Source organism: Dermacentor variabilis, chromosome 6 (genome assembly GCF_050947875.1).
Source record: "Dermacentor variabilis isolate Ectoservices chromosome 6, ASM5094787v1, whole genome shotgun sequence".
Lineage (NCBI taxonomy): Eukaryota > Metazoa > Arthropoda > Arachnida > Ixodida > Ixodidae > Dermacentor > Dermacentor variabilis.
Window position 1 is genome coordinate 41082816 of NC_134573.1, and position 51288 is coordinate 41134103.

Below are 51288 nucleotides of genomic sequence, written 5' to 3' on the forward strand. Positions count from 1 at the left end.
CCATGGATTTTCGCCTATTTGATCCGTTTTGACGCAGAAAACATTATAAAAAGAAGCTAGTCTGGTTATGCCACAACGCAGGGCAGACCTTTAGCAATAAACAATGGACTGCACTTGAGCAGGTACAGCCAACGTACACGAAGTTGCATTAAGCTAGGGCAAGAAACTTAATGTAGTCGGCAGCTGCATTGCGTCATCGCAACTTTTTCGGCTTACCGAGCTTCACGGTAAGCGCAAATTTGCTATTGAAGCCTAATTTGCTGATGCAGCTGATGTGTTCCTGACGCCGTTGGCGTCTGCTTGGCAGTCAAAACCACAGCCCAGCGGGGGACGTGCGCAGACGCTGCGGCAACGGATCTGCACGGACAGCCGTAGCCCGACTACGCAGGCAGTATCCATTCTGTATAGCATGCGATCTCGCAATAGGCCCTACAGGCGACCGTTTCTTCACGCGATGAGCGCAGCCTCGACCCTGGAACAATATACGAATATACGCCGGCACTTCGATCCGAGTACAGGCGCATTGCCACGACTGCACGTGCGGTTGCAAGGACGCGACCAAGTGTCGCGATGAGCGCCTCGCGATTTCTGTCCGCTACAGATCACCGACTTTATAAGCACGCGAAAAAAACGCGCCCAGTCATGACATATCAGTGGAGTGCTAATAGTAATATTGAACGGATTTCATAATCGGGGATTGTAGATGCAAGCGGGTCTAGTCTGGATTATCTTATTTTGTTATAGCGAAAGGTTGACACGCACAACAGAAGGCACATCTGACACACAGAGCGCTATAACAAAAGATGTGCCGTACCAACAAGCCCCTATTACTATCCTCATCTAGCCTGGATATCGAGGGCAGCAACTGCTCCGTCCGAGCATTTCTTGCAGCACCGCATGGTTATTGTTACCTCATATCGAGCACACCACATTTATTAGGAATGCAAGACGAACGCCATTGTAAGCTTCTTTTGTGCCTGCAAGGCTGTCTGACACGTCTCGTGTTTTTGAACAGAATCGAATGCTAGTGGTCAGAAGGGATTACTAGAAAATAAAAATTTTCGAAATGGCTGTTGTAATGTTTGCAAGCTGTATGCTTGCCGGTGTCTTACTGCTACAATATTTTTATTTAAAATGTTATTACGTAACTGCCCAAGCCGAACGGTCACATCGAGGAAATCTACATTACATACAAGCATCGCGTGATGAAACTCGCACTTGGAGAACACTCGTGCGCCAGATAAGCAGTATGACGATTGCTATGTTAGGGGAACAAATTATGAACGAGTTATCTTGCCCTTAAAGAAGCTGTCAGCTGATGCCTGCGTTATTTTTTTTCCCCGCAGTGACGCCGGTCTTGTCTCGCACTCCTACGTCGGGCGGCCGTATCGCTGTACGGGCAACGCCCCTCACCAAATTGGAGCACTCTCCAACTCCTGCCACGCATACCTAAGATAAGGCAACTGCTTGTCTCGAAGGGCGCCGTTTACGTGTTTGTGCAGAGGTCGAGTGCCCTTCCATGAAGGCTGTATGAGCGTTGTTTGCACATGGATTGGTAAAGAACGTCACAAAGCAGGTCCAAGAGAACGGTCTGCAGTCAACGAATCAGCCGCTGTACACGACAGTTCCCCAGTTACGGCGGCAGTGCACTTGATCTTAGTGGTTGCACAACTGCAGCAAAAAGAGGCGACGCCTTCTACCTGTGCGTGATCGACGACGCGAGGGGGCGTGCCTTCAAACGTGTTGCCAGCATTGTTCAGAAGCCGTCCTTGGATCGTGAGAATGCGCTTTTTTTAATGACAGAGAGTAGGCGAAGCTAGGAAAGGAGCCGTCACCCTTAAATAACATGAAAGTCAGTTTGCAAATATTTTTTGTGATCTCTGCAATAGCCCGAATAATTACATATTTCACAATTTTGTTTTCGGAACATTACTTACGAAACAAAATAACATGTTCTTACGCATTAATTTGTTCTAGCGTAGAAGATAAACACATGCAATTGTTTGTGAATGTGAAAAGTAATAGTCAAGAGTAATCAAACTCGCTATCGAATGGTCGTGATGGAGTCCAATTAAAAAAAAAGATATTGTTTCGCGATACTGAACGCGCCGCTGCAACGGCTGAAAAAGCTTTAAGGACCTTGCACGTATACTCGCTAAACGGAAATATTTTAAAGTATTGAAAGATTTCCGATTACGAAAACATTTGAAAAATATTTTACCTACTTTGGGGCTCATGTTGCCAAAGAATAGTCATCTAATATCGGTGCCTTTCCTGAACGCTGTGCGCCCTCTACTTTCCTTTCACAACGCTATATATCGCATTGATATGAGCGTGCCGTTCGTGACACTTACGTACAGGAAAGGTTGTGTCAAAGGAAAGACACGTCAGATGGCTTATTTTCTGGGAAAATATATGCCCCCAAAGACTGCAAGCTTTTGCAAGAGAAATAAGAGCAATGACGGTTCGTCTTGAGCGCTAGAAGTTTTTTCAGGTCGCTAAATCACATGGCGGTGATTTCAAACTTATGTACAATATTCTGAAAATACACAAAAAAGCCTACAAGTATAATGCTGGTACTGATGACGTAGAAGAGACGGATAGCCATCACAGTTCGCCACATCTCGGAAGACTGCACACAACCTTAATCTCATTGTTGCAAATTGTCGAAGTCAAATATCAAGAAAGAACAGTTTGAATCATTTTTGTAATTGACAAAACCTCATGTAGGGATTGCTACACAATCATGGATAGAGACTTCAGTTTACAACGGCGAAATATTTCCGTAAGACTACGATGTCTACAGAAAAGACCGCAATAGTTCACAGTGGTGGTGTTCTTGTTTTGATCCACAGCAGTCTCAGCAGAACTCCCATCAACGTGAAAAGTAGCCCTTCCTGAAACGGTCCGGTGTAAAGCGATGCTTGAAAACGGCCACTCCGTAGCAATTGGATCGCCTTACAGGCCTCCAGACTGCAAGCCACCGGATCGTTTCTTTCATTTCAATGACGTACTGCTTTAGTTAACCACAACGTATATTATTCTTGGTTGGGACTTTTACATTCTCCATATAAATGAGAAAGCTTTCAACCGAAAAATAATTAAGCTCTTACCTCCACAGCGTTTTGCGAGCTGACAAAAGCCAATTCTTCGTTCCAGTACCAACAAGCTTAGAGTGAGCTAACGAAAGCGTACTAGATCTGTTTCTGTTAACGATCGAGATCTTGTGTCAAGATCCACAGAAATTCCTGGCACAAGCGACTATGAAGTTGTTACTAGCTGGAACATTAACGCATACTGCTATGCGCTGAAAAAGCCCACCACCACGAAACGTGTTTTTTTTTTTATGATAAAGCAGATTAATTATTCCTATCTCTGGAACTCGACCGCTTTCTACTAGAATTACGACGACACACCTCCAAGATTGACGTAAATTCTGCCTGACGTTCATTTAAAGCTAAACTATTGTCATTGGTTCAAATGCACGCCCCCTCACGCATCGTAGCTTCCCCACGACAGTTATAAGCCATCGATGAACCGCCACCTTCGATGAATTACTAACAGAAGGCACCGATTACATCGCAAATATTGCGCATGCCCGGATTCCGACACGTATGTTAAGGTGAAAGACAAACGAGTCAATAAACAAAGAAATGAGAAAAGCAGAGGATACATATCTGAGCATATTAGGTGACAAACTAAAATCTAATCCGAAAAATCTCTGGATGTCTAAAGTAAAACTAACGGTAAAGTAGCTGTCCCTGATATTATAGATGACGTAAATTATGGTGAAGACGTAGCCAGCAAAGCTGAGCACTTTAATTATTGCTTCAAATCAATATTTTCCGGCACTGCTGCTATTTCGGAAGACTTGCCAACTTCTACAAACTTAGAACAAATCGAAAACATAATAGAACATGGAGTTGCTTCGTAACTCAGAAACGTTCAAGTTAGTTCGCATTTGGTCCTGATCATTCTGGTGCGCATAACTTTCTATTGCTGAAACTGTCCGCCATGAAAAATCCAGCATCATTGATGAAATGAATCCAAGTGTATCTGACTGGTAGAAAGCAGCGTGTTGTTCTTGAGGGTGCGACCTCAACAGAGACTAATGTTTTGTCGGGCGTTGTACAGGGGTCCGTCTTGGGCCCACTGTTATTTCTGAAATTCATAAACGACATAGGGAAGCATCCTTCCAGTCACATGTCCCATGCGCCTGTATGCTGACAATTGTTGCATATACCACGCGATTACGTCCCCTGCCGACTCAAGTATCTAACGAAGTGACCTTCCGACACTGACGACGTGTTGCGACAGGTGTAACATGAAATTAAACTCGGCCAAGTGCAATATCGTTCGCTTCATCAAGAACACGGTACCACTTGTCACAAATTACTTTCCACACACTGAAAAATTTATTGAGGTAAGCAGTTGTAAGTACTTAGGCGTGGTTTTTAAGAATAACGTTTCTTGGAATGACGGTATATAGAGCGTGGCAACAAAGGATAGTCATTCATTAAATTTTGTAAAACGTAATTTCTGGAGAGCCCCCCCCCCTCCCCCCCCCCCCGTAATTAAAGGAAACACTTTAAACTTTCGTCCGATCTTGCAGTAAGGTTGCTTGGCCTGGGACCAGAAACAAACATCCATTAATCAGTTGGAACGAATAAAGAAACGTGCAGCCCGGTTCGTTGTCGCCGACTATTATTTCACTCAGAGCGCATCATAAACACGTGTTACTTTCAAATCAAATCAAACGTGTTTATTTTGCAGGAAGAATACTAAATTTCCCTGCGGGAGGCAAAGACTAAAGGCGAGAAATCCTGACGAGGTCTGGGCCCCCTGATCAACAAGCCAGTCTACAGCAGTTGACACGACTCAATATACGCTTCATTAAGTACAATGCATCTACTTCTCTACATCGGATCACATACGTGTTTGTTTATACATTTGTATGCAACACGCTCTACAATACATTATACATTTTAAAAATGATACATTGAAATGGAATCTAACAATTTTGTTTGAATTTTCGCGATTACGAGCAAAAAGAAGAAATTCATCTAAATATATACAAAACATAATTTGACAACACTTGTGAATCGACTATGAGGTTAGTAGTCAGAAGGAATGATTTATAATTGCGCTTGAGCTTCTTGGCTTGTAATGTAAGGTGAATATTCGATTCATGGAGGTTTAATAATTGCACTACTTTATATTCCATGGCCTGTTTGCCATAGTTCGTGCCTACTTTTTTAGTTTTTCGGCTAGAGCTTCTGAACCCATATTTCGTGGATACAGTGCTTGGGAAGGCATCGTGTAATTTGTGTTTATGTATTTGCTGCATCAACATTGGTTGATTACCAATGAAATCTCGGTACGTAGGGCCGTCCACACCGATTGGCATGCTGCCAACATGGCGGAGAGAGAATTCCAAAATATTTCGCAGAAGAATAAAGTGCGACTTGCAACCCTCTTTGTAATGCCACCTATAATCGCCATGCCGACGGAAACATTCGCGCGAAGAGTTCTGCACAACCGAAGCACGTGGCCCTGTTCTGGCACAGCGCCAAGCAGGAATCCTCGAACTCCCCGCCCCTGCCTCGTGTCGCCGCCACAATGTGTGGCGCAAGCCGTAACCGGACGAGGCGGGAAACCGGCATGCGCTGCCGCGGCGAATCCAGGATGCCGGAGCCAGGCCTACCTCTTGTCCTCGTAGGGGACTCCGGCGTGGGCCAGCATGTAGCGGATGGGCTCGCCGATGCCTCGAATGTCCCAGTAGCCGAGCACGAGGGGAGCCATGTCTCTTGATAGCGTGACACACGAACACGCACACTTTCGCCAGCAGCCGGAAGACGACTACGCGCTTGTTTCCACGACTTTGAAAGCACCCGCTCTGCCACCTATGAGCACCACACTAGCGGCGACCGAAGCGGCCCCACGCGGTCCCACGTCAACGGGCGGGCGCCGGATTGCGCAATACCGGCCTGCGGGCTGTCGCCAACAGGAAGCCCGGTACCTACTGATTGGTGTTTACCGAGCGACCGTGCCTCGAAGGACGCTTTCAATGGGAAGCGCTGTGGGGCAAGCGATGCCCCGAGTGCCGTTCGTGCGCGCCTTTGCGCAACCGCCGCGCGCAGTGACGTACGCCGGCATGCCGGAAGGTGCACGCGGGTGATAAGCACTGGGCTACTTGCGCCGTGTGTGCCTTTTTGCTTCCATTGGTCAGTGTGCAGGATTAATCGATTTTCTCTTAGGCGTAAATTGCTGCCAAAAGAAGATAAACAAAACAAAATACAGAGAACGCAGAGCACTGGCTCCAGCAACGGCCCACCTGTATGCCACACATCATTCAATGAGCACAGGTCCTGCTGAATGTGGATAAAGTTGAGAGAATAAATAACAAACAAGTAAATGATGCATCAGCACGCATACCAGACAAACATTAATAAGAATTTGCTGTCGTTAATTGTTTCGATGTTGCCCAGGTATAGAATGACAAACATTTAATAAGCAGAAGGTCGTGTCGACCCGTGTGCTCAAGAGGTAAGTATGAGGTCGTAAAGCGCTTCCTGGGTGTACACCATGCTCGGCATTTCATAGATTCACCTGTTTCTGTGTCTTAAACGGTAACCCGTTCAAGCTACCTTATGTTTTTTACCGTTGTACTTATCACCGTTTCTCTCTGGCATACCAAAGTGTTTTTTTTTTTTGTTTCAGAATCATTAGTTCTAACTATTGAGTTGCTGATGTTACTGACCTTTAATACTTGGCTGCATTGACGCCATACAGTAAGGTTTACGAAATGAACGCAAGTCTGGCACAGAAAAAAAAAAGGAAAATTCAAGGAAGAAGTGTTTGATGATAGAGGTACCTTGTATGAAATCGGGCATTCCATTTAAGTTAAAGGAAGAAAAATACCCAGCAATGTCGGCGGAGGTCGTGCGATTGGTGCCCGTACTGTCGTATTATATGTTGAATTGCCTCCATAACTTAAGTACGCCATAATGATCCGTTTCCTTGCTAAACTAAGCTCTATCGGGTGCCGAAAGGCCGTGACGACTGGACAGGAGAGGCGGCTCGTTTCTTCCCCAAAAATGTCGCAGTTTCGCCCAAAAGACAAAGCATGGATTGCGATAGCAAATTATTGCACAGTTATACGAAGTAAGGTTACTGGTTTCATCTATTTAATAAACTGCTGTAAGGATTTGCATAGTCACTAAATTAACAAGCAAATTGTCACGCGCGCACAGGCAAACATGAACACATCTCACTCGATGAACTCGGACACTCGTTTTCACACCTTAGCTGGCATAAGGAAGAGCAGCAGCTGCAGCGAGCGAAGTGACCTGAGGGCTTATCGTAGAAGCCATTCCGTGCTAGCGAGCGCGACAAGAAGGCATTTTCCAGGAAACTAGAAACGTCCGGCATTCAAAGCTTAAAGGGACACATAAGGCATATATTAAGTCAAGCTAAAGTGATAGATAAGTAGTCGAGAATCTATGAAGGCCTCAGTATTATCCCGAACAGAACCGTAATAATAGAGAAATTGAGGTAAATGCCGGACAAGATTTAGAGACTCCCCCGTAACATTCATGTACTTACGTGATGACGAAAACACTCCTGAGTTAAACTCCGTCACTGGTACTCAACCACTCGTTGAAAAAGTCATCCTTGTTTTCTAAGACGAGACAAAATGCTGCTTCTTCAGTTCTATTTCGTTTTAAGGAAAAATAACTATCTGAAATTCCCCTTGACAACGGCGCGGGCGGTCGAAAGGTTTCATTTTCGCTCGACTCTTCTCAGCAGTTCCGGTATCGCATGGTGCTGCGCATGTTTTCCTTTCTCGGAAAACTCGCACAAACTACACGTCGCAGAGAATTCAACTTCGACGTGATTTTCCAGGATGCCCGAAAGGTCTGCCCACGTGACTGAACAGCAGCTGCAACGGCGAATCCACCCCTTTTTCTTGGTTCGATGGCGCTGTCTGTCGGGCGCCGTTTAATCACCGACGTCAGCAAAGGGCAGTTATGGCGTATGGAACGTCACCGCTCCTCCGGTTGGGCGGCGGGAGAATAGAAATTTGAAGAAGGTACGTGGACCCTACAGGTGCAATTTTCTCCTAAACTAAGTCTTGTCACGAAACAAGCGTGGCGAGGTTTCTGGAATGGTATTTAAACATTCTTTTGTACTTTTAAATGGTATTTAAAACAGGCTTTCCTGCTCCGTGTGTCTGCATGAAATCACCGGAAAGCCCTATAATAGGTAGCGGCTGCCTTTGAAGGCGTCCAGCATGGTGTAGCTACTGCTCGGTGGTGCAGTGCCGGACATACGCAACGGAGCCTGCGGTGTCAGCCCTCACACATGCCCGCTGGACAATAAGCTGCGCGAAACTTAGAACCGGCAAGCAGCCATCGGCTACACCTCGAGTGTACAGCAAGGACTTCCGCGAGGAAGACTTCTGTCACAGCGCTGACACTGCTATGTTCGGTGAGTAGCAGAAAGCGCGAACTGAGACATTTACCCGCGCGCGCTGCCCAGCTAATGTCATGAAGCTTTGATCTATGAACTTGTTGATGCTAGACATTAGCAAGTTCACTGGATTGGAAAGGAAGCGGTAAGAAAAACAGAAAAAGGGCATGGCGTATGATTATGTTCGTGTTAGCACCAAACAATGAATGTACTGGATTAGGAAAAAGAAGCAGCGAGAAATTGCTCGCTGAGAAGACAGATAAACATAGTGCGATGCAATTCGAGAAATATTGATATTGAAACGTCCATGTATTTAGAAAAAGAAAGTGGGGGGATTGAATTGTAGCTACGACGCCTCACAAGTCCCCGTAGGCGTTGGAGTCGCTAGTTGAAACGACATTATTTTTAAACAGCTCTGATAGCGTCCACGCAACATTGGTTCCTTGTGTACCATAGTATGATCATACATTGCGGCCTAAAGCTCACGAAACATTGTGCGCAGACATGCATGGAGACGTGCAGTCGGCCGCTGCGAACCCGTGCAGTCGCTGCATTGAGGCTCCATTCTGGTATGCTCCATTTGGTTATACAGGTACCCTACTATAAGAACATATTTCAAATAATTTTTCCTGAGAGATTGCTTACCTTTCACGCAAGAAACAGGTTCGGGGGACTCGATCGCGGCTACCGTGCGCAGTAGGCGTTCACTATTCGGTGAAGAGACAGCGTCTGGAAACCATTCTGTGCTTCCTGCTTGCCGAAGATTATTTTTGCAGTAAAACAATTCCGTCGTTTCGAGAGTGCTTACAGAAAAGTCCAGGAGGGCTCCTGTGGTATTTTTATCGAGTGCCGACAGCCAAACCTACGAGGAGCGTGCCCCGTTAGCCCCCGGACTGCGCTAGCGCGGAGCTTCCGACAGAGTGCGACTCCTTAAGTCCTCGGCGCCAATATTTCAAGGTGTCGTGATGAATACAGGCCGCAGATGTCCTGCAGTAATAGCAACAACATTCGAAAGAGCTTTACGATCAGACAACGCCCGTAGACTCGAGCCGTAGCTTGTATACCTCCCTCCCCTCCATCCGTTCTACATTCCTGCAGCCTATAACAGGCGCTGGTAAACAGCCGCTTGGCTGTGTGACGTAACATCGGCCGTGATAGTTGCTGCCCACTCCCTTTACGACGCCATTGTCGAAGCCCTACGCACGACCCTTCGTAAGGGCGGTGATCACCTATGCGGCGAGCGAGCGCTAAAATCCCGCTATCCCTCGGTGAGCTTCCTCGTGGAGAAACAGCTCTTCTAGATTCAAATTTCTAAGGCAAAAGATACCGTGAGTGAGAAATGAGCGGTCGAAGCCGATACGGTTGGCGCCACCTTCAGCATGAAAGTGGAGGCACAAAGTGAAAAGCAAGGATGCTTTATTTTAAACAATAAACGCAAAAGGTAGAACATCATTGTTGAAGCAAGGCAATCCACAGGAAGAAAGAAAGAGAAAGGTCATCTGATCGCTCGACCGAATCGCTCAGCAGACGTCGGCAGGAGGCTTCTGCCCCGCAAGAACCTTGCCGTGAGGGGCCAAGATGGGCCAGGCCTTGAAGCGGTCAGACGAAAGGTACTCCTTCAGTCCCGGCAGGGCAGCCACGCGCTGACAGTATTCCTCAAGGGCAGGGAAGCCTTTGCGGAAGGTGCTTGGGCCCATGGCCTTGATGAACTGCGAGAAAAACAGTGACAATGCCTGCTTGACACTACCGCACACTAAAAACAAGAACTGTACGTGTACGATCATTACATTCAGCCTGTACTAATCTACGGAGCGGAAACTTGAAGGATAACGATGAACCTCAAGAAAATGTCAAGAACCCCGTCATGGAAGAAATGCTGGGCGTAACCGACGGGGAGACAACGGTGTAGATTAAAGGGAGCCTGAAACGATTTTGACGATCTTGTACAAACGTACTGAGTCGTTAGGGTAGGTCCTTCTGATCATTAATTGACGTGCTCCACATAAAACGTGCAATTTAATATAATGTGATCAAAATATACATAATTACCGATCACAGCACGACACTCGGCTGAGTTTTAAGCCACCCCTGACCAGGTAACGTGACTTCACGCAATAATGAAACTAGAGCGAGTTATACCATTGGCTGCCCAGGGCGTCTCATCAATAATTTTAGAAACATTTTGGCGAAGAAATGATGATCCAATTAATTGGAACGTTAGTTCGTTTCTATAAAAGGGAAAATAACAGAAAGGGAATACACAAGGACAATTTGTCACTACACTCATGACTTCCGGCGCAGCAAGTGAAGTCTGCTGGTGTTACAACGTGCTCATTTTGTTGATGAGACCTCGGCGGTAATTCAGTGTTTGTCTCGATGTTTCTTTTCAGGAACACTACGGTTGGTCCGTGTTACGTTATGGGCTGCACACGTAGCGACTGGCAATATGTCAAGCAGCGACACTGTGTCTTTCTGCAAGGCAGCAGATGAGCGGAGTGGCTGCAGGGCAGTGGACTGTCGGTATCCAATCGGCGCCAGGATTTGCGCGTTTGCGGCTGTCACGTTTCAAGAGATGAGCGGAAGCGCGAACGTGAACGGTCGGCACGATGCAGCCACCTGGTGGCGCACAAAGCTCAACGCACAGACCTAATATAGCAGTAGCGAAGTGTATTTCTACTTTCGTGCTGGTGTAAATTTTTGGCAGGAGCATAATTGTGAACACTTTTCTCTAAATGTTTAGAATGATTGACACTTGATTAGAGCAATGATCGCTCTTTGACAGGTTAAGCAATGCGTCGCCATGTGGCTAGACCACGTAGACCGATGAAGCAGCTCACGTACGTCTACGCTAAAGCTCCTTTCTTACAGTAGTAGTAGTAGTATGGAGAGTTTACGCCTCCACCCATCCGTCAAAACGCTCAGGTCACCTGTGGTTACCGGAATAGCGGAAGCGCTCGGCGATACTACGGAATGCTCGCAACGCACGCTGCTTCGATAGCTCTCGAATGGGATCGACTGCCAGGCGGCTGACGGAGAGGTGCGAGAGGCTAAGCGCGCTGGCTCCAAGACAACCGGAAGTGCACGACACGGCGTCGCATCACGACGCAGAACCAGTGAAGTGGGAGCTTAGCCCCGATCACACGGCGAACGAGTTGAAAAAATGCATGGCTATAGAGGACGGTAAATTGTAATCGTCCGTAGCTCTCTTAATATTGTACTAGACGCTTCACACAGATTGTGGTGCGAATGATTTACTGTAGCTGTACTCTACGCGTCTACTAAATTTGTCCGAACTGATTCAGGCTAAGCAGCAAGCCGACATTCTCCTGGCTAAGAGCAAGAAACGGAATTGAGCAGGCCGTATAAGGGCAGACGGGTGGTGGTCGGCGGGAGTTCCACTATGGTTGCTAAAAGAAGGGAAATGCAGTTTAGGACGACACGGAGGGAATTATATGGTGTGATGAAATGAGGAAATACACAGGCATACAATGAGGACATCCAGCGCAAGAAAGCGGCAGTGGGTATCGCTGCATGGAGGAGAAGTTAGACTACTTCAGCTATCCATAGTGATTTAAGGGTGACTTGTCAGCTTCTATAGCGAAATCGATTATACAGACTCTCGTGCCACGTTCGTGTCGTCGTGCTGTCTGGGAATCGACGGCCCACGCTTAGCCAGCGCGTGGAAGATCTTAGCAGAGGCGCAGTGAGCTTGGCTGCGAAAGCACCCCGCACCGCTCACTTGGCTGGGCAGGGAACACAGGGCAGCCCTCTGGCTTCCGCTGCAGGCACGAGGTTTACGCGCGCACATAGCTTTGCTGCTGAGGAGTGGTGTATATATTACGTCGTGGTGCGCATAGTAAACGTCAATATAACTATATATGATGATTTTACTAGGCGTCGAACGCCGACGGTTTTCCGATAGGCTTATCTTGCGAACCATCCAAGTGTGACGGTGGTAGCTAGCACGGCTTTCCTTACCGAGCTAGCATTGCGACACGCCTGGGGCGTTGCAGGGAGATTTTCCTGCTTCGTAGCAGTAGTTGCTTCGCTTGTGTCGTGCCATGTCGCATCGGGGTATTAGAACACCGTGCTATGAGCTCGAGCGCCATGCTATACCTCGCTATCACTTTTAACATATTTTTTTCGTTGCAGGAAACTACACAAAATATTGTGAAAAGACTTGTATTCCAGAACTCTATGCTTGAATGCTGTAAATGCGGCTTCTTTCTAGGTATCGTGTACGGCCAAACTGGTTGGAGAACACCGTCGTGCAGAGATCACAGCACTGAATAATTGAAGGTTGAACATTGTGCGTGTAGACGTCCGGTACATGGTGAAGTCGTCACAACGCCGACAACCGCCAGCCCGTTATGTGCGGAAGTTGCCTACGATATTGTTAACTTGCGGTCTTTGCGACAGATAGGACACCCATTCTATACAATCCGAATGACCGCTCTTCAGTTGGCCTTCCAAGGCCGTAGAGATAGGTGTAAATGGGTGCTGACAGAATGGCTTAGCTTTGTTTCTGTCCAGCAGTGTTGAAACTATGTGCAGTCATTAACGTAGGACGACCACTTGTCTTGTTACGGTAAAGCGCCAAACATACATAATGTACAAAATTGAACGTTTCCCAGAGAGACGTCGTTTGCTGCGTTTTTTTAATACTTACGTAGTCGAGATAAGCAAGAGATGTCTGCAGCATTGGTGGAAAGAAAACAGGCAAGAAATTGATACGATTGGACACGTCAAAGGCGAATATTAGCGGTACAAGGTAGCCTAAAGTTTTGAGGAAGAGAAAAAGATTGAGATGTATACAAAAACGCTAGAATGAAAAGGATGAATAGCTTACATCATCACCTCAAACAGACTAGGTGGCTATTTGTCATTACCCCGTTTCAAAGGGGATGCCAATAAATCAGCATAATCGTGGAGATGATAAAATGCGACTAAGGTCACGCAAATTTCGTTGGCGGCGCCTGATTTGTGCTGTTAGCCTTCGCTCTTTTTTGCTGTTAGCCAATCCAACCATTTCTTGCTGAAGGAAAGCAGCATTATTCAAGTGGATCTGTTACTAAGCGGCCTGTTGCTGAAGTTCATTCGTGAATGGTGCTACATAGTTACGTCGTACTGCGTTCACTTCGTGGACATTACGGCAGCAAACTCGCTATCATGAAATAAATTGTATCAATTTAACCTTCCAACACTGCTGCAAGAGGCATCGACTACTCGGAGAACGTGCGAGTAATTGAACGCTCAAGTTAAAAAAAGGGCCGCAAGAGAAATGAGAGTGCTACGTTGACTGCGACCATCGCTTTCGTTTCTAGATAAAACACGCAGTGCAGGTTGCTTGCCATAGTGCAGGTTCGCATAGATGAACGACCACTTTCGACGTAGGTGATCCCTAAGCTCTCTGCTTTACACGGGCGTTCCCAGAGAAGGCGATCAATGCGTTAAAGTGATTCTTAAGCTCATATGGAAGAAGCGTATAGCTAGTTGGGCGAGTCGCTACAATTGCATCTTCACGTGCAGCGGGAAGAAATCACACTGGACACTAAAACAAGGACGCTCGTGTCGCCGTACAGCGCTCATGTCGTGCCATCCTTATTTGAGCACCGTCGGTGTTCGCGCTTTAGGAAGTTCTCCGTCTTTCTTCTCCCATTATATCTTTCCCAACGTATGGTGAAGCGGATTGTTCTTTTTTGGTTGACCACCGTATACTTTTCCCCGTCAGTGATCACTGATTGACTGGGAAGCATCTCAATAAAACAAAATTGTCAGATGTGTTTCCTTTCGGTGTAACCTTCATTCAAACATCGGTGCTGATCTTGCAGCCACGTACCTGGAGAGCCTCGTAGAGGAGGAAGTCCACGTATGTGACACTCTTCCCTGCGCCGAATGGCCCGTGCTTGGCCAGGTAGGTGTCGACCTGGCGCAGCTTGTCCGCGATGTCGACCAGGAACTGGACCCGCTTCTCTTCAGTGTAGTCGGGACTGTAGCAGAAGCGTGCTGCAGCCCACACGATGTCGGAGGCCTGCGATCCGCACGAGGACAATGTGGAGGACAAAAATAAAAAATAAATCAGGATAACGTTTTCCTTTTTGCACTCGTAAAAGTGCTGAAATAAATCTAAAATGAACTATTGACGAAAGCTGTACGCGAACCCAATACATTATTGCATCATTTTAATATTTTGGTCCACTGAAGGACAAAGGCCTTCGGGTGGTCTCGAGCTAATTCTGTGGCGTTTAGGTTGTGAGACGACAGGCTAGCTGGTAATCCACATGCAGAGCGCGCGAGTAGAGAAGGACGGAAAAGCAGGACGAAGTTGAATGGTTGATTCTGTCATACCTGGTAAGAGAAGGTAAGAGATGCGCGCCAAAAAGCAGTAGCAATTTAAGTGGTGGGATCAGATCAAGAAAGGTGTCACCATTAGATAGAACTTTTTAAACTCCACGATCTGCACAGGAAGGAGGGAAAGTTACACAATCTGTCCAATTGCAGTTCTTGCTCTTAAACTGAAGATTACATTGAATGATTTGACATGAAAAATAGAGTATGGCGGGTCACGCAATGCATAAAACTAACATCAGGAGGGAATGGTGTATCATATCAGGGATATCCTCGACCTATATGGGTTATGGTATACGAGTAGTTGAAGATGCATGTTACACAGCGCAGTATGGACCAAGGACAAGTCAAGACAGGACCAGGTGACACGTGGCAGCTATGCTACATACATTACAATGAATCGCCAACATGCCCAAATCTATTATCTGCTGTAGTTGTTAAGGATGCCCATTTTCTCACTTCGTCCCTACTAAAAGATTGCGATACTCCCTAATGTGAAACTTGACCGCAGCCCTATACGTGCATTTATTTCGCGATATATTGGCTGGCACCGACCATCCGTCTTGTGCGGCACGTCGTAAACTGAGTGAAGTGTGGCGCGTCTGTCGCTAATCGCGAGTGGCAGCGTGTGGGTGACGCGTGGGCGAAGTTATGAGCAGCCGCCACAGATACGCCTCCGCTCAAGAAGCGCTTTGTTTTCATGCATGGTATCGGTGGCGTTATCGGTGAACCGACGACTCACGCTACTGCGGCGCCATCACGTGGCCATCGTCGCCGCAGTATGCTTTACTTCTCACTCTTTCGCCATAGTCTTCTCTTCCGCTTCCAGTCTCATGATTTTGCTGCATCCTCCTTGCGCTCTCCTCATTATCGCCGCCTTTCCGCACCCGCTGGGCTCCGCTTTCCTTTTCCCCCTTCGCTGTGCTCGTTCGCTCAGTTACCCCGAGGACGCTAACGTAGGAACGGAAGTTTAGATACGTCCGTTTGTTGTCCTACGCACATTTCCAGCTTCATGTTTCTTAATGTAAAAGTTGCAGTTTGTTCCATCGTTATTTGCGTGGTCGTTATATAGCTCACTTGGTCACCTACAGATTGCTTAGAGCTGACAGTATGCATCGATTGCGTACTCTTTATTAAAGGCAATGTACCCTGCGTCACAAATGTGTGCTCGATGTATGCGCTCGAGCCCACTTCTAATTGTGTGGGAATTACTGCACCATGTACTGTACACAATTTCGCACATTGGCAAGCTATGCTGTCGTCATTGCGAATACCGCACCCACTCTTTCTTTTTTTTTTAGACAATGCGGACAATTGAGTGAACGTTGGGGAAAGCAATCCGCACGTGGCCAATTGGATGTCAAATGTGTGAAAATATTCTAATCAAAAATAAAATACTATGCGAATATATTTTTCAGGGGAGTCTTTAAAGGGCCCCTCACCAGGCCTCATAGCAAATTTCAGTTATACGCTGGAAGTTGTTAGGTGTCCTGTAGTGAGCGTTCTGCCGCTAAATTTTTCAAGTCGGCTCATTAATACCCGAGATCGAAATGTTTCAGTGCCGCGAACCCATCATTTCAGCAGGCGGGCCCCACTGCATAGCGAGACTCCCTCTCCCCTCGCCCCGTCTAGCCTTCGCAAGCGAAATTCCTTCGCTGCGTTCTGCACTGCGAGACCCCGAGGGTCGCGTGACACATACGTCACGGGCCTCGCCTTCATTATTTTTCTCCTCGCTTTCTTTTTTGCCTGCGCTACGCAACCCCGCTGACCTACGCGCGCGAGCTGTTGTCTCATTCGTGCAGCGCACGATTTTTCGCGCTGTGCACAAGGACACATGACTAGTGGCATAACCGACTATCCTGTCCCACCGGCGATGAGGTGTTTGGATCGCACAAATGATCCACCACTGTCGTAGCCTGTCATTGAGTACACCGTTCCTGTTTACACAAGCTCCATCGACATTCGGAATCTCAATGTGCGACGTATGAGGCTAAGAAAATTTCTATTTAAATACTGTTTGACCAAGAATGCGTTTCTCGGTGGTTTATGCCCTGCCACACATCACCTGGTGCTCGAGCATTTCAACCCTGCGCATTGTTTCTTCGTCCTTCGGTGCTAGGCCGTGCTTGCGTCCCAGGTAGCGCAAGATGGCCTGGCTATGAGTCATCCGCACGTCACCATCAATGATGTACGGCAGGTTAGGGAAGTCCAGGTCCAGCTTGTACTTCACCGCTAACCACTCGTCCATGCTGGGTTCCGGGCCGTCGCCGAAGCCATACCTGTATTACGGTTGGAAAATGCTTAGGCTGGTTTCCCTTATATTGTTTACATGAATCTTTCTTTGACTCCTACAACTATCGACGCGTTCTTGCACGCATCCGTTCCCCGCGTCCCGAAACTAGATCAATCTCACAACATCCGTAGTTATTAAATGCAACGCGCTTTTTTCCTTCTTCAGAGCCCCTTGTACTAGTCGCGAAACATTTAAAGCAGCGATAAACTAGTGCAATGCAAGCATACGCAATTTAACACGATGTCCTGGTCAGCGCAGTGTTGAGTTTTGTGTTGAAAATTGCGAGCAGCATCTTTATTGTCAATGCAAACCCGTCTATACGTGGGGACACAAAGGTCCACTTGCAAAAGAATGATTATGCTTCCAAAAAATAACACGCACGCACGCACGTACGCACGCACGCACGCACGCACGCACGCACGCACGCACGCACGCACGCACGCACGCACGCACGCACGCACGCACGCACGCACGCACAGGGAGAGAGACTAGAAAACAGGACTGCTAGTCTTCTAGTCTGCGTGTGTGTTACTTCGCGCGACAAACTAAGAATATGTTACCGCACCAACTCGCCAAACGTTCTATCCTTTTGAAATAATTATGACGGAAGCGAACGCATGAGTTCTGGCTCTGAGAGCACCTTGGCGCTGAGTGGCGCTGGCTTAACGCTTCCAGGGCTAGATCTAGTAAAACAAATACCCAAGATAGTGGACGAATTCATAGCCGTAGCTGTAGCACAAGTGGTAGTGCAACCCACATTGTAATGCGAAGGTTGCGAGTTCGGCTACCACCAGCAGCAAGCTATCTTTCCGTTCACTTTTTTATTTTATACACTCCAATTTAAACCAAAGTTAATTTCTTTACAAGGAGTCACTCGGGTTTCCTTTGTAGCTTTGAGCTACGTTTGGGAGCACGACACCGCTCTTATGAAAAATGCGGTATTGCACAGGAAGAAAGCGTTGCGGGCAGAGAAGTAAAACGCTGCTGTGCTCGTAAATGTTCACAATAAGAAGTACGCCAGGTTTGTAGCAAATTAAAGAGGCGCTCTAATGACAGTGCCATATCGTACTTGAAACTACAGCGCGAAATTGTGCAATACGAAAGGAAATACGGGACAGACACAGCGCCGACTTGCAATGTCGTACTAAGGAAAAATGCATTGGCGAGATTGCATAGTTCGATTCGACTGAATGCAGTAAGTCGGAATACCAGTAAACTGCGTAAACACTCAAGACGCACGCAGCGAATCTGCGCCGAACTGGAACACCGCAAGGCTTCACATATTTCGGTGATGTATAGCCGAGTCTCATTAATTATCGGACAGAATACAAATATGGGCAAAACGGTTGGAAAACGTAATGTGGCTGCTTCCGACTTCATCTCAATTTGTATTGTCTCTTACATGCGACAAAATGGGAAGCTTGGGTACTGAAAAGTTCTACCTGAGCATCGTAGCTAAAGAACACTAAAAGAAAATGGAATGCATATCTAGCGCGCCTTTAGGCGTGCTAGAAATAGGGAAGCTGACAGACTGACAGACAAACTTTATTTGGTTCTAAGGGACTACGTTGTCGTAGTCGCGGGCCGCACCCGCACCGGGGGCGGAAGAGCGTTATCTTCAGTGCTGTCGCAGGCCCTTTGGACAGCCAGAAGCTGGACCTGAAGCAGTAATTTTGTTTTCGTCTGATACTTTCTTCGCTAACAGGGGATTTTGCTTAGAACGTATATCATTTGGCTTTGGTACCTGTGTTTATTTCTTTGTTCCCTTGCTCCATGTTACTGTGAAAATACAAAGCGCGTTGGAACCAATCCGACGTTGGCATCGTACTCGGTAGTCACAGAACATGTAAAGCCTCATCGAAACATAACACTTGGGTGATCCTACGTGCTATAATATTTAAAATTTTTTTTAGGTACAATATATCACGAAACCGGAATAGGCAAGACTCCTGAAGTGGGTCCCTCACCATCTAGACGCGATTTGCTACGAAGCTGCCCTTATTGTAAGGAGCACAATATGTATTCGGTATGACAAATATCCTTGTCTCGGGGGACAAGCATGCGCGAAAATCTCGTACCGGACATTCAAATAAGAATTCCTACGAGTCTTCCAGATTGGATCACTCACATGTTTCATTTCTGCAAAGGTCACGTTAATTAAAGAGAAAGGAATCACAGCGATAGTAACTATACATAATTCAACGTTCAGTTGTTAGCCGAGCAGTGATTATATCACTTATGCTCAATATCTGCCAGCGCGGTAATGAGTAAGTAGCTGGAAAGAAAATTCTGCAGTTGACCATATCTAAATTTTGGCTCTGGCGAATTGAAGCAGGTGGGATATCTTCGATTCAGTTACAGCTAACATCTGAACTTGTAACTCTATGAAATAGTCCTTCCCGTTCTGGACAGTGTTGGCTTGCGGGACAACTGGGCCACTTAAAATCTCGGACCAAGAGAGAGTTAAAGATAGAGATGATAATGATGTGTGGTGTTTTGTGGCGCAAGGGCCACGTTTGGCCAAAGAGCGCCATGAGAAGTGGATTATGACAATGTATTATGAAAGATGTGACTTGGCTGTAAAGTTGCCTAAAAATAGTCGCAGTGAAGGGCGTAAAATCTACGTGCTATAAAATTATGGCGATGATTACTGACGAATACTATGAACAATCGAATGCATTGGGAAAATGATGCAATGTACAAAATATGTGAGATGCTAAAATTTTCTAAGAGCACTACTGCCTCGCCAGAGCCCTTGAACCCAAGGGACGAGAGGCATGCGCTATGCGAAACAACTATCACAGCGCTATCATCTATAGAGAGGAGGCGCTACGAACGTATGGACTAATTACATGTAATACAACATCTTTCAGGAAACCTAGGACTGCGCTCGTATCAAAGAGCGGTTCTGCACCGAGTAACACAACAGGATGAAGGGGGATGTGCTGCCGGTATGCTAAGGGAAAATGTTTCTGTCCTATTCGGCTTCCCGACACTCCAGGAGGACGTGGAGGACGGTCAGCCTCTCCCCGCATCTACCACAGGTTGGAGGCTCATTTCCAGCGAGTAAAAAAGTATTGCGTGCCAAAAGTGTGTACCATTCTTAGACGACAGAATAGGACATCTGTCCGGCGTGATTTTGTTACAGGAGGCCAGAAACCTAATTGTGTCTTTATTACATGCAGCTTATTATTTGTTTCCAGGTCCCACAAGCGTTGCCAGTAGTTTCGCAGTTTCCTTCTTAAGAAAGGTTTCAGGTCTGTGACAGGGACTGCAGCGGTAGAATTTACAGTGCGTGATGCAATTGATGTGGCCATCTGGTCCGCCAGAACGTTACCTTGGATGCCCCTATGGCCAGGCACCCAGCATATAATCACATGCTGGTTAGATACATATGCTTTACATAAGACGGAATAGAGTTCAATTATTATAAGATTTTTGTGCTTACAGAAAGACATCAAAGACTTCACAACACTAAGGGAGTCCGTATATATAACTGATTTTTTGAGTTTTGATTTCCTTATATGCTTCACGGTCGACAATATTGCGTAGAACTTAGCCGTGAAGATACTAGTTTCCGGATGCAGTAAATCGGATTCCGAGTAGGATGGACCGACGGCTGCATATGCGTCATATGCGTCTGTGTAAAACTCTGTGCAGGAGTGTTTGTATTGCAGTTCCCGGAAATGCATCTGTATTTCCATCTCTGGAGCGTGTTTTGTAACCTGCATGAAAGATATATCGCATTTTATCATCTGCCACTCCCAGGGAGGCAGCAGCTTAGCTGCAGGCATTACGCGGAGCTCGAGGAGTGGGACTTGCATTTCATCACTAAGCTCCCTCACACGCAGCGAGAAAGGCTGTCTTACGGAGGGACGATTGCGAAAAAGTGTAGCATATGTCATGTCATTAACGGTATTAAAGCACGGATGTTGAGGATTTGAGTGGACTTTCAGAAAATATGCTTCGCTGATGTATGTTCTCTGCAGATGAAGTGACCACTCAGTCGATTCTACATATAAGCTTTGTATGGGACTCATTCTGAAAGCGCCAGTGGCCCGTCGGATTTCTAGATGGTGAACTGGGTCTAGCATCTTTAGTGCGCTCGGGGCGGCAGAGTGATAAATCACGACACCATAGTCTAGTCGCGATCGAATGAGGCTTTTATAGAGATTCATTAAACACTTCCTGTCACTACCCCATGTATTCTGGTATAGAAGTATCATTATGTTCATTGTTTTCAGACATTTTTCTTTAATATGTTTAATGTGGGGGACGAAAGTGAGTCTGTAGTCAAGTATAACACCTAGAAACTTGCGCTCTTTGTTTACAGGTATTTGTTGTCCGCCCAGTTCTAAGCAAGGATCTGGGATCATTCCTCTCTTTCTTGTAAAAAGGACACAAGAGCTTTTGTTAGGATTGATCTTAAATCCATTCCTGTCTGCCCACATTGACACTTTGTTCAGGCCATGCTGTACCTGTCTCTCGCATACAGCGAGGTTACAGGATTTGAAAGCTATTTGTATGTCGTCCACGTAAACAGAATAAAAGATTGCCGGTGGTAATGAAGCGCGAAGCGTGCTCATCTTCACGATGAAGAGTGTGCAGCTGAGCACGCCTCCTTGGGGTACACCCGTTTCTTGCTTAAAAGGACGCGAAAGTACATTACCGACTTTTACCCGGAAGGTACGACTGGACAGATAGCTTTCTATGAGGTTTAGCATATTCCTATGGATGCCCATTTCTGACAGGTCCCTTAAGATTCCGTAACGCCACGTTGTATCGTACGCCTTCTCCATATCGAGGAATATGGATAAGAAGAACTGTTTGTTTAGAAATGCGTCTCGGATATTTGCTTCTACACGCACAAGATGGTCAGTTGTGGAGCTCCCTTCTCGGAAGCCACACTGATAAGGATCAAGCATTTTTCTCTGTTCAAGGAAATGAATGAGTCGCCGATGAATCACTTTTTCAAATACCTTACAAAGGCAGCTTGTCAGGGCTATCGGGCGGCAACTTGCCACTGAGGAAGGATCTTTGCCTTGTTTCGAAACCTGGATCACAATGGCTTCCTTACATGCAACCGGGAGGTATCCTGCAGCCCAAATTGTGTTGAAAATTGTGACTAGTGTAACTTGGGAGTCATTATGTCAAGTCCCTACATATGACGTTCAATTTTTTGTATACGTAGAGCGACGCTGAAGTCATGAGTTGGCATTGTGCGCCTGTATCGCCTCTCGGCCCTTCTACGAATCGTTCGAAGTCGCTGAAGTTCCACGTCGAAAACCGTACGTTTTGTTGCGTATGTAAAGATGTACTTAGATACTTCCAGCACAATTGCAATGAGATCCTCAATGCTGCAGGCAAATCCTTGTTTGCGTGCATCTTCCACCTTTGTCTTATATGTTGATCACCTTACTTGTCGGAAAGTAGAAAAGGAAAAGCTTCCAAACCCCGTGATATTTAAGTAGGTGGGAATATGGTCGCTGCCATGAGTCTCGATGTCAGAGAACCATCGAACCTTTTGGCGAAGATGCGGTGACACCAAAGTCAGATCTAAGCGACTGCTATAAGTTGAGCCACAGAAGTACGTTGGACTGTCATCGTTGATAATGCCGAGTTCGCGGTCGGAAGCAAATTCCACAAGTTACCGGCCCCTTGAATCTATTCTGGAGCTTGCTTAAACCAAATGATGAGCATTAAAGTCTCCAGTTATAATGCAGGGTCCAGAAGTCACTGTCGGAATGTTTCGCTGTCGGTGGCCGTCGAACTGACTAGATGGGGAGATGTAGGCGAGGATAAGGGTAAAGGCCACTTTATTCTTTATAATGCGGATACACACGTATTGATTTCCATCATGAGGTTACAGCAAGTGAGAACAGTAGTTTTGTGCGGATGTAAAGAATTACTGCGCTGCATTCCCGCCACGTCGACGCCACAAAGGCTTCGTACCCAGAGACCCATAGAGCTTTTGACTAATTTGGTTCAGATATTACCACTATAAGAAATCGGTTGGTAAAAACGTATTGGCGGAAACATGAGATCCGTGATTTCAGTCTTCTGGCATTCCACTGAAAAATCGTCGCATTGCCTAGTTCATCACGGAGTGGAGGCAGTGGAAGAGCGATTGAGCTTACGCAAGATTTCCAAGCACTGGGGTATCCAACACTTGCACTGCACTTCGAGCTGTTGGCGTATTCGAGTTGCCCACAACTGTGCGAATCACATTTATCAAAGACTAGCACACTGTCACAATTCGGCGGTCATGCTCGGTCCGCCCACCTGGACGTGGGGTGGAGCATTGTGGTGCCATTCGTTGTGGTTTATCCATAGGGCTTATCCTTGGCAGTGGTGGCCATGCTTCATGCAAAACATTCTTTTCAGCTGCTCCATTATCAATACACGGTTTCGACACATTCTGCACTGGTGGTGGAGCGGATTCAACCGGAAGAGGCTTTGCGCGACTTGTATTCTGTGTGCGGAGAGCGAAATTATTTGATGAACATCTGCGACGAGAACGACGTCGCCCGAAGTCAGTAACTGCTTCTCGATGAGTCGAACGGTCCCTCACCATTTTCTTCAAGGCGGAGGGTTCCCTCTTAATAACTCTTGGGCATTTCTTTGACGAGGCTTATATAGTGGGGCCCCTGACAGTTTAGACACTTAAGTTTTAGCCTAGCAGTTGTCTGGGGAGTGTAGCGCTGCGAAACGGGGACATATCGTAGACTTTCCACAGACGGCGCTCCCATGGCCGAATTTCTGGCATTTTCTGCATACAAGTCGCTTGGGAACAGAAGGCCCGAAAAAATGTCAGAAATGACCTGCATTTACTGCGACGGAAGGCAGTCACCTTTAAAGGGCCCCTCACCAAGCCCCATATCACATTTTGATCATACTCTGAAAGTTGTTACGTGTCCTCTAGGGAGCGTTCTGCAGCAAAATTTTTCAAATCAGCTCATTAATAGCCGAGATAAACATATTTCAGTGTCGCGAAACTATGATTTGAGGAGGCGAGCTTCACCGCAAATAGAGACGCTCTCTCCTCGTGCACCATCTAGCCTTCGCAAGCGAAATTCCTTCCCCGCGTTCTCCCACACCAGACCTCAAGGATCCCGTGACGCATACGCGACGGGCCCCGCCTTAATTTTTTTTATCCACTTGCGGCGCAGCGCACTACCGCTGACGGCGTCGCGCGCGAGCTGTTGTGATTGTCTCGTTTCGCGAAGCACACGATTTCGCGCGCTGCGCACAAGAACACCTGACTAGCGGTATAAGTCTGTGCCATACGAAAACTGAGGCAGCCACAAGCGGATCACAGAGCATGATCCCACGCTGGAACGAGGTAGAAAATGAGTTTCTGTATCTGCGCGCGCGACAACATGACGTGGGAACAAGCAGAGGAAACGGAAGTACATCTCTCTTGTTGCGGTGCGAAGTAAAACAAAAACACGCAGACATTCAGTTTGTGTGTTTCAATATTTCTATAAGGTTTAATTCATCTATTCTAGCAACATAATATATAAATAACACATGTTAGATTCAACAATTCTCGAAGTCGCATGTCACCACGAGTGACGTAACAGAGCGAATAAGTGTACATAGACGCATTAGCACGTGTGCGTCGTCCTCCGGCTTGGAGCCCGGTGGCCGCGAGGAGAAGGAAGAATGACATTCGGTTTGAAATGTCCGATCTTTCTGCAGCGCGTAGCAATGTAATGCTTTGCAGACACAATGGCTGGCACGCATTGTATGTTCTGCGCTTGTCAGCTCTAAATGGCCAGACTTGGTGAGGGGCTCTTTAACAGGCCCCTCACCAGGTCTGGCCATTTCTGGACAGACCTAGTCTGGACAAGGAACGTTCACAGAATGCACGATAACTATCGCGTCTACAAAGTATTACGTCACTAAGCGCCGCGGAAACGTCTGAAATTTCAATCCGAACGCCGTTTTCTTATCTCCTCGTGGCCACCGCGCTCCAAGCCGGAGGACGACGTAGTCGTGCACTTGCGCCTACGTGCTGGTGTCCGCAGTGTGACGTGGATCGTCGTGACACGCGACTTCGATAATAATTGAAGACAACATCTGCTACCTGGCGAACTGTTGCTTGAATTGAATTGAAGTTTAGAGAAATAACAAAAAGCACAAAGGGAATGCCAGCGTATTTTTTGTTTTACTTCGCACCGAAGCAAGAGATGTACATCCGCTTCGTCTGCTTCTTCCCACAAACGTTTGGTCACGTGCGCAGGTACCGAAACAAGGACCATCTCAGCCCGCGGAAGTTTCCATCAAGGAGAAGACGAACCTGCTGCTAGCCTGTCTGAGTAGCTCTGCCTACATTTATCTTTATTTTCTGGTAATATTACTGATCAGAACGGTTCGAGACGCCTGTCGACTCGAAAAGGTACCTTCCGTATCGGAGACCGACGGGCGCTGCGCCACCCGTCGCTTCACAAGGTGCTAGAAGGAACCAAGCTGGCACCGATGAGCACCCCGCCATGACCTCCCAAGGGCTGACACCGGGTCAGAAACGCCAGCTGGTTTGTACATGCCAGCCTGAGTGCAAGCGACAAGACACTGGTGAATTTGAAGATGAGTCAACTATCATCGAGGACGACAACGTGCCGAACCCTTCAGACCTAGACATGGACAAGGGTGGTTTCCAAATTGTGCGCGATCGTAAAGACAGGGCTGGAGGGCATTCCAGTGTTAATCACTGCAGCATCCGAAAGAGATGATTTAAGGCAAGTAAACCCTATTGTCCTGTATTCTGAGCTTGAAACGATTCTCGGTGGAGCACCAGTGAAGAGCCTCTTCACAGCACAGGGAGAACTGCTCTTAGATGTAGAGACAGAAGAAGAAGCCAACGTCCGTCTAGAGACCAAGAATATCGGCGGCATAGTCATATCTGCCCGTGTTCCACACAGTTATGTGAAAAACACGTGCATTGTTAGAGGAGTCCCTAAATGGATCTCGGATGAGGAGCTGCTCACCTACGTGAGACCTCGGAGTATTCCATGCAAGAAGAATCATCCGTCGGGTCCAAACCTCGTCATCTGAATGGGAGTCAAGGCGCACTAACTCGGTAGTTCTCACATTTGCTCCAAATTCTGAACGCCCAGAGAAGACCAACCTTGGTTTCGCCAGACACGAGCTTGTCGACTACGTGGAGACACCACCACGCTGTTTTAAGTGTCAGCGCTTCGGACATATCGCCAAGTACTGTCGTGGGGAACAGAGGTGCAAGCGCTGTGGGGGACCTCATGACTTTAAGACGTGTACAAGTAAAGACAACTTTGTGTGTGCAAATTGCGGTGGTGACCATCCTGCTAGCTACGGTCGATGTCCTGCGCGGAGAGCTGCTCAGCGAAGAAATAAGTTGTTTGTTCTGGGTCCAAAGAGCGCAAGCGCACCATCGAACACGAAGAAGACGTCCAGAGCGCCACAACTACCTGGTTTGGAAACAGAGTACGCATCTCATTTCCCGCGTCTCAAACCGATAAACGAAGTTATTGAGCCAACGCAAACGGTCACAGCCGCTGAGAAACCTGTTCGAAAAGAGTTCGAAAAACGCACCTATGCGGCCACAGTAAACCGACCTCAAGTACCACTTGGAAACAGTCACCAGGAAAACTGCCAGCATGTGATACGCGCTTTGTTCACGGCACTACGTTCTCACGTCGCGAAGATGCCTGCTAGTTCAACGAAAGGTATGCTGGAAGCAGTGCTGGCTCTTGAGTCAGTAATACTCTGCTCTAATTCCACATGCCCTCAGTAGCATAATGGCAATTTCTCGTCCACCCTGTCCATTCCGTCGTCCAAAAGTGCCCTTAATAATGCAATGGAACTGCGCCGGTATTCTACAGCGTCTTTCTGAACTCAGCCTTTTCCTTCGAGACATACCTATACCAATTCTGGCCCTCTCGGAGGCCAGTCTCCCAAATGGAAGGACGATCCCAGGGTACATCAGACATGGAAATCCGAGTATACCGTCATTTGCAAATGGAAGTACGATGATATACATCAGGCGAGAAATACCTCACGTCACCTTACCGGCGCAAGACCTTTGTTCTACCTTCTTGGAAGTCGCCGCTGTGCAAGTGTGGCTGGGAAAACGAAAACTCAGTGTGGTGTCGGTGTATATAAGTCCGCGCAGGAAGGTCTCCATGGAGGCGTTTATAAATGACCTTTGCATTCGTTGCCCCTCTCCTAGAATAATCTGTGACGACTTTAACGCACATCATTCGCTTTGGGGAGATAAGACTGCAGATTCCCGAGGCAAGGAAGTTGTCGCAGCCGCGGATGCCGCTGACTTATGTATCGCGAACGATGGCACACCGACTTTCTTCAGGCCACCAGATTCATGGAGTGCCATAGACCTCGTGATCCATTCTACAGACCTTGTCGTATCGTCAACAACGGCCCCAGACAGGATGGGCAGTGACCACTTTCCGATCTTCACGAACATCATCGGATTTCACACCGCTGGGTGACCATTCTGTGCTGTGACAGGCTGGGACACATACAGAGAAGCGTTGGATGAATCCCCTGGTGAGCTGTTCGCAGATAAGCTGCGGAGCAAAATAGTGGCTACCTCAATGTTGAAACTGCCAGAGCATTTCCCTACTCCTGATTTGAAATTAAAGAACCTCTGCGCAGCGCGTAGGAGAGCGGAGCGAAAACTAATGAGAAAAACGGGAAATCCATCTTTGAGAACTGAATACAACAGGATAAACGCTGCCATCCGTCGTCACACAAAAAGGTTAAGACGAGTTCAATGGGCTGCTTTCTGCGAGAGTTTATCGGCGTTTACTCCCATGACAAGGATACGGGGAGTAATGAATAGCCTATCCGGAAAGATTCGCCTACACAGGCCATTCGAAGCACTTGCTTTAAAGCAAGGAAAAGATTTGCAAACCCTTGCAGAAGATTTTGCAGACGAATACACATCTGGCAGATCAGCAGGAGTATGGAACCCTCAGTTGTGTGAAGCATTCCATGCCATGGATACGCCATTCACCTTTCGTGAGTTGGATTTCGCGCTTAGCAAATTAAGAAGACGCTGTGCTGTGGGTCCCGATTCGATCTGCAATCAGATGCTGACAAATCTGCCATATAAACGAAAACGAGCCCTCCTGGACATAGTTAATCACGTCTGGAGCACAGGAGAGATCCCAGAAGCGTGGAAGACAGCATGGGTGATGCCAGTGCTCAAGTCTGGAAAGGATCCTGCAAACCTCACCTCATATCGGCCAGTATCGCTAACATCATGCGTATCAAAGTTGATGGAAAGACTAATATGTAGGAGGTTAACATGGTATCTTGAGCAAGGAAATAGACTGCCATCACGTATGACCGGATTTCGTCCACGGTTGAGTGCCCAGGACACTGTCTTGGATCTACTAAGCCATATCGAGCACCATCGCGTAGACGGCCTTTTCACACTCGCCATCTTTATGGACGTTGCCAAGGCATACGACTGTATGCTTCATACAGGCGTCATCAACGGACTCCGAGCCATGGGAGTCTCGGGAAATGCTCTTCGATTCGTTCATGAATTGCTCAGTGATCGATGTGTCCAAGTTAAGCTCGGAAGTATAATGAGCGACAAGCGACGAATTTTAGTCGGCATCCCGCAAGGAAGTGTTCTATCTCCCTTGCTTTTTAACGTTGCCATGGCCAGCCTTCGAGATGCCCTGAAAGTAGGTCGGACGGCAGTTAAAATGTCCATCTACGCAGATGACATCTCAATTTGGATCTCGGGGTACCAACACAAACGTCTGGCCCGGATAGCTCAGGCCGCCAATCTCCACTAGCGATCGCCACTTATCGACGCTTGGCCTATCTTTATCAGCGGAAAAATCTGCCTTCATTCTTTTCCCGGGAGTGAGACCAAGTCAACACGTCTGACGCTGAATATCGGAAGGCATTCAATTCTTCGTGCAACTCGTGTTCGATTCCTGGGCGTCACCATCGAAAACAAGCTACTATGGCGTGGTGCGGTCGAAAGTGTTGTGGCTGCATCAGTGCAAAGAGTCAACGCACTTCGTCGATTGGCAGGTGTACGTTGGGGAAACAAGGCTTTATCCATGCTTAAACAGAACGCTGCACTGATAACAAGCCGCATTCTCTATCAGCTCCCTCTGATATCACCGTCATCCGAGTCAATTCGAGTGCTTGTTGGCAGTGCACAGAAAGGGACTTCGCTTGGCGATGGGAGTTCCAACGGCGGCTTCAAACAAGAAAGTCACTAATGAGGCAGAGTCTCTTCCACTCCGCCTCTTGGCATCTTGGCAGAGAAATTCACAAGGCAGTCTCTGGCACTGATTGACGACCTAACGAGCAAAGGATTTAACATAAGGTTTCAGTGGATTCCATCACACGTAGGAATTGATGGAAACGAGAAAGCTGACGCCCTTGCACGCCTAAAGGTGACATGTTTCCCAAAAGTGAAAGCTACAAAAGCTTTTTAAAGCCATAAGGGTGCAATCCGCCTTCACTTTAGAGAGATGCACAAGAATCCACACGAATCCTGTGTGACTCATGGATTTACACGCGAACAAGTGACGCTTTTATACCGCATCAGGACTGACTCCGCGTACACCCCAGCTTGGTTATTCAAGACTGGGCTTCGCGCTTCCCCACTCTGTGTTTTCTGTGGTGGCATTGGCGACATCGAAGATTTCGTTTGGCTATGCCCACAGTTTGTCACAGAAAGAAAAGTGATGGTCGACAACCTACAAAACAGCGGTCTTATGCACAGGACCTTTGAAGACGTTTTTCCCGGAGGGCCCGCGGCATTCAGGGAGAGAGCGCAACGACTGCTGATAGCCTTCTTGCGAGACACGAGGCTCATCGACACCTGGTGACACACCCCTGATCTGAACTCGAAGGAGGATCAGGCGGAACAATTGCCGGCTATGTATGCCAGGCCATCCCCGCCTGCTTCAACATCACCACCACCACCACCTACCGAAACTATGCCATCTTCTACCGTGTTCCAGCACGTGATCATGCTCTGCGAACCGCTTGTTCTGATTCAGTATTCGTGTAGCACTGAATTATGTCGCTAGTCATGTGACCTTGTGCGGAGCGCGCGAAATCTTTCACCACACGAAACCAGACAATCACAACAAGTCGTGCGCAGCACCGAAAAAAAAGAAAGAAAAAAAAAGAGACAAAAATGAAGGCCGGGCCCGTGGCGTATGCGTCATGCGATGCTCGAGGTCCTGTACAGGAGAATGCAGGGAAGGAATTTCGCTTGCGGAGGCTAGACGGTGCAAGTGGAGAGAGTGTCTCGCAATGCACTGGAGCTCGCCTGCTGAAATTATGGGTTCGTGGCACTGAAATATTTCTATCTCGGCTATTAATGAGCGGACATGAAAACTTTTTCCGACATAACGCTCCCTAGAGGACACGTAACAATTTGAAGCGTGTAACGAAAATTTGCTGTGGCGGGCCTGGTGAGGGGCCCTTTTAGCCCTTTAAAGACGATTTTTACACATCTAAAATTTCCTACACGGACCACCTGTAGTACTTGGGTCCCATGATTGGAAGGCTTAATCAAAAAAGGTAAATCTTCGCCTGAGATGTCCGCAGCAATGTGATATGACGCCTGTAGTAGCCTCTTTTGCCAGCGGGATGTTGGTACGAACGTTCATGCCACCGAGGCAATGACAGCGCGCAGCGAGTCTGATGCCGACGCTTAAGCGACGTCTACCGCAACAACGTTCTCCTCAGAGTTGACTCTTGCGTCCTCAATGCCATTTGGCAACAATCTCTCGAGTTCAAGCGATGCAACTTGCCTGTTGAGGAGGCTCACGCTGTCGGAGGGTAGCGCAGATAAGAAGAGGATGGTGCACTTCGGCGAACTCTTCAGAGTTTTCGTAGTAGATGTGCCCACAGAGGCCCTGAGCATCCGCCGCTTTGCTTTCTGACACAGGACAGTCACGTAGTCGTTGTCAGAGCTGTAATTTATCTAAATCGAGTATATCAGGGGAGGCTTGCTGTCTCTCGAGAGGCAGTTCCGCTACTTTGAGGGGAGTGCGAGTGGCTCCACTTCCATCCCTGTCGAGCAGGGAAAAGCGTTGCCCGTAAGAGAGCGAGAATTACCAGAAAATCCTGGGGACTGAGAACAAACACTTATTAGTTTGAAGTATTTTTATTCGTTGAATCCGAAGGTAGAACTTCCCCTTTAGTTAATTTAGCTCCGAAACCCTACATTCTGCGCGTCAGCGCGACGTCATGGACTTCCATGGATTTTCGCATATTTGATCCGTTTTGACGCAGAAAACATTATAACAACGAGCTAGTCTGGTTATGCCACAACGCAGTGTAGTTCTTTAGCAGCAAAGAATAGACTGCACTTGAGCAGGTACAGCCAACGTACACGAAGTTGCATTAAGCTAGGGCAAGAAACTTAATGTAGTCGGCAGCTGCATTGCGTCATCGCAACTTTTTCGGCTTACCGAGCTTCACGGTAAGCTCAAATTTGCTATTGAAGCCTAATTTGCTAATGCAGCTGATGTGTTCTTCACGCCCTTGACATCTGGTTGGCAGTCAAAACCACAGCCAACAGTTCCTGCGGGGTACGTGCGCACACGCTGCGGCACCGGATCTGCACAGACAGCCGTAGCCCGACTACGCAGGCAGTATCCCTTCTGTATAGCATGCGATCTCGCAATAGGCCCTACAGGCGAGCGTTTCTTCACGCGATGAGCGCAGCCTCGACCTTGAAAAAATATACGAATATACGCCGGCACTTCGATCCGAGTACAGGCGCATTGCCACGACTGCACGTGCCGTTGCAAGGACGCGACCATGTGCCGCGAGAAGCGGCTCGCAATTTCTGTCCGCTACAGATCACTGACTTTATAAGCACGCGAAAAAAACGCGCCCAGTCATGACATATCAGTGGAGTGCTAATAGTCATATTGAACGGATTTCATAATCGGGGATTTAAGATGCAAGCGGGTCTAGTCTGGATTATCTTATTTTGTTATAGCGAAAGCTTGACACGCACAACAGAAGGCACATCTGACACACAGAGCGCTATAACAAAAGATATGCCGTACCAACAAGCCCCTATTACTATCCTCATCTAGCCTGGATATCGAGGGCAGCAACTGCTCCGTCCGAGCATTTCTTGCAGCACCGCTTGGTTATTGTTACCTCACATCGAGCACACCACATTTATTAGGAATGCAAGACGAACGCCATTGTAAGCTTCTTTTGTGCCTGCAAGGCTGTCTGTAACGTCTCGTGTTTTTGAACAGAATCGAATGCTAGTGGTCAGAAGGGATTACTAGAAAATAAAAATTTTCGAAATGGCTGTTGTAATGTTTGCAAGCTGTATGCTTGCCGGTGTCTTACTGCTACAATATTTTTTATTTAAAATGTTATTACGTAACTGCCCAAGCCGAACGGTCACATCGACGAAATCTACATTACATACAATCATCGCGTGATGAAACTCGCACTTGGAGAATACTCGTGCGCCAGATAAGCAGTATGACGATTGCTATGTTAGGGGAACAAATTATGAACGAGTTATCTTGCCCTTAAAGGGCCACTCCAGTGATTTTTCGATGTCCACTGATGTGAATGAAATTTTGCATATATGTTCTCAATTGAATTCTGATTATTTCTGCAAACTATATGGCTGCAAGCCATTTCGATTTCCCGAAAATAATTTTAAAATTTGTTTGCGTTCTGGACTCGCTACTTTCTACTGGCCTAACTGTGTTTGCGACGTCAGAGTGTACACCCCACTCTCGCTGAAATCGTCGCTTAAATCGCCGCTGTCTAGTTAGGAAACTCTGTAAAAGCTCCCTGTGTCGTCAGGAGACATCATCAGCTTCGCTTCTTTGGTGTTAGCGCCAGGGGTACTGCATGTTCAACACGCGTTCACTGTGTCTGGACTGTGTTGTCTGTTGTTCTGCATGTGTAGGATCTGACGTCATTCACTGATAGTGACGTCTTACGAAGCAGCTACTCATTTCGGTCTCGGTATTTCGTTTATTGGTGATTTAAAATTACTGGTCGAATTCTAAGCAAATTGAACCACCCTATAGGTGACAGGACCGTCAATACCATTGGAAAATGACAATATCCTTATATGGTTAAAAAAAAAAACGCCCAAGATGCCTTTTAAAGAGGCTGTCAGGAGATGCCTGCGTTATTTTTTTTCCCCGCAGTGACGCCGGTCTTGTCTCGCACTCCTACGTCGGGCGGCCGTATCGCTGTACGGGCAACGCCCCTCACCAAATTGGAGCACTCTCCAACTCCTGCCACGCATACCTAAGATAAGGCAACTGCTTGTCTCGAAGGGCGCCGTTTACGTGTTTGTGCAGAGGTCGAGTGCCCTTCCATGAAGGCTGTATGAGCGTTGTTTGCACATGGATTGGTAAAGAACGTCACAAAGCAGGTCCAAGAGAACGGTCTGCAGTCAACGAATCAGCCGCTGTACACGACAGTTCCCCAGTTACGGCGGCAGTGCACTTGATCTTAGTGGTTGCACAACTGCAGCAAAAAGAGGCGACGCCTTCTACCTGTGCGTGATCGACGACGCGAGGGGGCGTGCCTTCAAACGTGTTGCCAGCATTGTTCAGAAGCCGTCCTTGGATCGTGAGAATGCGCTTTTTTTAATGACAGAGAGTAGGCGAAGCTAGGAAAGGAGCCGTCACCCTTAAATAACATGAAAGTCAGTTTGCAAATATTTTTTGTGATCTCTGCAATAGCCCGAATAATTACATATTTCACAATTTTGTTTTCGGAACATTACTTAGGAAACAAAATAACATGTTCTTACGCATTAATGTGCTCTAGCGTAGAAGATAACGACATGCAATTGTTTGTGAATGTGAAAAGTAATAGTCATGAGTAATCAAACTCGCCATCGAATGGTCGTGATGGAGTCCAATTAAAAAAAAAGATATTGTTTCGCGATACTGAACGCGCCGCTGCAACGGCTGAAAAAGCTTTAAGGACCTTGCACGTATACTCGCTAAACGGAAATAATTAAAAAATTTCGAAAGATTTCCGATTACGGAAACATTTGAAAAATGTTTTACCTACTTTGGGGCTCATGTTGCCAAAGAATAGTCATCTAATATCGGTGCCTTTCCTGAACGCTGTGCGCCCTCTACTTTCCTTTCACAACGCTATATATCGCGTTGATATGAGCGTGCCGTTCGTGACACTTACGTACAGGAAACGTTGTGTTAAAGGAAAGACACGTCAGATGGCTTACTTTCTGGGAAAATATATGGCCCCAAAGACTGCAAGCTTTTGTAAGAGAAATAAGAGTAATGACGGTTCGTCTTGAGCGCTAGAAGTTTTTTCAGGTCGCTAAATCACGTGGCGGCGATTTCAAACTTATGTACAATATGCTGAAAATAGGCAAAAAATGCCTACAAGTATAATGCTGGTACTGATGACGTAGAAGAGACGGATAGCCATCACAGTTCGCCACATCTCGGAAGACTGCACACAACCTTAATCTCATTGTTGCAAATTGTCGAAGTCAAATATAAAGAAAGAACAGTTTGAATCATTTTTGCAATTGACAAATCGTCATGTAGGAATTGCTACAGAATCATGGATAGAGACTTCAGTTTACAACGGCGAAATATTTCCGTAAGACTACGATGTCTACAGAAAAGACCGCAATAGTTCACAGTGGTGGTGTTCTTGTTTTGATCCACAGCAGTCTCAGCAGAACTCCCATCAACGTGAAAAGTAGCCCTTCCTGAAACGGTCCGGTGTAAAGCGATGCTTGAAAACGGCCACTCCGTAGCAATTGGATCGCCTTACAGGCCTCCAGACTGCAAGCCACCGGATCGTTTCTTTCATTTCAATGACGTACTGCTTTAGTTAACCACAACGTATATTATTTTTGGTGGGGACTTTTACATTCTCCATATAAATGAGAAAGCTTTCAACCGAAAAATAATTAAGCTCTTACCTCCACAGCGTTTTGCGAGCTGACAAAAGCCAATTCTTCGTTCCAGTAGCAACAAGCTTACAGTGAGCTAATGAAAGCGTACTAGATCTGTTTCTGTTAACGATCGAGATCTTGTGTCAAGATCCACAGAAATTCCTGGCACAAGCGACTATGAAGTTGTTACTAGCTGGAACATTAACGTATACTGCTATGCGCCGAAGAAGCCCACCACCACGAAACCTGTTTTTTTATGATAAAGCAGATTACTTATTCCTATCTCTGGAACTCGACCGCTTTCTACTAGAATTACGACGACACACCTCCAAGATTGACGTAAATTCTGCCTGACGTTCATTTAAAGCTAAACTATTGTCATTGGTTCAAATGCACGCCCCCTCACGCATCGTAGTTTCCCCACGACAGTTATAAGCCATCGATTAACCGCCACCTGCGATGAATTACTAACAGAAGGCACCGATTACATCGCAAATATTGCGCATGCCCGGATTCCGACACGTATGTTAAGGTGAAAGACAAACGAGTCAATAAACAAAGAAATGAGAAAAGCAGAGGATACATATCTGAGTATAATAACTGACAAACTAAAATCTAATCCGAAAAATCTCTGGATGTCTAAAGTAAAACTAACAGTAAAGTAGCTGTCCCTGATATTATAGATGACGTAAATTATGGTGAAGACGTAGCCAGCAAAGCTGAGCACTTTAATTATTGCTTCAAATCAATATTTTCCGGCACTGCTGCTATTTCGGAAGACTTGCCAACTTCTACAAACTTAGAACAAATCGAAAACATAATAGAACATGGAGTTGCTTCGCTACTCAGAAACGTTCAAGTTAGTTCGCATTTGGTCCTGATCATTCTGGTGCGCATAACTTTCTATTGCTGAAACTGTCCGCCATGAAAAATCCAGCATCATTGATGAAATGAATCCAAGTGTATCTGACTGGTAGAAAGCAGCGTGTTGTTCTTGAGGGTGCGACCTCAACAGAGACTAATGTTTTGTCGGGCGTTGTACAGGGGTCCGTCTTGGGCCCACTGTTATTTCTGAAATTCATAAACGACATAGGGAAGCATCCTTCCAGTCACATGTCCCATGCGCCTGTATGCTGACAATTGTTGCATATACCACGCGATTACGTCCCCTGCCGACTCAAGTATCTAACGAAGTGACCTTCCGACACTGACGACGTGTTGCGACAGGTGTAACATGAAATTAAACTCGGCCAAGTGCAATATCGTTCGCTTCATCAAGAACACGGTACCACTTGTCACAAATTACTTTCCACACACTGAAAAATTTATTGAGGTAAGCAGTTGTAAGTACTTAGGCGTGGTTTTTAAGAATAACGTTTCTTGGAATGACGGTATATAGAGCGTGGCAACAAAGGATAGTCATTCATTAAATTTTGTAAAACGTAATTTCTGGAGAGCCCCCCTCCCCTCCCCCCCCCCCCCCCCCGTAATTAAAGGAAACACTTTAAACTTTCGTCCGATCTTGCAGTAAGGTTGCTTGGCCTGGGACCAGAAACAAACATCCATTAATCAGTTGGAACGAATAAAGAAACGTGCAGCCCGGTTCGTTGTCGCCGACTATTATTTCACTCAGAGCGCATCATAAACACGTGTTACTTTCAAATCAAATCAAACGTGTTTATTTTGCAGGAAGAATACTAAATTTCCCTGCGGGAGGCAAAGACTAAAGGCGAGAAATCCTGACGAGGTCTGGGCCCCCTGATCAACAAGCCAGTCTACAGCAGTTGACACGACTCAATATACGCTTCATTAAGTGCAATGCATCTACTTCTCTACATCGGATCACATACGTGTTTGTTTATACATTTGTATGCAACACGCTCTACAATACATTATACATTTTAAAAATGATACATTGAAATGGAATCTAACAATTTTGTTTGAATTTTCGCGATTACGAGCAAAAAAAAAAGAAATTCATCTAAATATATACAAAACATAATTTCACAACACTTGTGAATCGACTATGAGGTTAGTAGTCAGAAGGAATGATTTATAATTGCGCTTGAGCTTCTTGGCTTGTAATGTAAGGTGAATATTCGATTCATGGAGGTTTAATAATTGCACTACTTTATATTCCATGGCCTGTTTGCCATAGTTCGTGCCTACTTTTTTAGTTTTTCGGCTAGAGCTTCTGAACCCATATTTCGTGGATACAGTGCTTGGGAAGGCATCGTGTAATTTGTGTTTATGTATTTGCTGCATCAACTTTAGATTATATACTTTTTTTGCGGAAAGGATTTCACGTTTGAGAAAAAGTGGTTCAGTGGCTAGGTCCTTGGCATGACCTTTATATTTTTCCAGGATACGAAGCACGGGCTTCTGCAGGATTATTAACCTATCATAATTTGTTTTAGTTGTTGTTCCCCACACCAGCATTCCGTATAGTAGTTTCGAGTACAATAACGTATAGTAGAGTGATTTAGTTAACCACGAAGGGAGAAGGGAAGCGATTCTACTGAGACATCCGACAGAGCGAGCCAGATGATGTGTGGTGTTTAATGGCGCAAGGGCCAGGTTTGGCCAAAGAGCGCCATGACAGGTGGTAATGTTGACGATGTGTTGTGGGTGACGTGCACAATGAACTCATCATGGTAGATGAGATATGGCTGTAAAAGGGCCTAAAAACTTCCGCTGTAAGTGGAGTAGAATGCATAGGTGCTAAAATAATGACGATGACTAGGGTGTGATATGAGCTATGGCAATGGACTTTCGTTAAAACATGATGCAATAAAACTTAAAACTGGCAAGAGAGTTTCAAGAGAGCCCTTGAATGCAGGGCTGTTAGTCGTGTGCTAAAAGTTGCCTGGCCAGATGATTTTCAAGGTGTCCGTTTCGGCTAAAAACTCTAAGACTGTTTGCAGATTAAAAAGCGGTTCATCGCTAAGAAAAAATGCAGGGTGAAGGGGTAAATTCTCGCGATATGCAGCAGGGAAACACTTTTTCCTGTCTGTTTCTATTGCAGGGCACTGAATAAGAACATGCAGGACTGTGAGACTATTGCCGCACTTAACACAAGTTGGAGGATCGCCCCCAGTCAAGAGATGAGAGTGGGTACCGTATGTGTGGCCTATCCTTAAACGGCAAAGAAGTACTTCCTTGTAACGTGCTGTTTTCCCACTTATCCAGTTCCCCAGTTTTGGTTTTATTATGTAAAGCTTATTCATTGCTTGTGTATCCCACTTGCCTTGCCAATAATTCCTTAATTTACGGCGTAGAAAAGGCTTTAGGTCTGTGGTAGGGATGGGAATATTTCTATCTCTGTCGCTAAAGGTTACTGATGTAGCGCTTTCGTCAGCTACTTCGTTCCCTTTTATACCTTTGTGACCGGGTACCCAGCATATGACAATCACTTGATTGCACATATATAGGGTGCACAATAAATTATACAGCTCATTCAAAACGGAATTCTTATGTTTTTGTAAACTAATCAGTGCTTTCACGACACTTAATGAGTCTGTGAAGAGAACAGCCTTAGCGATGTTTGTGAGTCTGATGTGTTTAATAGCCGAGAGTATAGCGTATGCTTCCGCTGTAAAGATACTTGTGTATGGGTTTAGTGTCCCAGATATTGAAAAGGATGGTCCAAGAGCTGCGTAAGCAACACCATCAGCAGATTTCGAAGCATCCGTGTAAAATTCAGCACAGGAATACTTCTCTTTTAGTTCAAGGAAATGTGATTGTATGTGAGCCTCAGGCGCTCGTTTCGATATTTCTAAGAATGATATGTCACATTGGATAGTTTGCCACTCCCAAGGCGGTGGGAGCCGAGTAGGAGCCATTGGGATATTTTCTAGAAAAGAGACGCCTGTTTCTTCTGACAGTGCTTCCACTCGGAGGGATAGAGGAGGCCTGATGGCTGGGCGGTTACGGAATAGCCTGGCAGTTGACAAGTCGCTAATTGCAAAATGACATGGATGCTGAATGTCTGATTTAACTTTCAAGGCGTAAGAAAAAGATAGATATGCCCTTTGTAGATGAAGAGACCATTCGTTGGATTCAACGTACAGGCTCTCTACAGGACTAGTCCTGAAGGCACCTGTAGCAAGACGGATACCCAAGCGGTGAATCGAATCTAACATCTTCAAGGCACTAGGCGTAGCAGAGTTATACACTATAGCACCATAGTCAAGGCGTGACCTTATCAAACTTTTATATATGCTCAAAAGGCATCTTCTGTCACTTCCCCAGGATGTACGGGACAAGAGCTTCAGAAGATTCATTGTCTTCATGCACTTCGCCTTCAGATATTTTAGGTGGGGGATAAATGTTAATTTAGTGTCTAATATGAGGCCCAAAAATTTATGTTCATGGCTCACTGGGAGCTGTTGTCCATGAAGGTAAATAGCGTGTTCAGGAAATATACCTCTCTTGTTCGAGAACAGAACACACGTACTTTTTTGCGGGTTTAATTTAAACCCATTCTCGTCAGCCCACATTGACAATTTGTTTAGCCCAAGCTGTACATGTCGCTCACAGATGGAAAGACTGCATGATTTAAAACCTATTTGTACGTCATCTACATACACAGAATAAAACATTGTACGTGGTATGATAGTGTAGAGTGAGTTCATTTTTATAACGAATAGAGTGCAGCTAAGCACGCCACCTTGTGGTACACCTGTTTCCTGTGTAAATAGACGAGATAGCACATTACCAACTCTGACGCGGAACGTGCGGTTAGACAGGTAACTCTGGATGACATTCAGCAAATTACCTCGGACTCCCATTTCGGCCAGGTCACGGAGAATTCCGAACCGCCACGTGGTGTCGTAAGCCTTCTCCATGTCAATAAACACTGACAAAAAGAACTGCTTGTGCACAAAAGCATCACGAATATTCGTCTCGATGCGGACAAGGTGATCAGTTGTGGATCTACCTTCCCTGAAACCACACTGTAGGGGATCTAATAGTTTGTTACTTTCAAGAAAATGAAGGAGACGCCGATTAACCATTTTTCAAAGAGTTTACATAGGCAACTTGTCAACGCTATAGGCCTATAGCTGTTGACTGAAGTTGGGTCCTTGCCGTCTTTTAGTATTGGAATAATTATTGCTTCCTTCCAGGCGGATGGAATGTAACCAGCGGAGAACACAGAGTTGAAGAGTGACAGTAGTGTTTTGTGGGTTTCAGGGTGTAGGTGTTTGATCATTATATACAATATTCTGTCACTTCCTGGAGCAGACTTGTTACAGCCATTCAGCGCAGCCTGAAATTCCGCCATGCTAAATGGGCGGTTGTAAGGTTGGTTGCTATTGCCTTTCCTACCCAGAGGCAGTCGTTCCGCTTGTTGCCGGTACCTCAGAAATGTGTCTGAATAGTGGGATGAGCTAGAAATCCTTTCAAAATGTACCCCTAGAGAGTCGGCTTGGTCAATGAGGGTGTCTCCTTGTGTATTTACCAATGGTAGAGGATGAGTTTCGCGGCCTTTTATTTTGTTTACCCTGTTCCAGGCTTTTCCCTCGTCTGTATAAGAATTAATACTAGAGATGTATTTTTGCCAGCTTTCCCTTTTGGCAAGGCGGCGCGTTCTTCTACCTTCTGATTTTATTTTCTTAAAGCTGATCAAGTTCTCGGTAGTTGGGCAGTCGCGAAGGCGACCCCAAGCCTTATTTTGATTTTTGCGGGCTTCCTTACACTGCTCATTCCACCAAGGAATACGCCGTTTAGAGGGTGATCCATTCGTTTGAGGGATACATATTGACGCAGCATTAGTTATAAATGCCGTCAAATATGATACTCTATCATCGATTGAGAGAGTACATATGTCATCCCAGGTCAAATGCGTCAGCTCTCTGTATCGTTTCCAGTCAGCACAGTCGACCTTCCAACGTGGCAGATGTGGGGAACACTTATCGCCTTGTGTTAATTTTAAGAGAATTGGGAAATGGTCACTACCATATGGATTTTTGATCACGTTCCACTCCAGATATGGCACTAGTGTACTTGATGTTATGCTTAAGTCAATAGATGAGAATGTTTTATTTGCCACGCTGTAGAATGTAGGTTCTTTCTTGTTCAATATGCATGCATTGGAAGATAAAAGGAACTTTTCTAATAAACGCCCTCTTGCATCACAACGAGAATCTCCCCAGAGGGTGTTGTGTGCGTTTAAATCACCTACTACAATGTAAGGTTCGGGGAGTTCTTCGATAAAACTCTGGAATTCTGTTGTAGAAAGTTGATGGCATGGAGGGATATACAAAGAGCTAACGGTTACTAACTTATCAAATAGCACGACTCTGATCGCCACTGCCTCAAGGGGTGTTTGCAGATGTAAATGTTGGCAGGCGATACCCTTACCAACTATAATAGCAACACCACCTGACGAAGCAAGAGCGTCACTGCGATCTTTGCGGTAAATGGCATATTGTTTCAGAAAGTTAGTATGTGAAGGTTTGAGGTGTGTCTCTTGCACACACAGCACCCTTGGGTTAAACTTGCGAAGGAGTTCCTTAATATCATCAAGATTGTGTATTAAACCTCTCACATTCCAATGCATTATCTGTGTGTCCATATTGGAAGTGTTTTATGGTGTGTGTGAAGAGATATTAGGTTGGCTCAAGGGACCTTTCCAGGCCCCTTGATGCGGGGAATTTCTTTTTTGTGGGCGCGCTCCAGGGAGCAACGCCGTTCCTTCGGCGTCTGAGACGCCGGAGAAGTTTTTGTTACATCCATCGCCTCGTCAGAGGCGCTGGATGAAGCCCGCTCAGCGGGCACTCTAGGGAGTTTTTCGGGCCTATCTGCACGAGCAGTGGCCCTGGGAGCGGCAGGCTCGGAAGTCTGCTGACCCTTCGTGGTAGGGGGCGGAAGAGCAGTGGCTGCTCCCGCCAGGGGGGCTGATGGCGTAACCGCCGTCACACTCCGTGGGACTTGCGTGGCCGCCAGAAGATGTGGCGCTGCCCCCCGGCGCGTCACATCACTGTAGGACGGATTCGATTGATTGTGGACACTAAAACGCTTGCGCGCTTCTGGAAAAGTGATGTTTAGTTTTACCTTGAGTTCGATTATTTGTTTTTCTTTCTTCCATGACGGGCACGATCGCGAATAGGCGGGGTGGTCTCCGTCACAGTTAGCGCAGTGGGTTGGAGAAGAACAGTTGTCTGAAGCGTGGTCTTTAGATGCACATTTTGCACAAGTGGCACGCCCTCGGCAGCTCTGAGACCCATGCCCAAAACGCTGACACTTGAAGCATCGGCGCGGATTGGGAATGTACGGTCGTACGCGTAGTTTACAATATCCCGTCTCTAATGAATCAGGTAGTTCACTTGTTCCAAATGTTATTATTAGATGCTTTGTTGGAATTTCCTTGTCGTCACGCCTTAACTTAATTCGTTGCACCTTTACCACGTTTTGGTCTTGCCATCCGTCCAACAGCTCGCTCTCACTAAGATCAAGGAGGTCGTCATCAGAAATGACACCACGCACAGTGTTCATAGTCCGGTGGGGGCCCACAGATACAGGGATGTCACCAAACGCAACAAGTTTGGTCAGTTTGCTGAATTGGAGCTTGTCACGTACTTCGAGAAGAAGGTCGCCGCTTCCCATCTTAGTTACTTTGTAACCAGAGCCGATTGCTTCAGTCAGACATTTTGCGACCACAAATGGGGATATTGTGCGAACTGTCTTGGTTTCATGCTGGCTATGTATTGCATGGTATTTGGGGAAAATTTCTTTCGGTTTCAAGAGGAAGTTGAAAGTTTCATCGGTGCGCCCCCTCTTCAGGGAGCGATCAAGGAGTGGGGGGAAATTTGAAGCCATATATAGAATTACTGTATTCGGCAGGAATGCCCGCCGCCCACCTCGGAGCCCAACCTGGGGACGTCACAGGATTAGAAACATTCTATTCTGCGTACGCCAGCGGTACAATCCCACTATAACCTAATATATATGCCCAAGACTGGATATATTACACAAGGTTAACCCTTGCCGCCAGGAAATAAGGAAGTAATAAGAAGTGAAGAGAAAACAGGAAAGATGAAAAAGGCGACAGAGAAAGACGAAGATTGGAGAAAAGGGCAGGAAAAGGCGACTGCCGATTTCCTCCAGGTGGGTCAGTCTGGAGGTGCCGTCTATGTGAAGCCGGGGCCGAAGAGGTGTGTTGCCTCCGCCGGGGGGCCTTAAAGGTCCAAACACCCAGCTTCGGCTCAACCCCCAGGATCCCCTTTTCCCCAGACACGGTTAAGCCGCGCACGGCTACACGCGGGAGGGTCCAACCCTCGTGTGCTCGGGTACGTGGTGTCGCAACACACCAAACGCCTGCTGACGCAGACGCCCCTGCGGGGGACAGAGCGAGCCAGATCAGTTCAGAGATGTTTCACTTGTGGTGTCCTTGACAGGTGTTCATGGAACCAGACTCCAAGAAATTTCTGTGTGTTTACTGCTCCAGTCCTCGCAAATCGACGGAAATATTTACTACTTGAACTTTTCTCCACCATTTACACAGGCAAGACTGGCTTGTGCAGGGACATGTGCTATAATCGTCAAATAAAACGTGAACAGCGGAGCGCGTGGCATAAGCATAAGTGAAGCTGTAGTGCGCACCGTGCAGTCATCAGCATTCACAGGCGCGCACATCCGCTTTGGCAGCACCGCGCGATCCCCCTATGGTGAGATATGTTTGCGTCTGTTCTGGTTCTTATATTTGAAAGGCAGAAAATAAAAATAAACGAGAACAGAAGCTAAAATATTGCAATTTACGGTGATTATTGTGGCATAGCTCGCCCAAACCCTAGGTGCTATCGGCCTGAACAGCGGTGCGCGTTGCCCAGTTTGCCCCTTCATCAACAGAGATAGATTCGCTCATGTGGCTTGACGCTTGTGTGCCAGATTCACTCTTCCAGTCGGTGAACTTGCGCAGCGCGGTATTGCTGGTAGACCGGCGCGGGCGTGCCGAGCACTTTTGGCCATTGGACTTCCAAACGATCGTCGTGCGGCGAAGCCGGATGTGCTCGCCTGTCAATGGTGATGATTGGACGGCGCACACAGGACTTTCGCGTATGCCTAGGCCGCGCGCTCCGCTGCTCACGTTTCATTTGACGCTGGTAGTACATGAAAAACCCAAGTTACATATCACCCAGAACAGATCATCCACCAAAAGTACAAGACTACAAATGCTGTATCGATCCATATAAGCATTCATTCTTTCCCAACACTGTCCACAACTGGAATATACTGCCGCATCAAATTGTCGCAGCAGCGTCATCTGTATTTGAAAGTTTTTAGTCGCCATATTTGTTTGTTTTTTACACATGTTTCTTTTTCTTTAGATAGAATATGAGGTCCACCTTTTCCAGTCCGAGACTTAATATTAACCTCCAAGAGCGAGAAGGGGATGCATAGAAAGGCAGGGAGGTTAACCAGAGACAGTTCCGGTTGGCTACCCTGAACAGGGGGAAGCGCGAAGGGGTATAAAAAGAGAAAGAACGGAAGGGGGAGATAGAGAGAAATAGAGACGAGCACGAACAAACCGCGCACACTAAAGAGCTTAACCAAAGTGGGAACGTTGTCTTAATCACTATTTTATAGTATTGCGTTGTATTATGTATTACATTGTGTTCCTTTTGGATTTCATTATAACCGTAGCCGCAAAGTTGTATTAGTTACTGCATGTTTTAATTCTGTGTTGTATCATGTATTAGATGAATTCTTTTGTACTATCAACCGTCTGTATATATACGTATGTATATTATTCTTCCTCCCTATTCTAATGCCCAACATTGGGCGATGTAGATCAGCAAGTAAATGAAAGTAAATAAATAAAACAGTGTTAAGACCGGTTTCTTTCATTCACAAAATTTGTTGCTGGGCTAGTTGGTTCATGCTTAACAACTGAATACTGATAAGCACAATTCAAAGACGGGACAGATCTGCTTCAGTGCACGGCGCACGAGGATCCCATCAAGCCAACCACTGCATCGTACCAACAAGCGTATAGAGTACAGCATTTCAAAAGACTTGTTTTCTTTGCTATGCAAAACCACCGGCGTATCGCTAATGCAGGCACTTCTTTTTCCTTTCTAATACGATATGCCTCCATTTCCCTTGCCCAAAGCATCAAACAAACCAGCCAAAACCGTCGATGCGTCAACGATCGGGTGCGGCAACATGAGCGCTCTGTAGCTAACAAAGCTTGATTTCATTTGCCCATGCACTGTAGGTCCTGTTCCTGCGAGCCAATTCTTTCCGATACTCGAATTATAGGCAGCAGTGGTAATACTATGGCGAGAAAAATTATGAAGGCATATATCAGAAAGAACGAAAGTGCCTGTATTAGTGTTGTGTCGGTTGTTTTGTGTCGCAAAGAAAAACAGGTTTTGGAAATGATGCTGTAATCTATACGCTGCTTGGTATGATGCATTGGTTGGCTTGATGGGCAGCGTGCTTGGGCGATACTGGTCTGCTGCGTACTTAAGTAGGCAGAATAAATTATGGGGTTTTACTTGCCAAAACCTCTTTCTCATTATGAGCCACGCCGTAGCGGAGGACTCCAAAAATTTCGACCACCTGGCGACCACACGGGTTATTTCGGATTTTGCCCCCATCGAAATGCGGCCGTCATGGCCGGCATTCGATCCCGTGACCTCGTGCTCAGTTACCCAAAACCATAACAACTGAGCAACCACGACGGGTTTAAGAAGGCAAAGTCTTGAGAATAATATTTAGTCGCGAGTTAGTGCCTGTGCTGTTCTTATGTGTCTATCTCTGTCCCTTCGTGGAATTGCGTTTACCATTATTCAGTTGTTAGGCTTTTTCGCTACTTGTCCTAACCTTCGGTCATGATCCATATCCATAAAAGTGGATCCTCAAATTCTGCACGAAATGAAAGAATGACAATCTAAAAGTGATTTAATCAGTAGTAGGCTTTAAGCGCCAGGAACCTGGAAGCCAAGAAATCCACTAAAAAAGCGCAATCTCGCTGCCTAGTGGACACGGCACTAAAACATATCCTATAGCCGTCAACAGCAAGACAAATGACACCAACGTGGTTGCCTGATATGACAGTGCTGTTATAGAAAGTGGTTATTACGCATTAACATTTATTTTGAATACACCAGTGTCGATAGTTGAATGCACGGCGCATTATGACCCACAAAAAGGCTCTTATATCGCATCACGAGTGAGTGCATAAGCTGGAATTTAATAAAAGTGCCGGTATTAGACAATATGTAGCCGATTACAACCGAATCTAATCGACAGAGAACCACATAAAATTGAGCTAGTTTGTAGAGATTGATCCTGACAGAAGGTACGGCGTGGAGCCATGGACACAAGATACCCAGACAAAAACGCTCGAATATCATCCGAAGGGCGCGGTGGAAAAGAAAGTGCGCACAAAACTTATCGGCGCACGCTCAGGGATGGTAGCGCCACCTGTCAATCAGGCACACGTGCAAGCCTACGCGAGAGATAACTGTTTAGGCATTTCATTTGTGCTTTGTGCAAGTTAATCGAAAGCGGGCTCAAGCATGCGCTTCCACTAGGAATAATATGCCAGGCGTAGACCATTAGACGCATTTTTTCGTTCCCGAGCCAGCACAAAACAGCGCACTCATCAAATATGGCGTGCATTTAGTCTCGACAGTGCAAAGAACGATTAGATGGCGATCATCTGGTTAACGACCTTCTATTTTCCATTAATATCTGGCTAACACGACGGTGTGTCAGCCCTACGTAAAAGCGACCGCCGCCGAAACGCTGTACACCACACCGGCCAATTCACGTAACCCGTTAAAATACATGTGCGTCGTTATGAGAATTTATGTTACTGCTTCTTGCTTCCAACTCGATTTCTTCTTGTATATAAAAGAGTTGGGTTTGTGTAGTTTAACATAGCCAAAGAGCGCACGGAGTCATAAGGCCAGCCGTATAGACACATGGGTTACATGTTATGTTTGACCACCTGGGGTGATCGAGCGAGCACCCAAGGCACAAATGTTGTTATGCATTCAGCCGCCATCGACATGCAGCCGCTTGTTGAGATAGTTGGTACATGGTTGATTACCAATGAAATCTCGGTACGTAGGGCCGTCCACACCGATTGGCATGCTGCCAACATGGCGGAGAGAGAATTCCAAAATAATTCGCAGAAGAATAAAGTGCGACTTGCAACCCTCTTTGTAATGCCACCTATAATCGCTATGCCGACGGAAACATTCGCGCGAAGAGTTCTGCACAACCGAAGCACGTGGCCCTGTTCTGGCACAGCGCCAAGTAGAAATGCTCGAACTCCCCGCCCCTGCCTCGTGTCGCCGCACAATGTGTGGCGCAAGCCGTAACCGGACGAGGCGGGAAACCGGCATGCACTGCCGCGGCGAATCCAGGATGCCGGAGCGAGGCCTACCTCTTGTCCTCGTAGGGGACTCCGGCGTGGGCCAGCATGTAGCGAATGGGCTCGCCGATGCCTCGAATGTCCCAGTAGCCGAGCACGAGGGGAGCCATGTCTCTTGATAGCTTGACACACGAACACGCACACTTTTGCCAGCAGCCGGAAGACGACTACGCGCTTGTTTCCACGACTTTGAAAGCACCCGCTCTGCCACCTATGAGCACCACACTAGCGGCGACCGAAGCGGCCCCAGGCGGTCCCGCATCAACGGGCGGGCGCCGGATTGCGCAATACCGGCATGCGGGCTGTCGCCAACAGGAAGCCCGGTACCTACTGATTGGTGTTTACCGAGCGACCGTGCCTCGAAGGACGCTTTCAATGGGAAGCGCTGTGGGGCAGGCGATGCCCCGAGTGCCGTTCGTGCGCGCCTTTGCGCAACCGCCGCGCGCAGTGACGTACGCCGGCATGCCGGAAGGTGCACGCGGGTGATAAGCACTGGGCTACTTGCGCCGTGTGTGCCTTTTTGCTTCCATTGGTCAGTGTGCAGGATTAATCGATTTTCTCTTAGGCGTAAATTGCTGCCAAAAGAAGATAAACAAAACAAAATACAGAGAACGCAGAGCACTGGCTCCAGCAACGGCCCACCTGTATGCCACACATCATTCAATGAGCACAGGTCCTGCTGAATGTGGATAAAGTTGAGAGAATAAATAACAAACAAGTAAATGATGCATCAGCACGCATACCAGACAAACATTAATAAGAATTTGCTGTCGTTAATTGTTTCGATGTTGCCCAGGTATAGAATGACAAACATTTAATAAGCAGAAGGTCGTGTCGACCCGTGTGCTCAAGAGGTAAGTATGAGGTCGTAAAGCGCTTCCTGGGTGTACACCATGCTCGGCATTTCATAGATTCACCTGTTTCTGTGTCTTAAACGGTAACCCGTTCAAGCTACCTTATGTTTTTTACCGTTGTACTTATCACCGTTTCTCTCTGGCATACCAAAGTGTTTTTTTTTGTTTCAGAATCATTAGTTCTAACTATTGAGTTGCTGATGTTACTGACCTTTAATACTTGGCTGCATTGACGCCATACAGTAAGGTTTACGAAATGAACGCAAGTCTGGCACAGAAAAAAAAAAGGAAAATTCAAGGAAGAAGTGTTTGATGATAGAGGTACCTTGTATGAAATCGGGCATTCCATTTAAGTTAAAGGAAGAAAAATACCCAGCAATGTCGGCGGAGGTCGTGCGATGGGTGCCCGTACTGTCGTATTATATGTTGAATTGCCTCCATAACTTAAGTACGCCATAATGATCCGTTTCCTTGCTAAACTAACCTCTATCGGGTGCCGAAAGGCCGTGACGACTGGACAGGAGAGGCGGCTCGTTTCTTCCCCAAAAATGTCGCAGTTTCGCCCGAAAGACAAAGCATGGATTGCGATAGCAAATTATTGCACAGTTATACGAAGTAAGGTTACTGGTTTCATCTGTTTAATAAACTGCTGTAAGGATTTGCATAGTCACTAAATTAACAAGCAAATTGTCACGCGCGCACAGGCAAACATGAACACATCTCACTCGATGAACTCGGACACTCGTTTTCACACCTTAGCTGGCATAAGGAAGAGCAGCAGCTGCAGCGAGCGAAGTGACCTGAGGGCTTATCGTAGAAGCCATTCCGTGCTAGCGAGCGCGACAAGAAGGCATTTTCCAGGAAACTAGAAACGTCCGGCATTCAAAGCTTAAAGGGACACATAAGGCATATATTAAGTCAAGCTAAAGTGATAGATAAGTAGTCGAGAATCTATGAAGGCCTCAGTATTATTCCGAACAGAACCGTAATAATAGAGAAATTGAGGTAAATGCCGGACAAGATTTAGAGACTCCCCCGTAACATTCATGTACTTACGTGATGACGAAAGCACTCCTGAGTTAAACTCCGTCACTGGTACTCAACCACTCGTTGAAAAAGTCATCTTTGTTTTCTAAGACGAGACAAAATGCTGCTTCTTCAGTTCTATTTCGTTTTAAGGAAAAATAACTATCTGAAATTCCCCTTGACAACGGCGCGGGCGGTCGAAAGGTTTCATTTTCGCTCGACTCTTCTCAGCAGTTCCGGTATCGCATGGTGCTGCGCATGTTTTCCTTTCTCGGGAAACTCGCACAAACTACACGTCGCAGAGAATTCAACTTCGACGTGATTTTCCAGGATGCCCGAAAGGTCTGCCCACGTGACTGAACAGCAGCTGCAACGGCGAATCCACCCCTTTTTCTTGGTTCGATGGCGCTGTCTGTCGGGCGCCGTTTAATCACCGACGTCAGCAAAGGGCAGTTATGGCGTATGGAACGTCACCGCTCCTCCGGTTGGGCGGCGGGAGAATAGAAATTTGAAGAAGGTACGTGGACCCTACAGGTGCAATTTTCTCCTAAACTAAGTCTTGTCACGAAACAAGCGTGGCGAGGTTTCTGGAATGGTATTTAAACATTCTTTTGTACTTTTAAATGGTATTTAAAACAGGCTTTCCTGCTCCGTGTGTCTGCATGAAATCACCGGAAAGCCCTATAATAGGTAGCGGCTGCCTTTGAAGGCGTCCAGCATGGTGTAGCTACTGCTCGGTGGTGCAGTGCCGGACATACGCAACGGAGCCTGCGGTGTCAGCCCTCACACATGCCCGCTGGACAATAAGCTGCGGGAAACTTAGAACCGGCAAGCAGCCATCGGCTACACCTCGAGTGTACAGCAAGGACTTCCGCGAGGAAGACTTCTGTCACAGCGCTGACACTGCTATGTTCGGTGAGTAGCAGAAAGCGCGAACTGAGACATTTACCCGCGCGCGCTGCCCAGCTAATGTCATGAAGCTTTGATCTATGAACTTGTTGATGCTAGACATTAGCAAGTTCACTGGATTGGAAAGCAAGCGGTAAGAAAAACAGAAAAAGGGCATGGCGTATGATTATGTTCGTGTTAGCACCAAACAATGAATGTACTGGATTAGGAAAAAGAAGCAGCGAGAAATTGCTCGCTGAGAAGACAGATAAACATAGTGCGATGCAATTCGAGAAATATTGATATTGAAACGTCCATGTATTTAGAAAAAGAAAGTGGGGGGATTGAATTGTAGCTACGACGCCTCACAAGTCCCCGTAGGCGTTGGAGTCGCTAGTTGAAACGACATTATTTTTAAACAGCTCTGATAGCGTCCACGCAACATTGGTTGCTTGTGTACCATAGTATGATCATACATTGCGGCCTAAAGCTCACGAAACATTGTGCGCAGACATGCATGGAGACGTGCAGTCGGCCGGTGCGAACCCGTGCAGTCGCTGCATTGAGGCTCCATTCTGGTATGCTCCATTTGGTTATACAGGTACCCTACTATAAGAACATATTTCAAATAATTTTTCCTGAGAGATTGCTTACCTTTCACGCAAGAAACAGGTTCGGGGGACTCGATCGCGGCTACCGTGCGCAGTAGGCGTTCACTATTCGGTGAAGAGACAGCGTCTGGAAACCATTCTGTGCTTCCTGCTTGCCGAAGATTATTTTTGCAGTAAAACAATTCCGTCGTTTCGAGAGTACTTACAGAAAAGTCCAGGAGGGCTCCTGTGGTATTTTTATCGAGTGCCGACAGCCAAACCTACGAGGAGCGTGCCCCGTTAGATCCCGGACTGCGCTAGCGCGGAGCTTCCGACAGAGCGCGACTCCTTAAGTCCTCGGCGCCAATATTTCAAGGTGTCGTGATGAATACAGGCCGCAGATGTCCTGCAGTAATAGCAACAACATTCGAAAGAGCTTTACGATCAGACAACGCCCGTAGACTCGAGCCGTAGCTTGTATACCTCCCTCC

At 46.7% G+C, this 51288-nt stretch overlaps 2 protein-coding genes across 2 annotated transcripts in view; both read right to left on the reverse strand.

The window, feature by feature from the left end:
- Window positions 1–5929, reverse strand: part of LOC142584756 (glutathione S-transferase Mu 2-like) — a 48700-nt gene extending 42771 nt beyond the window's left edge. Inside the window, exon 1 of the mRNA XM_075694990.1 lies at window positions 5705–5929. Coding sequence (XP_075551105.1) covers window positions 5705–5802 — 98 coding nt within the window. The 5' untranslated portion in view covers window positions 5803–5929. The remainder of the gene's footprint in view (window positions 1–5704) is intronic.
- Window positions 5930–9871: 3942 nt separating this feature from the next.
- LOC142584754 (glutathione S-transferase Mu 2-like) lies at window positions 9872–47676 on the reverse strand. The gene is made up of 4 exons (XM_075694988.1): window positions 47452–47676; window positions 16886–17099; window positions 14312–14503; window positions 9872–10181 (listed from the first exon to the last, which is right to left on the reverse strand). Exons 1-4 carry the CDS (start codon window positions 47547–47549, stop codon window positions 9993–9995), a joined length of 693 nt encoding a protein of 230 aa, XP_075551103.1. The 5' UTR covers window positions 47550–47676; the 3' UTR covers window positions 9872–9992.
- Between the last annotated feature and the right edge of the window lie 3612 nt (window positions 47677–51288).

Excerpts from the sequence above, each read along its gene's own strand:
- LOC142584754 (XM_075694988.1), bottom strand. The coding sequence starts at position 47,549 with ATGGCTCCCCTCGTGCTCGGCTACTGGGACATTCGAGGCATCGGCGAG. Across the intron at positions 14,504-16,885 it reads TTGAAATGCTCGAGCACCAG|GCCTCCGACATCGTGTGGGC; the intron begins GTGATGTGTGGC and ends TGCGGATCGCAG. Across the intron at positions 10,182-14,311 it reads TCCTCTACGAGGCTCTCCAG|TTCATCAAGGCCATGGGCCC; the intron begins GTACGTGGCTGC and ends TTTTTCTCGCAG.